General features: G+C 45.3%; 1 protein-coding gene across 1 annotated transcript; it reads right to left on the reverse strand.

Annotated features, from left to right (window-relative positions):
* Positions 1-21,576: 21,576 nt before the first annotated feature.
* On the reverse strand, positions 21,577-49,166 carry LOC137299737 (protein-lysine 6-oxidase-like). Its single transcript, XM_067968677.1, has 7 exons — positions 48,515-49,166; positions 37,934-38,042; positions 31,798-31,935; positions 28,978-29,134; positions 27,226-27,321; positions 23,091-23,206; positions 21,577-21,773 (listed from the first exon to the last, which is right to left on the reverse strand). Exons 1-7 carry the CDS (start codon positions 49,164-49,166, stop codon positions 21,767-21,769), a joined length of 1,275 nt encoding a protein of 424 aa, XP_067824778.1. The 3' UTR covers positions 21,577-21,766.
* Positions 49,167-72,089: the final 22,923 nt, after the last annotated feature.

The raw sequence follows: 72,089 nt of genomic DNA on the forward strand, positions 1-72,089 counted from the left end.
CACGTATAAAGTTTAATTCCATATTCCCATTAAATGCTGTCATGTTTCAGGATTTTTTGACCATTTTCCACAAAAAGGATTTGGAACAAAAGGGTTTTTTTTATTATTCATTCATGGGATGTGGGCGTTGCTGGCGAGGCCGGCATTTATTGCCCATCCCTAATTGCCCTTGAGAAGGTGGTGGTGAGCCACCTTCTTGAACCGCAGCAGTCCATGTGGTGAAGGTTCTCCCACTGTGCTGTTAGGAAGGGAGTTCCAGGATTTTGACCCAGCGACGATGAAGGAACGGCGATAAATTTCCAAGTCGGGATGGTGTGTGACTTGGAGGGAAAAGTGCAGGTGGTGTTGTTCCCATGTATCTGCTGCCCTTGTCCTTCTAGGTGGTAGAGGTCGCGGGTTTGGGAGGTGCTGTTGAAGAAGCCTTGGCGAGTTGCTGCAGTGCATCCTGTGGATGGTACACACTGCAGCCACAGTGCACCGGTGGTGAAGGGAGTGAATGTTTAGGGTGGTGGATGGGGTGCCAAGCGGGCTGCTTTGTCCTGGATGGTGTCGAGCTTCTTGAGTGTTGTTGGAGCTGCACTCATCCATGCAAGTGGAGAGTATTCCATCACACTCCTGACTTGTGCCTTGTAGATGCTGGAAAGGCTCTGGGGAGTCAGGAGGTGAGTCACTTGCCGCAGAATACCCAGCCTCTGACCTGCTCTTGTAGCCACAGTATTTATATGGCTGGTCCAGTTAAGTTTCTGTTTTAAAGCAAGGTATATTCAAATAAGTTTTTTTTAAAAAGGCACTGAGTCAAAAGATGATTAAAATGTGAATGAACTAAGCTTTGATGTTGTTTCCCCAAAGACTGTAAACGATAAGAAATTTGGTAGCCTGTCTCAGCAATCGATAAAAACATTGCATCATACGGCTTGATTTTACAATGGTAGCGGGTTAGCAGCAGGGCGGCGCAGGGGGGCGGTGAAAGTGCGTATGGCAAACCCGCATGAACAAAACTTACTGTTTCCAATGCGATCACAGGTTGATTGCAGATGATTAACATCTTCTCTGGGTTTCTGGCAGCTAGCCTGACTGACAGGCTGGACTGGAAGACCAGGGTGGGGGGGAAGAGGGGAAGATCGGGGTGGGGGGAGAGGGGAAGATCGGGGGCAGATCGGGAGGACATCGGGGAAGATCGGGAGGACATCGGGGGAAGATCGGGGGGTGAAGAGGGGTAAGTCGGGGGGGACATGGGTGGGGGGGGTGGTTTTATTCGTTCATGGGATATGGGCGTCGCTGGCGAGGCCAGCATTTATTGCCCATCCCTAATTGCCCTTCAGAAGGTGGTGGTGAGCCGCCTTCTTGAACCGCTGCAGTCCGTGTGGTGACGGTTCTCCCACTGTGCTGTTAAGAAGGGAGTTCCAGGATTTTGACCCAGCGACGATGAAGGAACGGCGATAAATTTCCAAGTCGGGATGGTGTGTGACTTGGAGGGAAAAGTGCAGGTGGTGTTGTTCCCATGTGCCTGCTGCTCTTATCCTTCTAGGTGGTAGAGTTCGCGGGTTTGGGAGGTGCTGTCGAAGAAGCCTTGGCAAGTTGCTGCAGTGCATCCTGTGGATGGTACACACTGCAGCCACTGTGCGCCGGTGGTGAAGGGAGTGAATGTTTAGGGTGGTGGATGGGGTGCCAATCAAGCGGGCTGCTTTATCTTGGATGGTGTCAAGCTTCTTGAGTGTTGTTGGAGCTGCACTCATCCAAGCAAGTGGAGACTATTCCATCACACTCCTGACTTGTGCCTTGTAGATGGTGGAAAGGCTTTGGGGAGTCAGGAGGTGAGTCTCTCGTCGTAGAATAGCCAGCCTCTGACCTGCTCTCATAGCCACAGTATTTGTATGGCTGGTCCAGTTAAGTTTCTGGTCAATGGTGACCCCCAGGATGTTGATGGTGGATGTCAAGGGGAGGTGGTTAGAATCTCTCTTGTTGGAGATGGTCATTGCCTGGCACTTATCTGGCGCGAATGTTACTTGCCACTCATGAGCCCAAGCCTGGATGTTGTCCAGGTCTTGCTGCATGCAGGCTCGGACTGCTTCATTATTTGAGGGGTTGCGAATGGAACTGAACACTGTGCAATCATCAGCGAACATCCTCATTTCTGACCTTATGATGGAGGGAAGGTCATTGATGAAGCAGCTGAAGATGGTTGGGCCCAGGACACTGCCCTGAGGAACTCCTGCAGCAATGTCCTGGGGCTGAGATGATTGGCCTCCAACAACCACTACCATCTTCCTTTGTGCTCGGTATGACTCCAGCCACTGGAGAGTTTTCCCCCTGATTCCCATTGACTTCAATTTTACTAGGGCTCCTTGGTGCCACACTCAGTCAAATGCTGCCTTGATGTCAAGGGCAGTCACTCTCACCTCACCTCTGGAATTCAGCTCTTTTGTCCATGTTTGGACCAAGGCTGTAATGAGGTCTGGAGCCGAGTGGTCCTGGCGGAACCCAAACTGAGCATCAGTGAGCAGGTTATTGGTGAGTAAGTGCCGCTTGATAGCACTGTCGATGACACCTTTGCTGATGATTGAGAGTAGACTGATGGGGTGGTAATTGGCCGGATTGGATTTGTCCTGCTTTTTGTGGACAGGACATACCTGGGCAATTTTCCACATTGTCGGGTAGATGCCAGTGTTGTAGCTGTACTGGAACAGCTTGGCTAGAGGTGCAGCTAGTTCTGGAGCACAAGTCTTCAGCACTACAGCTGGGATGTTGTCGAGGCCCATCGCCTTTTTTGCTGTATCCAGTGCACTCAGCCGTTTCTTGATATCACGTGGGGTGAATCGAATTGGCTGAAGGCTGGCTTCTGTGATGGTGGGGATATCGTGAAGAGGGGGACATCGGAATAGGAGACATCAGACATCGGAGCAGTGTGCAAAGGTAAGTTCATTTCGTGTTTTCACTTCCGTCTATAATTTCTTATTTCATTTATTTAGTTTCTTGTTTCCTGATCTGGCCCTTCATGCCTGGTTTCACCAGGTGTAAATGAGAAGAGGTGGGCAAGCCACCCAGGTAAGTTAAAAATCTTTCTAAGTACTTAATCTGTCACAGGTAAAGTGCCTTAAGTACTTCAATGAGGTACATTTAGCTCGTTAACTGTTATCCCGCTGGCTTTAATTGCCGGAGGGACTTCTGTTTTCGGGTTGCCCGTGCGCACACAGGTGGGTCCCTGGGAAACTCAGAAGTCGGCGGGTTGGAGCCGCCTTCCGAACCCGAACGGGATTTCCGTGATTTTCGGAGCACCCCCGCTACCAATGCACCCACAATTGCCTCCTAAAATCACCCCCATTCTGTTGGGAGGTCCCTGGTCCCAGGCGCTCAGCAGGAGTTGACTGGCATGAACACAGAGGTTGTGAACACAGAGAGATAAAAAGACAGAAACACAACTACAGGCAGCCGGTCAGGTTTTTAAACAGAAAGCTGTGAGAGCAAGTTTTTGCCAGGCTCAGAAGGAGGATGCAGGAGGGTAGTTAGGAATTATTTTGTTTAAGTCAAACAAGATGACCCTCTGATGTGGGGATGTATAATGTGTTAATTATTTTTGTATTACTACACAGACAAGGTGGTGCAATTCAACATTGGCGGTAGCACAAAATGGGCACTAGTGAATCAGCAGCCCATTTTACATCTGCCCAATTTATTTTTCCATTGACTACAATGAAAAAGAAAATTGGACATTGTGTAAAATTGGCTGCCAATTCGCTATCGCCTGTTTTGCGCTACTGCCGAAGTCGAATTTTACCTCCAAGTTGTACTGGTTAAATGATATGAGTTCAATCATAGCCGTTGCTCTGTCTGTTCACTTGCCATGAAACAAATGATCATATCTGGCCTCGTCTTACCAAGTGTTTTCTCAGTCACCTTTGAAAAGATTGGAGAGGCAAGTGGAGGCACATACTTCCAATTCAGATCACAAGAGGATACTATTGTTATAACCCTGGGTTACAGTATTGTATAAGAAGAAATTGGACAGTATGGCTCTATTGGTGCCATCCTTGGCTCAGTGGTAGAACTTGTGTCTCTGAGTCAGAAGGTTATGGGTTCAAGCCCACTCCAGAGACTTGAGCACATAATCTAGGCTGACACTTCAGTGCAGTACTGAGGGAGTGCTGCACTATCAGAGGGTGCTGTCTTTCAGATAAGATGTTAAACCGAGGTATTGTCTGCCCTCAGGTGATTGTAAAACATCCCATGGCACTACTCGAAGAAGACCAGGGGATTTTTCCTGGTGTTGTGGCCAACATTTATCCCTCAACCAACACCATCAGAAACAGACTATCTGGTCATTTATCTCATTGCCGTTTGTGGGACCTTGCTGTGTGCAAATTTGCTACCGCATATCCCTAAATAGTGCATACACTTCAAAAGGCCTCCTTGGCTGGGAAGCACTTTTTAACACCCTGATGTCATAAAAGGCAAAGTTATTTATTTTATCCTTTTTACTCCAGCATGTAAGTGGGATGGGACCCACTTATGGGAGTGATTAACTCAACTGTAACCGAGAAGGTACCTACTGCAGACCTGAATTTGTAATCATGCATGTATCTCCATTTGTTTATTCTAACAGAGCTTGGTGCCCTGATTTAAGATTTATCCACCAATGAGGCAACAACCTTTTCCAAATCTCCAGACCCACAATATTCGAGCAGAGAAGGCTAATAGCTGACCTAATAGATAATATTTTGATAGAGTGAATAGGGAAAGACTATTTCCTCTCGTTGTGGAGTCAATGATGAAGGGTCATCAATTTAAAATTGTCACTTAGAGGGTGATGAAAGATGCTAGGAGAATTTATTTTAATGCAGTGAGTTGTTAGAGCATGGAATGCTTTGCCATATGGAGTAGCTGAGACAGAGCCCATTACATCTTTTAAGGGAAGAGTAGATAAATATTTGAAGCAGAGGAAGCTAGAGTTATGGATAGACAGCAGAGCAGTGGAACTAGTTTTGGATTTCCCTAGCAAAGAGCCAGCACAGACACGATGAGATGAATAGCCTTCCTCTGTGCTGGAAACTTCTATGGTTCTATGAAAATTCAAACAGGACAGCCATTGAGTAAGAAATATGAGCACAAATAAACTGAGGTGCCTGGGCTTTCTGGGCCTGATTGCCAGGACTCAAGGGCCAGAAATGGCCCACCGGTCATAATTTGGAACACCATGCTGGATTTTGAACTGAAACCTGGGTATGCCTCAAAATCTACAGCCCTCCGGTAGACAAAGTGTAAGAGATCAGTGGCAACTTCTCTGTGTGAAATGTTATTTAGCAAAATGTCTTACTTATTTTGATTGCACTAAAAGCTTGTTTTTTCATCAATTGTAGATAAACTCTTTCAAATGTTTTTACTGTCTGCCTCCATTATAAAGGAAAACCCAACAAAACCAACTAAGGTCAAGCTTCAGTCAACTATGTTGCACTTGCTATGCGTGGGACTAGATACAGAATGACAAGACAAGCCCATGGGAGCAATTCTGATTCCAGAATATTCTTTCCACATTGCCCAAAGTGATTACTCAACCCATTTGGTATTGGTACAACAATAGCGTGTGCTTTCATTGTTATCCAAAATGGCCTTCATCTATTTGACGCTAATAATCTTCTGTTGTTAAGCAAGAGAATAGCTTTCTTACACTTTGTGAGGTAACATATGAAGAACGGCCACTTGGGAGAGGTTGGCAGGCTCCTGGGGAACCTCCAGCAAAGGGTCAGCACCTTCCGCAGAGGAGGAGAGAAAACTGGGGATAAGTAAAAAACTTGGAATGTATAAGTTAAACCACAAAAAGACTAACATTAGGGAAAAGGAATATATAAAAATAAACGTTCCAGTCTGGTGTAAACTCCAGCTTAAATATGCCTTTACATATCACTCTGTCAAACAGGAAGAGCATTGTTTAAATATCTGTTACATTGGTAAAAAAGCAAGGTATCGCTCTGTCTGTAAGTGTTGGCAATCCAGTCTGTCTGAGGTAATTACAAATATGAAAAAGAACAAGTTTTACCTTTAGAGGCTTAGAATTACATTTTGTTCGGTTAATTTGGAAAATACTAGCACATCTGTTTTCCTTCTGTTTCAGGCTCCTATGAGCATTTGTTGTACATTCAGAGGGAATATAAACTAGAAACCATCAACATTTCTCTTGGAAGCAGGTTCTGCTGCTCATTAATTATATTTTTTGCCTATCTCCCCTAAAGGGTCATCAGGAAAATGCACCGTCCAGTGTTGTACTGATCTATACAGACCAGGAAGACCCTGGTTCATTCTCCTCCCTGTGCTGAGTTAGCTGATCTCAGCCAGAAGGACGCAATTGGTCTCAGCACCACTGGAGGATATTATAGATGAACAGCAATTTAAAAAGGAACAAAACAAAAGGAATGGGGTGGTGGGGGGGGGGCAGTAAAGCACACATGTACATGCACGCACATACGAGAAAAAAAATAGAATAACTTGTAAGATGCTTAAATGCAAAACTGAAGCTAGTTAAATGACAAAGTGATATTAGCATGAAACAATAGGGAGACATAATGAGAGAAATCAAAGAAATAAAGACATCTACGAGACACAGAGAATGTATGAAAAGCTAAAGGAGGTGGGAAATGAGGCAGATAGAAATGGAACCATGAAACACTGGCAACGTGGAACAGGTTCCAGCACACCAGAAACCTAGGAGAAGAAAAATGCAGGTCGATACCAACAGTGCAGACCACCCCACCAGCACTGTGTACCAATGGAGGGACCCCACCCCAAGCACCAACCCATCCCTCCCTCACTGCACCCTGAAACACCAGCATATCCATTCCACATCGTCAGCATTTCCTTCCAAAGAGAAAGTGAGAGCCAAAGTCTGAAGTTATTAAAGTTGATATTAAGGCTAGAGGGCTGCAAAGTGCCTAATAGAATGATGAGGTGCTGTTCCTCGATCTTGGGTTCAGCTTCATTTGAACAGTGGAGAAGGCCAAAGACAGAGAGGTCAGAGTGGAAGTGAGACAGAGAATTGAAGTGTCAAGTGACAGGGAGCTCGTGATTGCACTTGTGGACAGGATGAGGTGTTCGGCAAAGCAGGCACCTAGTATGCATTTGGTCTCCCCAGTATAAAGAAGACCGCACCATGAGCAATGAAGACAGTATATTTGGTTGGCGGAAGTACATGTAAATTGCTGTATCACCCAGAAGCAGCTTTTGGCCCCTGATAGTGGTGTGACAGGAGATAAATGGGCAGGTTTTGCATCTCCTGTGCTTCCATACAAAGGTACCAGGGGAAGGAGAGCAGTTGGGACGGGTGATGGAAGAATGAACCAGGGTATCATGGAGAGGATGGTCCCTTAGGAAAGCAGGAGGGGAAGATCATAGTGATACTGTTAAAATAGAGAGAAAGACAAGAAAGGTTGCAACAGAGGGAGCAAGAGAAATTGGAGGTAGAGGTCGAGATGAAAGAAGGACAAGCCATCGTATAACAAGTTGTTTCTTGCTTAATATGCACTCACCACTCAAATCTTTTCCCTAATGAATCCCATTTCATGAGGAATTGGTTTAGTGATATGCTTGACCAACTCTCTGACAACTAGAAAAGTATTGAGCTTTTTTCAACATTAGTCTGTGCAAGTTCACTTGAAGGAGATGTTGCAGAATAAACCCATCTGTCCCAGAGCAGGAAACTGTTCGCAGCCAAGTGAAATAAATAGCCAGAACTCACATTGTGCGTATGTACTCAAAACAAAACTGACAATTATGCTTCCTTCGTTGTTCCCACAAACAGCCTTGTCCCAGAGGGTCTGATTCCACTATTGATCCTGACATGCAATCCCAAATAAATCATGTCTTTTTTTTAATAAATGGGCACTAGACCAGGTTAAGCAAATAACAAATGACTAGAAATGAACAGAGAAGATGGTGTTGGGCCCAGTCACTTCCCCAAATCTCTAGACACATTTGTTTCCCCATGAATACAAGAGGGTTGAAATTCCTGTTAACTCTATTTTAATGATTTTGTTAAAATAACATGCAATGCAATTTGCTAAAAATAGTGCATACAGGTACTTCATCCCCCAAGAAGCAGGATAGCTTCTATGCTGTTTCAACTGAGACTATATCGGAACACGAGTATTACCTTTGAGCTTGTGTTATTTTATTAGCCATGACAGCTAATCCTAATTCCTTGTCTTTTCTTCTTAATGCCTTTGCTTCGCAAGTATCTCTCTCCTTTTTAAACACTTCCGTTGATTCTGAATCTGTGACCTTCTGGATTTTCTCTAACTCTTTGTGTGAAGCAGTGTTTCCTGAACTTGCTTTTGACCAGCTTAGCTCAAATTCTAAGATTCTATCCCCTTGTTCTGGATTCCCCTTCATTCGATATCTACCCTGCTAATTCCCTTTGTTATTTTAAACACTTTGATTAGATCATCACTTAATCACTTCATCTCCAGGGAATATAACCCAAATTTATTATTATAGTTAACCTTCAAGCCCAGATATCCTCTGGTTCCAAGAAACTCTGTCTGATTCCCAACAACAGCAGTTGTGGCTGAGAAGATTAACTCCACCAAAAAGGAGCTGATAAATATTTGTTTGGGAATGGATTTGAAGTTTTTCAGTATATAAATATTACCGTTCACTTGCTCTATAGAATCTGGGATAGCCTTGCTTCCTATTAGCATTCTTTCATTTTCTCTCACTGGACAACAACGGAAGAGGGAACCATGCTGAATCCTACCTCTGGCTCCATCCCACAGCCAAAGAGGCTATAAATTAATTACTAATTAAGCTCAAAGCTGTAGGAATTCAGAGAAAAAACTTGGGTATGGATAAGAAATTGGCTGCAGGATAGATAAACAACAGGTACTGGTTAGATAGGTAATGTCAGGTGGGGGTGGGGGGAAGTACTGAGTGGGGTGCCCCAGGACTCAGTGTGGGTACCATTACATTTTCTAATCTATATTAATGAGTTGGATTCAGAAACAGCGCAAATTAGTTAAATTTGCAGATGATGCCAAACCAGGAGGCGCAGTGGAATCGAAGGAGTCAATCCAGAAACTACAGAATGAGCGAAACAAAAATTGTGAATGGGCCAAACAATGGCAGATGAAATTTAATACAGACAAGTGTAAAAGTATTTAACGTAGGAAGGAAAATTGGAAATATGCATACATCATTATTGATGTTGTGGTACCTGAGGATGAAGTTGAAAGTTACCTAGCAATCTTAGCAGACTCGACGCTCAACATGTCCAGCCAATGCAGAACAGTGTGGAAAACCATAAAGAAATGCCTGACCAAATTAACTTTCTAATACACCCAAACCATAAAGACCACATTAATGTAGAAATACGTGAACAGTTACTTGACCATAAAAGAAGCAAAGCATGATGGATAAGTTAACCATGTTAGCTGACCAGCTGAATATAATAGAATGCTTATGTTCTAGTTCTCACCAAAGACACACAGAAGAGCTATTGTCTGCTTATGAGATAACTGTCTGACTAACAGAAATGAATGACCATATAGCCTTGAGACTAGGTACAGACCCACTGATAAGAAAAACTGTTACTAAAGAAACGTGCTTTCCCAGACTTTGTTTAAAGAATCACGAGGCAGTCATGAGGAACCAGAGGGTGGGTTCCCTATTTTGATTGACTAACCACTTGAACCAATAACGAATGTACGTGTAAGCCCATATTCTACGACAGGTGCGCGTAACTGAATTAACTGTATAAAAGTTAACTGTTTCCTATGTACAGTGAAGAGGTTGTTCTAACCATTGTCTTAGACACTCTTCCCTTGAGCTCAAGTTTCTTTTAATTAAAATTCTTACTTGTCTGAAAATGAGTGTTTGGAGTTAATGCATTGTATATAACAGGTAATTAAGTTTTCTACAACAGGAATCAACAAAGCTGATATAATATTGAGCTGGAGCCAAAACAGTAGAATACAAGTCAGAGAAAGTTGTGATGAAAGTTCACAGTGCGCTAGTCAAACAACACCTTGAGTACTGCGTCACCAAGAAATAAGGGAGACATTCGAGCACTAGAGGCAGTGCAGAGAAGAGCCATGAGACTGATCCCTAGGTCAAGGGTCTGAATTATGAGGAAAGACTAGAGAGACTTGGGCTTTTCAGCCTGGAAAGGAGGTGTTTGAGAGGTGATTATATAGAGGTATATAAGATAGTAAATAATATGGAAAAGGTTAATCTGGAATGCTACTTTAAATTAAACTGTGGGACAAGGAGCCACAGATCCAAACTAGAAAAGGGTAACTTTAGGACTGATATCAGGAGGTTCTGCTTCACAGAGAGAGCAGTCAACATTTGGAATGGACTTCTGAGCAGAATGGTGGCAGGAAAAACCTTGGAATTGTTTGAGAAACAATTAGATGCAGCAATGGGGGGATGAATTAAGATGGGCCAAATGGCCTTCCTTATCCCTAAATACCTTATGAACAGCCTTCCAGTCACAAAAACACCTGTCAACCATTACCCTTTGCTTCCTGCCAATGAGCTAATTTTGGATCCAACTTGCCACTTTCCCTTGGATCCCACGGGCTTTTACTTTTCTGACCAATCTGCCATTAGGGACCTTGTCATAAGCCTTGCTAAAATCCATGTAGACTACATCAAATGTGCTGCCCTCATTGATCTTCCTTGTTACCTCCTCAAAGAATTCAATCAAGTTATTCAGACACAATCTTCCCTTAACATATCCATGCTGACTATCATAGAAACATAGAAACATAGAAAATAGGAGCAGGAGTAGGCCATTCGGCCCTTCGAGCCTGCTCCGCCATTCAATATGATCATGGCTGATCCTCTATCTCAATATCCCTTCATCATAAGGTCAGAAATGGGGATGTTCGCGGATGATTGCACAGTGTTCAGTTCCATTCGCAACCCCTCAAATAATGAAGCAGTCCGTGCCCGTATGCAACAAGACCTGGACAACATCCAGGCTTGGGCTGATAAGTGGCAAGTAACATTCGCGCCAGACAAGTGCCAGGCAATGACCATCTCCAACAAGAAAGAGTCTAACCACCTCCCCTTGACATTCAACGGCATTACCATCGTCGAATCCCCCACAACCAACATCCTAGGGGTCACCATTGACCAGAAACTTAACTGGACCAGCCACATAAATACTGTGGCTACAAGAGCAGGTCAGAGGCTTGGTATTCTGTGGTGAGTGACTCAACTCCTGACTCCCCAAAGTCTTTCCACCATCTACAAGGCACAAGTCAGGAGTGTGATGGAATACTCTCCACTTGCCTGGATGAGTGCAGCTCCAACAACACTCAAGAAGCTCAACACGATCCAGGACAAAGCAGCCCGCTTGAGTGGCACCCCATCCACCACCGGCGCATCGTGGCTGCAGTGTGTACCATCCACAGGATGCATTGCAGTAACTCGCCAAGGCTTCTTCGACAGCACCTCCCAAACTCGCGACCTCTACCACCTAGAAGGACAAGGGCAGCAGGCACATGGGAACAACACCACCTGCACATTCCCCTCCAAGTCACACACCATCCCGACTTGGAAATATATCGCCGTTCCTTCGTCATCGCTGGGTCAAAATCCTGGAACTCCCTTCCTAACAGCACAATGGGAGAACCTTCACCACACGGACTGCAGCGGTTCAAGAAGGCGGCTCACCACCACCTTTTCAAGGGCAATTAGGGATGGGCAATAAATGCTGGCCTCGCCAGCGACGCCCACATCCCATGAACAAATTTTAAAAAAATACCATATTCCTGCTCTCTCCACATACCCCTTGATGACTTTTGTGTCTAGAAATCTATCTAGCTCCATCTTAAATATATTCAGTGACTTGGCCTCCACAGCCTTCAGTGGTAAAGAATTCCACAGGTTCACCATCCTCTGAGTGAAGAAATTTCTCCTCATCTCAGTCCTAAATGTCCTATCCTGTATCCTGAGACTGTGACCCCTCATTCTGGACCTCCCAGCCAGGGGAAACATACTCCCTGCATCCAGTCTGTCTAGCCCTGTCAGAATTTTATATGTTTCAACGAGATCCCCTCTCATTCTTCTAAACTCGAGTGAATACAGGCCGAGTCAACCCAATCTCTTCTCATACGACAGTCCTGCCATCCCAGGAATCAGTCTGGTGAACCTTCGCTGCACTCCTTCTATGGCAAGTATGTCCAGTAGGTTTGTCAAACACGATTTCCCTTTCATAAATCCATGTTGACTTTGTCTAATCCCGTTGATATTTTATAAATGTTGTGTTATCACATCCTTTATAATAGACTCTAGCAATTAGTCCTTGATTAATCCATGACTTTCTAAATGACAATTTATACCGTCCCTCAGAATTGTTCCCAATAATTTGCCCACCACCGAGGTAAGGCTGACTGGCCCGTAATTACTCAGTCTATCTTTTCTCCCTTTATAAACAACAGAACGTTAGCAATCCTCCAATCCTCCGGCACCACGCCTGAGACGATTTGATGGTCAGAGCCTCCGCTATTTCCTCTGTTGCTTCTCTTAACAGCCTGGGATACATTTCATCTGGGCCTGGCGATTTATCTATTTTCAAAGATGCAAATCCCCTTAATATTTCCTCCTTCACTATGTTTTCCCATCCAATACTTCACACTCCTCCTCCTTAACTACAATGTCTGCATTGTCCCCCTCTTTTATGAAGACAGATGCAAATTATTCATTAAGAACCATACCCACATCTTCCGCCTCCACACATAGGTTACCTTTTTTGTCTCTAATAGGCCCTACTTTTTCCTTAGATATCTCCTTGCTCTTTATGTCTTTGGGTTTTCCTTGATTTTACTTGTCAATATTTTTTCAAGCCCTCTCTTTGCTTTCCTAATCTCCTTTTTAATTTCACCCCTGCACTTTCTATACTCCTCCAGGCTTTCTACTGTATTGAGCTCTCGGTGTCTGACATAAACTTCCCTTTTTTGCCTTATCTTACCCTGTATGCTCCTTGACATCGAGGGGGCTCTAGATTTGGCATTCCCACCCTTTTTCTTTGTGAGAACATATTTGCTCTGAACCCTTGCTATTTCCCCCTTGAATGCCTCTCACTGTTCTGACACTGATTTACCTTCAAGTAGCTATTTCCAGTCCACTTTTGCTAAATCACTTCTCAACTTAGTAAAATTGGCTTTTCCCCATTTGTGAACTTTTACTCCTATTCTATCTTTGTCCTTTTCCGTAACTATGCTAAATCTAACTGAATTATGATCACTATCACCAAAATGCTCTCCCACTAATATTCCTTCCACCTGCCCAGTTTCATTCCCTAAAACAAAGCCCAGAATTGCCCCCTCTCTTATTGGGCTTGCTATGTACTGGCTAAAAAAGTTTTCCTGAACGCATTTTGATAATTCTGCGCCCTCTATACCTTTTACACTGATTCTATCCCAGTTAATATTGGGATGGTTTAAATCCCCTACTATTACTGCCCTATTGTTTTTGCACTTCTTAGAAATTTGCCTACATATTTGCTCTTCAATCTCCCTCTGACTGCTTGGGTGTGTATAGTACACTCCCAGTAGTGTGATTGCCCCTTTTTTGTTCTTTAGCTCAATCCATATGGCCTCATTCAATGATCCTTCTAACATATCATCCCTTCTCACAGGTTGTAATTGTTTTCTTTACCAATATTGGCACCTCCTCCCTATCTCGTCTGAAAACTCTGTAACCAGGAATGTTGAGCTGCCATTCCTGCCCCTCTTTAAGCCATGTTTCAGTAATAGCTATGATATCATACGTCCACATGTCTATCTGTGCCCTCAGCCCATCTGCCTTATCCACTAGACTCCTTGCATTGAAGTATATAACATTTAGCACTGCCAAACTCCTTTGTTGTCTATTTTCTAACCTTTGTTTCCTCTGCCTTCCAAACTCCATACTAATTTTCTACCTTCCATTTCCATCTCTGCTTCTCTCCCTTCTGAATCTATGCTCAGGTTCCCCCCCTTCCCCCGCCCCCCCCCCCCACCCCCCGCCTCCAAGCTAGTTTAAACCCTCCCCAATAGCAAAACTCCCTGCGAGGATATTCGTCCCGGCTCTGTTGAGATGCAACCCATCCAGTTGTACAGGTCTCACCTCCCCAAGAACTGGTCCCAGTGCCTCAGAAATCTAAAGCCCTCCAGCACCATCTCTCCAGCCACGCATTCATCTGCTCTATCCTCCTATTTCTATACTCACTAGCGTGTAACACTGAGAGTAATCCGGAGATTACTACCTTTGAGGTCCTGCTTATTAATCTCTTTCCTAGCTCCCTAAAATCTGCCTGCAGGACCTCATTCCTCTTTCTACCTTTGTCATTGGTACTGATATGAACCCCCCTCAGAATGTTCCGCAGCCGCTCAGTGAAATCCTTGACTTTGGCACCAGGGAGGCAACATACCATCCTGCAATCACATCTGCAGCCGCAGAAACGCCTGTCTGTTCCCCGAACTACTGAATCCCCTATCACTATTGCTCTTCTGACCTTTCTACTCCCCCCCCCCCCCCCCCCCACTGTACAGCTGAGCCACCCGAGGTGCCGTGGACTTGGCTGTGGCTGCACTCCCCAGAGGAACCATCGCCCTCACCCTGAATACCGGTTAGAGAGCGAGATGCACTTAGGGGACTCCTGCACTACCTGCCTGGTCCTCCTTATCTGTCTGGCGGTCACCCAGTCCCTCTCTGCCTGCACACTCCTAAGCTGCAGGGCGACCACCCCAGAAACGTGCTATTCACGTAGCTCTCAGCCTCGCGGATGCACTGCAGTGATGCCAGCTGCTGCTCAAGCACTGAAATCCAGACCTCAAGTTCCTCCAGCTGATGACACCTCCTGAACATGTAGCTGTCCAGGACACGAGAAGTGTGTTTATACTCCACACGAGCATCCTCCCTCCCTAATTCATCTAACCCTTTCAGCATACCCTTCTATTTCTTTCTCCCTCATGTGCTTATCTAGCTTCCCCTTAAATGCATCAATGCTATTTACCTCAACTATTGAGTGGTAGCGCATTCCACATTCTTACCATTCTTTGGGTAAAGGAGTTTCTTCTGAATTCCCTTTTGGATTTATTGGTGACTATCTTATATTTATGGCCTCTAGTTTTGGACTCCCCCACAAGTGGAAACATTTTCTCTATGTCTACCCTATCAAACCCTTTCATTATCTTAAAGACCTCTATCAGGTCACCCCTCAGCCTTCTCTTTAAATGAAAAGAGTTCCAGCCTGTTCTGGTATCATTCTTGTGAAACTTTTTTGCACCTTCTCAAATGCCTCTATGTCCTTTTTATAGTATGGAGACAATACTCTAAGTGTGGTCTAACTAAGGATTTATACAAGTTTAACATAACTTCTCTGCTTTTCAATTCTATCCCTCTAGAAATGAACCCCAGTGCTTGGATTGCCTTTTTTATGGCCTGTTAGGTCTGTGATAGGGTGGAGGGCAAGACTCATTAAATGACAAAAGGGATGATGGTGCAAAGCAAAAGGGGGTGATAATGGGACAAGTAAAGAAACAAAAGATGGGTCTAAAGGAACTGTAAATGGCAACAGCAGAACCATTACCAGCACCCGCTGTCCTAAAAAATGGGAGCAGTGGTTATGATCTGAAGTTATTGAAATCAATGTTGAGTCTGGAAGGTTTTAAAGTGCCTAACTGAAAGATGAGGTGCTGTTCCTCAAGCTTCCGTTGAGCTTCATTGGAACATTGTAGGAGGCCGAGGACAGAGAGGTCAGAGTGGGAATCGGACGGAGAATTAAAATGGCAAGCAACCGGCAGGTCAGGGTCATGCTTGCAGACTGAACATAGGTGTTCAGCAAAGTGATCACCTGATCTCCGTTTGGTCTTCCCAATGTAGAGGAGACCGCTTTGTGAGAAGCGAATACAGTATACTAAATATCTATTATAAGCCCACCGACTCCCAAAGCTACCTTAATTACACTTCCTCCCATCCCGCTTCCTGTAAGGACTCTATTCCATTCTCCTAGTTTCTCCATCTCCATCGCATCTGTTCTGGCGATGCCACCTTCCACACCAGTGCTTCTGATGTTTTCCTTTTCCCTCAACTGCAGATTCCCCGCCACTGTGGTTGACAGGGTCCATGACCGTGTCTGCCCCATTTTCCGCACTTCTGCCCTCACCTTCCCCTCCCTCCCAGAACCATGATAGGGGCTCCCTTGTTCTCACCTTCCACCCCACCAGCCTCCTCATTCAACGTATCATCCTCTGCCATTTTCGCTACCTCCAGCACGATGCCACCACCTCCACCTTATCACAGACTTTCCATTTTGTTCTATCCTCCCCTCTCCACCCCACCCCCCACCACCACACTTTCTCTGGCTCTAAACTGTCAAATCTCTAACTTCTTCCAATTCTGAGGAAAGATGATCGACCTGAAACATTAATTGTTTCTCTCTCCACAGATGCTGCCTGACCTGCTGAGCATTTCCAGTTTTTATTATGATGAAAGAGTTACTAGGAAGTGAATTAAACCCCTCAGCTTTTGCCTTGCTACCACTGTAAGGTGCAAATGGCCTGAATCAAATGCTAATGTAGGTGAATTGCTGACCTTGTTCAATGCCTGAACTCAGTACTTGGCATAATATGAGCATGTTAATTTGCTGCCTGGGTTTCCTACATGAGCATGTCACAAAGATCTCCAAACTTTCAAGGATAATTTCATAGAAAAATAGGATCATTGTACAGGCAGACTGAGGGGCTACACCAGGGGCCACACTTGGCACAACCTTTGGGCAACATATGAGAAAATAAAATGCTTTGTACATTCAATTATTTCCCCTTTTGTCTTTCTCCAAATCCCATTTACACGAACAGGACTGCTTATTATTTTGCTGACTAGTACAGCTGAGACCATTCATCATGTGAAAGTCAACATGGATTTTTAGACTTCAAACTAGGAGCGTGTGGTCTCAAACATCGCTTAAGCGGAGAAGGAAATCAAATGCCAGCATGAACTGGAGGAAAAGAGTGCTAGCTGGAACTGAAGGGTTTAGAAGAAGGAAAAGTGTGCCAGTTTGAATTGGGAGGGAGAAGTGTCAGCTTGAATGGGGATAGAAGAGTGCTAGCTCAAACAGGGGGAGGGGTAAAGAATAGGGCTAGCCTGAACTGGGTTGGAGGAGGAGGATAAGTGTGGCAGAATGAATTGGAGGGGGAGAGGAAGAAAGGAGAAGAGTGCCACATCAGATTGGGGAGGGGGAGGTAGAAGAGTGCCAATATGAACTGGGAGACTTGGGGGGGGAAGAGAATTTATCTGGTGAAAAGATAGGGAGTTTGATGGGTAAAAGTGTCTCTAATGTGGGTCTGAAGGGGTAGAGTGCTCCTGAACTGGAGTGGTTGGCAAAGGGCTTGGATATTGGAGGGCGACTGCTGAGGTAATTTTTGGGGAAGTGCTGATCTGGTCAATCTGCTGAAAATCCAGGCTGGGAATTTCCTCGGAGCTCCTCTTCCAGCGAAGTTACGGTGGTGGAACGGGAGCATCTCCAAGGAAATCCCTGGCCTAAGTGTCACTTACATTTTTAACCTAAAAGAAAGAAAAAAAACAATTTAAGGTTAGAAATTCAAAATACTGCATGGAAGATATGCATCTGGACTCCCTCTAAAAACACACCACCAATTTTGTTCCATCAGTAATTGGATTTCTCCATTCAGGTTTTCATACACATATGTTTTTCCTCCAATACAAGTGAAGAAGTGTTGGGTATAGCAACTTACAAAGCCGATGTAATCACAGTACTTGTTTTCGAATGTCCAGACTATTCTTGAGCTGTCAGCTATTTTGAAGCTGTTGGTCAGCTTTTGCTAGCTTTCTCGGTTGGCACATATGTGCTGATAGTGAAGAATGTCACATATATGTAGAGGACAGGAAGAAACTGCACAGTGTTTTTTGTGAATGGTTTTATTCTACACAATTAATCACATTTGTACAAACGTTCCTTTCATACTAATACATAAAAATAAGGAAGGAAACGGCTTACAAATGGAACCATATCAAGTTTAAAAATCTAGGGAAAAAAACCATTAGATCCTACAATGTATTTTTTTAAATACAAAAAGCTTCAAGAAACTTCAAGTCTCTGCTTTAGCTGCCTGCAATAAACTGGTCACATGTCAGGTGTTGAACAGGAGTGCAGCAATTTGAAGAAGAAAGTGGGAGTTCTTCTTGTCCAATATATTCCTCAAAATCTATTATAAAACATAATGTTCATAAATCAATTTCTTGGGGAACAGAGTGCTCAGTGGATGAGAAACTGACCTTTTAACTCTGGGACCTGGATCCGAAACCAGCCCAGACTATTGGACCCTTACAGCCAACAGACTTTCATCCCATGTGAAATGAGTTGGAGCAGTCTCAACCCAGGTCCTAAAGACAGCACAAAATTGGCACGAAGTTGGCAATTTCACTCAGATACCACAGTGTGGCTGGTGTGGGAAATGGAAGAATGTCACACTGATGCAGTAGGTGGCTTTTATCCTAACATGAGAAAGTGTTTCATCCCCAGTGCTAACATGTCAGGTCTCTTTGTCTCCAGGTCGCAGGGAGGAGTCCTTTAAGTCCCAGCTTGGCTCCATTCATTTTAATGGGAATCAGATCTTCAGTCTGACCTGAGCACTGATGTGGAGCTCCTGACCCCAGCTCACTACATTAATAGCTGATCGCACAAGGTCTCCAAACCAACCTGTAGTGAAGGAGACCCAATATTGGATATCTCTGCAGGGAGTAAGATATCTAAATGGATTAATTTTATAAATACTAGCAAATCTCCCATGGTATTACTCAGAGCAAGTCAGAGGATATGCTGTTTTATAATAATAGGAGGATGATGGGGAAATAAAGCAAGACAACTATGAATATGTTGCACATCATCCTAAAATGTAAAGTTGACAGTTCACTGAATAGTTGGCCTTACAAAGCTCCACTAAAAGTACAAAGCAATTTTTATAGGAGCTCTTGATTAATTTGGCAAGAGTGGACCACACCATGCAGGGTTTCGATAAACTTTTTGAAGCTAGCTCTCAAAACAAGGAAGTCTCAAATGTTAAGACCTCTTTCCCAAAATTAGTCAAACATACATTTTCTAGTTAGATGCTTTCTCTGTGCAGTGTGATTTATTTTTTGGCACCCCTATGTAATATTCATCCAATTAATGTGACTGGGCTTTCAAAATGTGAAACTCAGAACTTTTCAAATTCCTTTTAATGTTTCTTCCCATCTGCCTCATGCTTGTGTCCCTGAACAGTGGGAGCTCAGTGCAGACCTCTGCCCTTAGTGCAAACATGACTGTGGCCTTCAAACATGTGAAATCTCAGTTTATCGTTGAACTCGCACAGGAAAATTAAAACACAAAATTCAGCGACAGACTCCTTACAAAAATAAATCCATGTCTGGGGACCTGACGGTTTCAGCAGAACATAAGCAAACGCCAGTTTTTTTTTAAAAAAGGGACCTTTGTTTTGATAACTAATCATGTTTAACGTTGTTAAAACACAAAGTCTCTCACCCTTCCCTGGCTGTTTTAATAGATTCTATTTACTTAGATGTCTTGCCAATAGCAAGTTCTACATTGAAATAGACTGCATTTTACAATTTCCTATCAGAGGAAGGACCCCCATTGCCTTTCATGCTGGAGCATGCACTAACACCCTTCATACCACAGTCAATGGTGACCTTGTTTCAGATCTTCAACTACTTCTCAAATTGTTCCCACAAACCTCAGAGATATAATGAGTTATTTCAGCAAAGAAAGAAGATTCATCATGTGCCCATCATCTCAGCCAATATTTATTCCTGAACCATCAATCCCATTCCCAAACAGATATTTATCCAGCTTCTTCTGAAAGAATTAGTGGACTCAGAATGAATTGCTTCTGCTGTGAGTGTGTTCCGTTATGCACTGCTCAAAATTTCTTCTAATTTCACTTGAGACTCATTCATGTTAAATCTATGTTCTATGCTCAACATCCTAGTCAAATCGTCTTGTAGGATCAATAGCACAAATAGTAAATGAATTTGTTCTTTAAATTTCAATGCATTTTGAGCTAAAGGCTCGAAGAATTTCAAATTTGCTTCTGAAAGACATTATAAGAACACAGGATATTCTTCTGGAACACTTAGTGGATGCAGATTGTCCAAATAGAAAATTAGCTAATATATATACTTTTTATGAAATTGAAAAGCCCAGGTGAAGGCCGAAGGCCCGTAGTGCAGGACACGGCCACGGTTACGGTTCGAAAACGTATGAGTGAAGGTGAGATAAATCAGGAAATAGTGATTAGATGACACCAATCTTGGGTTTTAAAAGCTTGTAGATTGTAGATAGTATTCAAGAGAGTACTAAGGTTATAGATTGATAAACAGACAAGAAAGAAAGAAAAGATCTGGGAACCACCTCATGACACTGCAACATCTGGTGGCTCTTCCTACCAGCGTCCTTGAGAGATGGCGGTGACACCACAGTCTGTCCGAGGAGATCTAACCATTTATTTGTAGAACTTTCTGTCCTTCTACCCATAAGTGGAAGGAGGATGATGTTACACTTGATTCACAGAGCTAGATGTAGGTCTCCAAATGTTGAATGCTTGCCATAAAGAAATTATAATTGGTCAAGGGTGGGGGGGGGGGGGTGTAGAAGGATAATTGAAGCCCTGACAGAAATATCTCCGCACACTGTACAACGGAACACACCAAATAGCCTTGTACTCCTAAAAATGCTTATGTTCTTAAACCTGTCAGTTATATTAAAACTGAACTTACATACTCAATAGTTCCATAGCTCCTTCCTTCAGGGAAGTACCTAGCCTCCATTCAACAGCTACCCAGGGTGTCACACTTAAAGCCAGGAGCTCACTGTGAGGAGAATCGCAGTGGGTGAGCCAGGTTCTATTGCTTTGTGGTGCAGTGATGCACTTGATATTTGCCACATGGTGAGCTCCTGATTCCATGTGCCGCCTTGGGCAGTTGTTGGGTAGAAGCACAATGCACAATGGAGCAGACCAAATGGCCTTGTACTCCTAAAAATAAATGGTTAGATCTTCTTGGACAGGCTGTGGCATCACCACCATCTCTCAAGGATACTGGTAAGAAGAGCCACCAGATGTTGCAGTGTCCTGAGATGGTTCCCAGATCTTTTCTTTCTTCCTTGTTTGTGTATCAATCTATCTCCTTAGAAGTACTCTTGAACTTTTTTCCCTTCCTCTAAAAACAAGTTTTTAGACACCAGGGACTGTGTCACAGAATGGCAGAAAAATGGATGCAACTGATAACATTAGAAATAGGAGCAGGATTAGGCCATATGGCTCCTCGAGCCTGCTCCGCCATTCAATGAGATTATGGCTGATAATTCCAGAAAAACTATATTTCCCGTATCTCAGCAAGACACATATTAAGTCAGGGCTCTCTGTGACTAACAACCCTTGCTTGAGGAGAACTGTACTGGGAAGCAGGGGGGGGGGGGGGGGGGAGGAGGGGAAGAGAGGAAGAGAAAACTGCAGATCATAAAAAAGGGAAACCTTCTGGAGGCTGCAAAATTGTATTAGAATTACCACAAAATTCCCTGCAGAGGTGTAATTATTATTCTAAATTGACATCACTATGTTGTAGGCCTGAAGCAGAACTAAAATCATTGACTTTTTCCATAAAGCTGTTAAATACAAACACAAAACTAAACAAGCAAAAAGCAGGAGAGTACACACACTTCTGACCAACTATAGAGTCCAGCAATTCACCATCTGGCCCACAGGTCTTGCCCTTAGAATCTGTTGAGAGAAAATGTTTTTAAAATATTATAACTGCATTGGAATAAGTGCTCCTTCATCAGAACCAGCCTAGGATGGTCACACTCCCAGCCAATGTCTTGCTCAAGGGCCACAGTCAAGATTGCTGCACCACAGAGTGATAGGACAATGAGTCTGGGCCAGCATTTCAGTGAGCTCCTAATTTCAATCATCCCATTGTCGGCAACTACTAAATGGAGGCACTACCACATAGGAAGAGGAAACTGATAGTTCTATTAGAACTGTAGCTCATAGATTAATAAATGCCTTTTACTTTCTCTATGGATTCAGAGGTCACCCTACCTCCTAATAGAGGCCCTTTGTTTTTTATAAGCTGGACATCAAGAGTGTATCCATATGATTTATATCAATTAGTGTTAATTGTAGTCAGGTGGTGCATATCAATTAGGGGCTCTCCTGTATCCATTTATATGAGAGCTTATCTAGGAGGTGCACAGTGGGTAATGTGGATCTCTGTGAATAAAGACCTAGAAGCAACTGAACACCAGGCTCTAATAGTCTATCCTTCACCATCTGGCTATCCAATTTGTTACAAAGAGGGAACAGCACTGAATCCCAGCTCGAGCAACATCCCATAGCCTTGAATGGATTGGCAGAGCCACGAAGCACAGTGGGTCTGGGTCTGCTGCAAGTGGCCCCCAATCCATAATCTGAGTAAAACTGCCTTGGAAGATTTCATTAGGGAGAGGATGGAGCTGACAGTGAGGTCAGGGTTAAAGTAGTAAATCCAAATCAGTTACAAGAGAGGGTTGGCAGGATGTGGATGGAAGGACATAGGTACATTGAGCTGCTGAGGCCCACAGGGGAGTCAAACAAATGCTCAAAATGAAGAACGGTTAAATAGTGAAAGATTATTTCCACAGGTCAGTGAATCGATAGTGGGAAGGCATAGGCCCAGCATTAGTACTAGGAACATGAAGAGGGATTATTTTCACATGAAGGATTATCAGAATATGGAATGTGTTACCCCCCAAGTAGTGACTGGAGCCAAGTGAGTTACAGCAATTTAAAAGGAGTTGAAAAGAAAAAATATTAAAGGGTATGAGGAAATGGGATTAGAGTAGATCTCTCCTCAGAGAGAACTGACACTGGCACAAGCAGGATGGGCTAAATAGCCTCCTTCTGTGCTGAAATTTCTATGATTCTGTTAGTGGTCCCCATTATAAGAACCATAGAATACATCAAGTATTGTAAATAAAAGTCCTATTTGCAACCAGTTGGGCCCCAACATCTGCAATACATACAGCTTCACCTGCAATTTAACAAACCAATACTAACCTTGTAATTCTGCAGTTCCTGGCTGATACATAGCTCCCAGTATAGAGAATATCACATCTGACTACATTGTTCGTTATATCCGATTCTGGAACCAGGAATCCTGGATTCACGGAAACCTACAATGGGCATAACAAGGATTTTTTTGAATGAATAAGAGCAAAAGAATACAAAGTGTGGAACATTAAACCCCAATAGTCAGTTGGTGACTGCACGACCCAGTGTGATACTGACCAGGAAAATCCCAGGTGCCAACTTAGTTCATCTCAGCTAGGTCAGCCGTAATGGAGCTGTACTTGGCCTCTGTGTACCTCCGTCAGGGAGTAGAAAATCAGCCAGAGTACTATCGATGTGTAGTAACTTGTGCTGGAAAGTGAGCATTTCAGGGGAGAACATGATCAAGCTCACCTTTAAAGCCCCGCTGACACTTGGGGTAACTTTAACCCAACCTGCTGGTCGGGAAACAGTCAATGGATAGTAAAATTGGGTGGGGTGTAAAATGTGTGCAAGACCTGAACCCACCCAACGGGTTAGGTTAAAATTACCCCCTCAATATCTAAAATCATACATGAAGAATGGTCATTCGTGCAAGGTATTGGAGGTGGCCAGCACCCGGCAAGCCTCGGCACCCGGGGAGCTGTACCCCAGCAAGCCTCGGCACCTGGGGAGCTGTACCCCAGCAAGCCTCGGCACCCGGGGAGCTGTACTCCAGCAAGCCTCGGCACCCGGGGAGCTGTACCCCAGCAAGCCTCGGCACCCGGGGAGCTGTACCCCAGCAAGCCTCGGCACCCGGGGAGCTGTACCCCAGCAAGCCTCGGCACCCGGGGAGCTGTACCCCAGCAAGCCTCGGCACCCGGGGAGCTGTACCCCAGCAAGCCTCGGCACCCGGGGAGCTGTACCCCAGCAAGCCTCGGCGCCCGGCGAGCTCTACCCCAGCAAGCCTCGGCACCCGGCGAGCTCTACCCCAGCAAGCTTCGGCACCCGGGGAGCTGTACCCCAGCAAGCTGCGGCACCCGGGGAGCTGTCAGGGCTGGGGAATTGTACCCCAGCAGGGGTCAGGGCCTGGGAAATCTGTGCCCTAGCACGAGTGATTGCCTGTGGGACCATATCCTAGCGAGTCAGCAGCCGGGGAACCATAACTCAGTGAGAGTCAGCTCCTGGGAAACTGTACCCCAGCCAGAGTCAGCGACTCTGAAACCCATACTCTAGTATGAGTCAATGCCTGGGAATCCGTTCCCCAGTGAGAAACAATGCATGTGGAGAACATAAGAAATAGGAGCAGGAGTAGGCCATACAGCCCCTTGAGCCTCCTCTGCCATTTAATAAGATCATGGCTGATCTTCAACCTCAACTCCACTTTCCCGCCCAATCCCCATTTCCCTTGATCCCTTGAGAGGAACTAAGAAAACTGCAATGCAGAATCAAAAAATATCCTGAGGATTCTTTGATGGTTAATTTGCATTTATCGCATTTTTACAGACGGAGAAGTTCTGTACGTGATTTTCCTCACTCCAAAAGACGGAGTCAATAGCAGCCCATGCTTGTCAACTAAGGGCAGAGGCAAGTTTAAGAAATAGAAAGAATGAGAAAAGGCCACTCAGTTCATAGAGCGCATTTCACAGCCTCAGAGACTACAGCCTGAATCAGGGCGTGATCCCGGTGCAGTGCATACCGGAGGTGCCCAATGAGGCTGACGGCAGGACCCCAGCAAATTAGTCCACCAGCCTCATTAAGATAGTACCAGTGAGCAGCAGGCACCACTTGTGCCCCAAAGGCAGCTTGCCAGTCACGAGGGGACAGCAACATTGACTGGCTGCGGTCAAGGGCCTCCAGAAAGTCTGGGAGAGGTTGTAGGCAATCAGGAGGGTTGGGGGGGGTGGGAGGAAGAATAAGTGTGGTGGGTAGCAGTAGCCTGTAATTTTAACATGGAGCTGGGAGGAGCACTCTTGGTCCTCGTGGCTCCACAATATGGTAGGTAAAGAACGTGAACCTTACCTTTTCGGTGGCAGCCTCCAGCGAGCGCTTTGAGGACCACTGGTTTGGCTGCAGAGCACCTGAAGAAATTGACCACAGCAATCACTGCACATGCTGTGGTCATTTGCAGACCAATTTGGCAAAGGAGCTTGAAACAATGCATGTGGATTTCCATATGCAACGCGTCTAATGCCAATTTCAAGCGCGGGCCCTGGACGCCTTACCTAACCAATATGGTGGGCAGCATACTTCCAGCCAGGAATGAGCGAGCACGACGACTACCATATTGGAGCCATAGATGCCCATTTAATGCCTGTAAAACAGGGTCAGCGCCATCGACTTTCTAGACCACTGTTTGAATGTAAATCAGCTTATTCTTTGTTGAGCTTCAGCATACGGCTTGCTAAAGACCTGGCAATCCTTTGTTGATGTCAACCAGGTCAGGTTGGGGCACCATGATTTAGAGGGAAATCAAGGAATATTTATACATGGAAAAATATCAGCCGATGCTCCCACTCCTGATCACTGTCCAGTGATTGCAGCTGGAAAATGCGATTATGTCTGCACGTCACGTGAGGTTAGAATCAGTCTTGGATGCGTTTCCACCCACAGTTAAATACCCTGCCAACATTTACCGTCTAGGCTCATGTATGATGAATGATCACTGGTGCAAAGGACTGGAGGCCAGCCAGCACTCATGGAACCTGTACCCAAGTCAGAATCCACCCCTTCAAGAGAGTAGAGAAAACTGAAATAAATTAAAAACAAAGAATTGGGATTCTTTCATGCTTTCGTCACATTTTTTATACAGACTGAGATGTGGACGGTCTATGTGAGATTCCTCACGCCATGTGACTGGGAGACAACAGCAGCCTGTGAATGTCAATCAAAAGTCTACTGCAACTTCCAGCAGTTTTTTTTCCTTTTCCCGGTATCTTGCTGTCTTAGAAGGACTTACAACTGCAGCTGTGCTATTATGTGCATATGATCCTAAGCCAAAAGGATGAGCCAAGATTGTCAAGATGAATACAAAAGGGCATGGGTCCACAGGGACCAGCAAGGGGGAATAAACCCTATGACCCGCCATCACTTCCACCCTCCCATATTGGAACAAGTCACAGTCTAAGAAAACAAAGGAAACTCACACCTCTGTAATTCACACACCACCTCCCCCAATGCACACATACACCCAACTCAAACCTTCTCTCATAGTTCAAACTAGAGCTACTGACATGGCTAAAGTGCAATTAGATTGATTGTCCCTTTTAGTGATTTTTCAAAGTTGCTTCCCTAGTTCAGATAATACACTGTCAATCTCAGAGCACAGTTCCCCAATACCCCAAAACGATGGTACGCCAATCAACCAATTTCTCAACTGAAGTTTTTTTTAATTCATTCCTGAGATGTCGCTATCAAGGTGAGCATTTATTGCCCAAAAGAGTTGCCCTTGTACATTTGAGTGGCTTGCTACACTACTTTAGAGGGCAGTTAAGATACATCTACATTGGTGTGGGACTGGAGTCACATAAAATATGCAAGGACAGCAAGATTCCTTCCCTAAAGAACATTAGTTGGGTTTTTCATGGTCAGTTTCCAAATTTTGTAAAACTGAATTCAAATTCTCAAGCTACCATGGTGTGATTTGAACTCATGTTCTTCTGGATTATTAGTCCAGGCCTAACTGGATTACTAGGCCAGTGACATAACCACTACACCAACGTACCACAATCAGTAATTCTTCAGTATGAATTCCATCAGGAAAGCAGTAAGAGATTAATCGTTAGACTGCCAGCAGGTCCAGGGAAACTCCAGTCTCTCTGGGCTGACCAGTTTTGTTTGTCTTTAGCTTATATACTGAAACAAACACTAATATTACAATAATAAATCCCCATAAACATCAAGATAGGTTATATATTACTGGAATATTGGAGTTTAGGAGTAGCAAGAGAGGGAAGTTCAGAGGAACACTGACCGTAATAGTATCAATAAAATAAAGAGAGACAGACAGACACAGACCTACAAAGCAAGAGGGAGAAAGCGAGAGACACAGGAAGAGGATTGGTGGCTAGAGGTGGGAGGAGGATCAGTTGCCAGACAAGCTTTTGCTTGTAAACTATCTTTGTGATACAGTCCCAGTGGTAGAAAGGATTACATGGTTCAGTACCTTTAGTATGTAGTTGCCAGGAAGGACGTCTGTTATATCAATCCACTGGCAGTCAATATCTGCGTTGTATGTATCATAACAACCAGGACCCAATCCCTATTGGGAAAGTGGAATGTGTTAAAACAGCTGTGAAAATGTAATCTATCAGTTACAAATTTATAGTTCTGGAATGTATTAAACTTTTTTTTTTACACATCAAGTTACATCAAGTCTACAGCACAGAAACAGGCCATTCAGTCCAGCTGGTGTATGCCAGTATTTATGCTCCAAATGAGCCTCCTCTCTCCCTACTTCATCTAACTCTCTCAGCAAGTTAAAATGAGGGCAGAAAGTCCCAGGTTCAAAATTGGTCCATGCCAAGTGGTGGTAGGGGCAATGAGGATGGGGAAGGAAAGAGAGAAAAAAAAATCAGCCTGTGTTCCCTGGGCTCCTGATTACTATACCGTAGATAGCCCTGCTTGGAAAGTGCGTGAGTCTGCATCAGAGTACATAAATACGTTAGGTGAGAACAGGATCAAGTTTGGCTGTGATGCCCTCCACAGTCAAATAACTTGCTAACACTCATTGCCAAGGCTCATACATAAAGGATGGCCACTTTGGTGAGGTGTCGACACCCATGGAACTACAGGTATCCCAACACTGCATACTTGCACAGCACACAATTGTGGCACAAATTGCAGGGATTCTCCCTTATTTCTTAGAATCATTGAATCATACAGCACAGAAGGAGGCCATTCAGCCCTTCGTGCCTGTGCCAGATTTTTGGAAGAGCTATCCACACCCCTACTTTTTCCCCATAACCCTGCAAATCTTTCCTTTTCAAGTATGTATTCAATTCCCTTTTAAAAGTTACTACTGAATCTGCTTCCACCACCCTTTCAGGCAGTGCATTCCAGATCATAACTCGCTGCATAAAAAAAAATTCTCATTTCCACTCTGGTTCTTTTGCCAATCACCTTATTCTAGTGGCGAAATTGAATGCCACTGTGGATATGTATTGGTTCACTTGGTTACTAAACCCGATCGGTAAATTGTTTTCAAATTCTTTATACGGTTGTCATGGTGACATGGAGACACCCGTCTCCCCCAGTTCATGCTGGCACTCTTTTCCCTCAGTTTCTGCTGGCACTCTCTTCACCTTCCCCCCAATTCCCCAGCACAACTCCCCATCCCTCACACCCCACTGCCAATCCCTGCTCCTCTCTCCCCTCCCATCCTTCAGTGCTGCTCCCATCTCCTAACTCTTGCTGCTTCTGTTCCAGCAGATTGAAAGCTCCTTCCCATAAGCAGGAATTCCTGATCTTAAGAGAATTCCCTCAGAGTGTGCAGTGATATTTAATGCCCTGCAACAGCAATAGGAGATAGGAGTTTGGAGCGGTCCTGAGGGGAGGAGCCCCGAGGGGAGCAGACAATGACCTGAAAATGCTGACTGTCCACATGAAGCCTGGACGTTTGGCATGTCTGGGGGTGAGATTGAAAATCCCAGGTCAAATCCAAGTTGGGGTTTGAACTCCTAAACAGGAAAGATTGGACTGGGGTGTTATTTTTGTCGGGGGTAGGAGACATACTGTTGCTGCACAGAGTCTCCTATCTGGTACCACTTTGTTTCCTGCTGTTATGGCACATGAGACCGAACAAGAAAGAGAACGATGGTTTGTCTTTACCCATCTGACAGCAATACATGTCTAGTGGTTGGTGCGTATCCAAACCCACACCAGCCAACAAGCTATTGATGTAATTGCATCCTTTTACCTGAGTATGTGCTGTGCATGCGTATCTCCTTCGAATGCCAGGGTCACATGTAGTGTCCTCAAGACAGAAGCTGGCTTTGTGCCCTTCAGCAACTTTCCTCTGTCTGGTGACCTCTAGCAGATCATAATGGCTAAATTGATCCATACTGTGATAGTGCCTGAAGTGAAGGAAATACACAGATAATGTAATAGTACCTAGAAATGGATATTCCCTAGTAGCTTACGGACAGGTACAATTACCACTGTGGAACTGCGGCAAACAGATCGGGAATTTCAAAATCGGGTCTGTGCCAAGTTAGCTCATCAACGCTGGGGCATAAGTTGGGACACTCCCATTGGTTTCAGTGTCCCTGGGTTAGGGAAAGGAAACAAAATAACCATTCCTGATCCCTGTCCAATGACTATTGCTGGAAAATGTGGGTATTTGAATTTCAAGTTAATGTATGATTGAGCTTGGCTGTGATGACCTCCATAGGTGAATATCCTGCAATGACTATGTGGATCAGGTGCTGGAGGGCTTCAGTTGGCCGTGGAATGGTATCCCAGCATGGAGAGAAATGGGGAAAAAATGTAGGAAGGAAACACTTTGGCCAGTTTCAACCCAGCTCCTAGTGGTCACAAAGCCCATAAAGTACCCATAATTCAGCCCAAATTGGTAATAAGTTAGCAATCACACTCAGATAAACCACAGGATGGCCACTGTGGATAATGGAGGCTGACACACTTTTGTAGTAAAGCTGCCTTTACAAGGCTCAGGTTAAGGCACTACGAAGGAGGTTGCTCTGTACTTGATTCTTGCTATAATTGATCGCAAAATATTTGATGTTAACAGTGAGTACCTGAAATGAAAATGTGTTTAATTTGTGCTGGGTATGTTCAAGGTACATAAAGGTCATGGCTCAGAGGATGGGGTAGCTCTTAATACAAGCTGAGGTCTCCAGTGAACTTAAAGGAGAGGTTAACAGTTTCCCAGGGCCAGACAGTTCTGCATCAGCTCCTAGACCAATCTGAATTTGCAATCCCGATCAAATATATGGAGCCACTCCAGGACACAGGTGACCTTTCCCTATCAGTGACGGTGACCTTTCTATCAGTGACGGTGACCTTTCTATCAGTGATGTCACCGGGGCAGCCCTGGAAGAAATTAGATTCAAAATGGTGGAAAGGAATTAGATTTTTTAAAAAACACAATGAATATTTTAACAAATTCACTTTTTCCCCATAGACATATGGGTATTTTGAATTAAAGACCTTCCTTACCATTTAATGAATAAGTACACTAGTGACACTTAACAGTAGCGTGACTGTACTGCATGGTCATTCACTTTTTGATAGCACACACACACACACACACATGCCTGAATGTGCTGGGAAAAATTCAAAATTGAAATCTGCCCAAAGCTTTGCATTTTTCAGTCTTCTATGAGAAATAAGGCCTGTCAACTCTCCAGCACTACCTTGGCAATGCTGCTCATACAAACATTGCTGCTCATTCTCACAGCTCAATGTTTAAATATTTGTAATTTATGATGGATCATTTTTCTTCCTAAGTGTTTAAATATGAGAATGCCAAAACTCTTGGTTAAATTCATAATGGGCAGGACCTCTTTGAAATGGTAAAATGGTATTTGATCTCGATGAGTGAGCTTCGATGGTCCCTGGCTGAACTAGTTAGCTTGCAGTCGCACAATGACCCATCATAGGCCGAAGAAGAACTGACGGAGAGACTGACCCAAATGAACGGAATGCAGCCTTTTGTTGGACAACATGCGGCACCACTAATACCTACATTGAGAAGATCTCCAAACTCAGACTGTCCTGCTCTCCTGCCTACAGTAACGAGATTAGAAAGAAGAGAAATGGAATAGGTAATGAACAAGGCCACCTCACGGGAACATGGATAAAACTGCAAAGTGAAAACCCCGTAATTCAACAAAATATAAGAATGGAATGTGATTTATTCAGTCACCAAGTAGTCATTGGTCCAAGTCAGGAAGCATCATTAACATTTTATGTGACACCAAGGTCCTCTCACTCACTGTGCTTGAATCCCACTCCCTGCAGGGCAATCATGGGGACATCACCAGCTGTACTCCTAAAATAAATCCAAGGTTCAACTGTCCAGTTGGAGAAGGACATGCAAGCTGAATCATTTACAGAGGAAAATAATCAACTAGATGTTCACAATGTTTCCGAAACTTTCTGAAAAAGATTGCGTCAGCACACAGTTTAAGAGGATGAGATTCCTATCTGAAGCAGCAGTGTTTATAATATAGCCCGGGTCATTCACCTGTGGTCCTCAGCAGATTTGCTGTTCCATGTGCCTCTGGGCTTCCACTCAGTCTGCCTGACTCTGGGATAGTGACAAAGCTGGGATATTAGCCATGTTCCCTCTCTTCTCCTGTCCATTATGGAAAAGCAAACGAATGCTTTAATGAAGCAAGACTATCCAGCATCAATAGAAGAAGTGATAGGGCTCTGTTGAACTATAGCATGTGCTGTGTTGTGTTGTGTTGCGTTGTGAAATGCCACTTTTCAATTGCTCACAGTGATATGTTTCAGATCAGGTACTCAGTATATGGGGTTTGTGGAAGAAGCTCACCTTTCCACAGTGCAGTGTGTTGCATCATTTCTGACGGCAGCTTGTGAGCACAATACTGCTTGGCAACGGCTCTTTATAAGTTAGTAGGAAGCACTGGACAAAAAGGTTCATTTTTTCCACAAACTCAATCATCCACAGCAAAGGATAGGATAGACATGTTTAGATCACACTGGCAATTAATTCCCTGCCTGGAAACAAACTTACATTCGTTGTACTTACTGGTGACAACTGTGCCATTCCCAGGTATGGCGTGGCTTGTTAGGGAGGAAGTCAGCAGTTCCTTGATTTTTGACCCTTTGAGGAAACCGTAGAAGCACCCTAATGCTGAGGTCACTCGTTCTGGGACTATAGGCAGACCTAAAGCAGAAAGTCAGACATGCTTTAAGCACAAAATTATTTCCAAAAAAACAACTGTTATTTGAGTAGGATAATTTGAGCCAAGTATTTGAAAAGCACCACTCTTCCCAATGTAATTATACTTAGCTGAAATGACAACAGTTGTACAGGAAACTAGAGAGTACAGCACATGTACGGCATCCAGATGCAGACAGGAGACAGGACAAGACAGGGAGGGGGTTTGGGGCTTGAGTTCTCATCTTTGCTTTGTTTATGGAAGTGAACTGAAAGTCTGAAGAACTCATTTCTCCACATCATGAGACAGAGTAGTAAATTAAAAAAAGACATTTTTAATTTTATAATCAGGCTTTCAGTGTCCAGTTCAGAAATTTCTGGACATATCAGGGGTAATTTTTAGCTTCACCACCTGGGTAGTAACCTGGTGAAGCTGATCCCTAACCTGCTGGATTTTCATCCCATTGAAATCAATGGGGCAAAGTTGAAAATGACCTCCACCGTGTGAAAATTGGATTGTCTGATGTAAGACCATTTGAGTGGTCATCCCATCAATGAACATTTACACTGGGATGCGAATCTGCACAATACTCAATTTAAGTTATGTGAAATTGTTTGAAAGCTTTACGTTCTGACACTCCCTGATGGCTGGGGAAGCTCCATAGAGACCAGTGGGTGAGAAACCATGTCGCTAGTGAGTACAGGAGATCTGAACCTCTCAACCAGTCCCAGGCCAGAGAAGATGGCTCCCAGCAGTTTCCATGGCATTGCTCCCTTCAAGGGCAACAGCTTTCTTAGGCGAGTCTCGGCTCCACTGCAAGTAGCAGTAACACCTCACTTACCCTACAGTGCTGCCACTGAACTTGGGGCTGCAATTGGTTGCAGTGCAGCAAAGCAATGCACCACACAAGTAGCAGATGGTAAACCTACAAGCCACACATTACCGTGCAGCAAATTAGCACAAATAAAATTCCTTGATCCACTTTTTAGTGCTCTGTTAAAAAAGCTGGAGCTTTTCTCTACCATTAGCCTGTGCTGTGCTTGACCTGGGAGTGCTTGATAAGACAGTGTAAAGGGAGCTTTGCACTGTTTCTAATCTGTACTTTACATGACCTGGGAGTGCTTGATGGGGCAATGTAGAGGGAGCTTTATTCTGTATCTAACCCATGCTGTACCTGACCTGAGAGTGTTTGATGCTCACACTGGGTGCCTGTTTTGGGGAAATGTTCCATTCCCCAGCACTAACATGCCTCACCCTGATGAGTACACAAAATAAAAACAGTAAAGAACATTCACGGCTTTTATTTGGGCAGTAATCCATTTTGCTCACTGTCAGTGTGGATTTGGAGTATCAAAACAGAATTAATTTGGTTGAGCAACCACAAAAATAAGCTTTTGTCTTGAAAAGCTCACTTATCTCTTTTAAAGGAAAAACCTAGCAGTTTGTTTTTCTTCTTAAATAGAAAAGTGTTGGTGATTTTTCACCCTGTTACCACAAGATTACATAACAGGCATCATCACCCTGCCGAATATCCAGCCAAAACTTAATGATGGTCTGGCAGCTGAAAAGGGAGGAAATACACCAAAAGCGGCTTTTGCCGTGAATGTAGTCAGACAGATGTTCCTTATAGCCAGGGAACAGTGGCTATAAGGAACGGTAGAAAAAACAGGGAGCATTCAGGACCTAAGGCAAATCCACTTGCAGGCTGGTGTGTTTACAGCAGTGCTTTTCGCTAACTTTTTGTTGAGGGCCACAATCAAAACCCTGTCTTGCTTAGCTGTCTGCAATGGTTCAAAACACTGTACCACAGAGTGTTGGGGCACAGCTCTGTACCCGCAATACTCCACATGCGGCGTTCCCATCCTTGGCATTTGGCATGTAGAAACCAGGCACTATTCCTCAGGAAGGGGAAAAAAACTATTATGGGACTGATAGCCCCACAAAAGCTAGAGGCTCTGGAGTTTGAATAGGACCTTTTCACGTGATTTGTGGGTGCTGGGAAAACCCCTTCTCCCATAACATTCCTTCACTTCTTCTCACTGGACAGAAGGACAGGGATTAGTACTGAATTCCGACTCTGCTAACACGCCACAGCCATGGAGGACGTGACAGGAAGCCTAGAGACAGGTGGAGCTAGATGAAGGGGAAAATGGGCTGCAAACAATCCCTAGCCCATTTTAGTGTATTGATCTGGAGATTGGCCATTGAGAATGGATCATCAGGTCTTAATTCCTAACATAGGCCTTAAATAGGAGGACATGTTTATTGGACAGCAGACTTGTAGATGCAGGTAACTGCTAGGAGTAGGAAAGTGACCAAAGAACAGTTACAATGAAGAATGGAAGATTCTTTTGGGTCAGCCTTGGCTCAGTTGGTCTTACTCTTGCCTCCACGTCAGAAGTTTGTGGGTTCAAGCTGCACTCCAAGACTTGAACGTAATCTAGGCTGACATTCCAGTGCAATATGGAGGGCGTGCTGCACTGTTGGAGGTGCCCTTGATTTAATGTCTCATTTGAGACATTAAATCAAGGCCCAGTCTGTCCTTTCAGTTGGGTGTAAAAGATCTCTATTTGAAGAAGAGCAGGGGAGTTCTCCCTGTGTCCTGGCCAACATTTATCTTTCAACCAGCACCACTAAAACAGTTTAATTGGTCATTAATCTCATTGCTGTTTGTGGGATTTGCTATGTGCAAAGTGGCTGCTGCGTTTCTCTACATTACAACAGTGACTACACTTCAAAAGTAGTTAATTGGCTGTGAAGTGCTTTGGGACGTCCTGAGGTCGTGAAAGGTGTTATATAAATACAAGTTCTTTCTTTACAATCGGCTGGCTTTTAAAACCCTAGCTTGGCAGTACCAAACCAGCATTGCTTGGTTCACCTCATCTCTCCTACTCTTTTTAAGGTTGGTGATGTCTCACGCTATGGGGTTTGGCCCATCAACCAGACCTCTCAATAACAAAGCAAACTATTGGAGCAGGTGATGCAGGAGGAATTAGTAATTGTGTTTTCTCAAGGGCAAAGATTTTAGGACTGTTGTATTTCAGACAGTACCACAAGTGAAGCTTGTGTTCTAATTCCGACTTCAATAGATTTGGATCACATTAAACTAATTGGGCCAAGTCTCACATCTGAAGGATATTAATTTTTTATGAATTGTATATTCTTCATCATGCCATGTTTTTCATGTCTTACTGTTGCCAGGTCATCATTACGTTCCACTGAATTTTTTCAGTTATATAACCTGTGGCACTGAATGAAATGTCACCACACTTTTCTGTTTAAGTTTTAAAAAAATACAAAACTTCCTCTTAAAAGGATCAGGACCACTGCAGTACTGTTAAGTGATTATTTGAGATGGACTCAAAAATGTTAATTTCATAGAAATTACAGCACAGAAGGAGACCAGTTGTGCTGGTGCTAGATCTTCAAAAGGAGCTAACTAATCCTATTTCCCTGCCCTTTCCCTGTATCCTTTAAATTCTTCCTTTTCAAAAGGAATTTTATATTCCTTATCAATTACTGGAATGCTAGTGCTGGAAGAAGGGAAACTAGCAATGGAATTTCATATTCCTTTTGGCTGCACCATTGCGCAGCGTCATTTAAATATGATAATGGCTCCCTACAAATAAAATTAACTGAACCAAACAGAATAGCAAACCCCCAACTTTAACCCCCAATTTTCACTGTCAACTGATTTTAGTCAGGGTGGTAGTGAGTAATATAATTGGCTGCAGCACCCCTGGGCTGGGAGGGAGAATGAATGAGATAAGGGGGCCAATCTTAAACTTTGGCAGAAAGTGCCCCTGTGGGATGTCAGACGAGGCCAGGATCGGGCTCAGTTGCGATCCCTCCATAGCTGAATAGCTGGCTGACACTCACCATCTAGGCTCATAAATTTAAGTCAGGGACTGGACCTATACACCAGCAAGGTTCAGCGCCTTCAGAGGAGGCAGCAAGAGAAAGAAGTATATTTTATAACACAACATCAATGATCGAGATTAAGCATGTTTTCTTAAAAAATAGTATTGCTTCACCACAGCTCGTGAAGCAGACTTTGTTGTGTGTTCAGGGTTGAATGGCCCAACGTCTTTCATTGCCTTTAGCAAGGTTTTGGAAGAGGAAACTTAAGTTTGGTTTGGCCATCGGGCAAGTAGTTGCTATCCATCTTAGTCCTCAATACTCAGCTGTGTTGGTCGGTGCCAAAACAAATTCCAGCTATGCAGACTTAATGCCAACCACATACCCTTACCCACAACTGCCAATCCTCAAGTGCAACAGCTGCTACACAGCCAGACCTTCCTCATGTTGTTGGCATGCCAGCCTACATTGTTTCTCCTCTTTTTTTTGTCCCTTCCTGGGCCACATATCTCTTGTTTCTGGGCCTCTTCCAATGCCTCCTTGAAACTGGTACGTGAGACAGTGGCCTGGCATGATTGGACGATCAATCTTTCCCCTCTCCAGGGCAGCAGGAAAGAGAGGAAATTAAGTCAGGCAGTGGAAATGAGGTGAGGCAAGTTATTAAAAGTAATTTTCTTTAAGAAAAATAATACCAAAAATGTTGAGAAAAAATTGATGGTTAATATAATAGAAGCAGGAAAGAGGGAAGAGAGGGAACACAGAAGTATATAGGGAGAGAATAAAGGAAGACAAAGGGTGCACAAGTATACACAAGTTTTTAAATTATACTTATAATAATGTTTGGTGTTTATTTATCAGTTTAATATTCCAGTAATAAAGCTCAATGGGCTAGATCTTGACTTTGTGTGATAGTGTAAAATGGGTGATAGTGAATCAGCAGCCAATCGTGAGAGATGTAAAACGTGCTGCCGACTCACCATCACCTATTTTACACTTCACACAAAGTGAAGATCTACCCCAACGCTGTATTATTAGTGTTTGTTTCAATGTCTTATTAGTGCTTTAGTGTCAATGTACGGGATTTTAAAAACATGGTCAACCCAAGAGGAGAGAAATTTCCCTGGGCCTGCTGACAGTCGAAGAGTTAGTTTCTCATTTTTCACATTTAGTAAATTTTTGTTTTGCCTGTGTTTGGTTTGCATTGCAGCAACACAACTAGACTAGCCCAATTACAGTACCCAGCACACTGACCATTCCAATACACAGTATAAACAGGTTCAGGAGGCTGTTAGATACATTTCTAGAAGGAGAAGGGATTTAAGGATATGGTGAGAAGACGTGTAGGTGGTGGGGTGGGGGGGAGGGGGGTGGAAATCAAGAAGGAAAGGCAAATAGAGCCTAACGAGAGCAGGCTTTTTATGTTCCAATGACCATCAGTTGGTCTTTCCATGAAGAGACCTCCCTCAGTCAATGTCTGTGAACTATTATCAATCACATGGTCATCTCCCTAACAACAATGTTCAATGGGCTTCTCACTTGCACATTATATATTGAATTTTCAACAGCACAGTAAAGATAAAAGTAAGACGTGGAGGATTAAGGGTATGTACAAGCTTCAACCCAACAAGAAAATGCTTACAGACAGAAAGACAGACATGCATTTATGTAAAAAAAATCTTAAACTCATCCCCTCTCAATCCACTATACTCATAGTTCACATACACAAGTTTCCTTTTTATACATCCACTTTCATGAGAAATAACCAATGTGTCCTTTAACCTCCATCCCTAACATCACAGTGGACCTATGATGTCAGTGGTGTGTTATTATAGGAAGAAAATATATATATTCTGACATACGAACATGCAAGTTACAGGAATATATTTCTCTGAAATTAGAGGGGGAGAAACCAAATGAATTAAATAAACTAAATTATATTGTATTCTATGCCTCTGTATTATGTAACACAATATCATAAATTTGTGCTTTATTTAAAATGTAAGTTCAGATAAAATGTCTGGACTCCGTTTTTGAGGAGCCACAAGCTCTCCTAATTGGATCTGAATAAGATTAATATCTGAGGTAGCTGATCGTCACTTTGATCTCTAGATGTAGTGGTCCATTACCATGATTGGTGGGCTATACCTTGAGAGGCAGTTCTCCTCAGCTGCACACCTCAGTGCGTACATGTGCACCCTTTGGATATACATGGAAGCTTGAATATAATACGGATCAGGAACTAAGTCAGGAAGCCCTGGAAAAGAAATGGAAGCATGTTTGCACTGAGTATCCTTAATCAGCAGTACTTTGAGATCATTCATCACAAAATACATTATCTGAGACACTGGCAACATCTTGAGGTTATATAAATCTCACCAACAGCTGGAATGTGTGGCTGCAAAACCATTGAAGGGTGAGACCTATAGCTGATGTGAGTTACCACTCCTCAATTAAACCATGAACAAAAATACACACTGCCTGTGCCTCACTTGTGCAAACAGATGTTTCTGGGATATACGGATGCCACCTTGTGCCTCGTTCTAAACCTAACAGGAGGCAGGATATGGGTGGGTCAGGAGTAATGGGTATGGCTCAAGTTCAGATATTTGTTTTTACTGATCGTTAAAATTTGTCAAAAATCTTAACAGCTAATGCATCTGTATCATGAGACACTGAAATAAGTGGGGAAGTGGACTGCTAGCTAAGAATTATCATTTTGGTGTCCGGTTTTCAGTTGAGCAATTTCCAAATACACCACTCAAAAAAATGACTTTATGGTCCAAAACTGGACAAATGACAATCCTACTTAGAGGCAATTGTTATAAAGCCTACAATAAAAAGTTTCCTACATGTGGGGCATTATCCATGTAACCCAAGGCAATGTTTGAAGAAACTTCAGGTTAGCAGTCCTCTCTTAACCAACAGCACCAAAGAAAAATTAACTGATCATTCATCTTATCTGTTGTTTGTGGGATTTTTAAAATTTAAATTGACTAATTCATTGGATGGGAAATGTTTTGGGACATTCTGAGAGACATGATAATGAGCTATATGAATGCAAGCTTTTTGAAAGTTTTGTTTCCAGCATGCATTGATCACACTGCAGAATTCACACTTTGTTACAGATGCAAAACAATCTTTAAAAAGAAGTTGATCATTGACTTGGAGCCTGAAATTCTCAAGCAGTTGCAACAGCTCTCTCTCGGATTGACCTCGGCAGTTTTAGTGTAGCTAAATTAGCTTGATTTGCCTGGAATGGCCTCAAAGGAGCAGGCCAAGTTGGCAGCTAAACTGTGCTCTAACATCATGAGCAATGCCATAGAGATCAGTTAGTATTTACCTATATATAAAGATGTGTCAGTCACACATCAGGGGCTCGATTTTACCGTCGGGTTTCCTGTGGGTTTCCAGCGGGGGGGCCCCGAAAATCCCGATATCCAGGCACGTGACCGGATCGCGCCACGATCCCGACCACTTCCGGGTTCCCCGATGATGTGCGGGGGTGCGAGCGCAGCCCCCGCTGGTGGGAATCCCGCAGGCAATTAAAGCCAGCGGGTTGCCACTTGAGTGTATTTATTTAGCTTGTTCAGGTCATTAACTGACCTGATTAAGGGACTGTGTGTGATTTTGGAGAAACATGGGACTGTTTCACACACTGGGGGAAACAGTCCTAGTTGAACTGGACGTGTTGCAGCCGTCAGCCTGTGGCAGCTGCAAAGGTCCATTTGACAGGGGGGGGGGGCGGGGGAGAAACCCTCACCCATTGCAGGAGGCCGCTCTGTCACTTGGGACAAAGTGTGGCCTCCACCACCCACCTCCTGACGGTCAAAGTCACCAACCTGCACATTCACCCCGGGGTCCGGAGACATGTGTCTACCTTGCGGACCCCCTCAGATGTCCATATTGCGGATGGGGGCCGTAGTAGCTGCAGTCATGACCCCCGCGGAGGGCGAACAGCATCACCAGCCTCGCCATCCACGCCGTCCACCTCTGACACGTGGAGCTCCACAACAGAGTGCTGTGACACATCCACCTGTACAGCAGGAGGGAGGGCTACCGCAGAGAGAGACGCGTCGCAGAGGGCACTACACTCGCCACAGGGTCCGCAGACCGAGGCGCAGCTCCCCGGACCTCTCCGAGCAGTAGTGCACACGGAGGTGCAGATTCACTCGACATGTAGTCGTGGACATCTGCAGCCTCTTTCATGCCGAGCTGCTCCTGGCTGGCCCCAGCACCATCTGCTTACCTGTCGCTGCCAAAGTCACCACAGCCCTCCACAACTTCTCCTCCGCATCCTTCCAGGGTGCAGCCGGGTACACCGCCGATGTCTCTCAGTCGTCTGCGCGGAAGAGCCCTGCAAATACACCTGCACCTACTCTGCAGTGGCACAATGGGTGGCATCAGTGGTGGGTCCTCATAGGGATACCCAGGAGCGGGCATTATTGCACAAAACAGACAGGATTCGTGGAGACATGGCAGTGGTGGTGCCAATATAATGTGTGATGTGAGTTGTTCTGAAATTCAATATAGGTAACACCCATGACAAACACTCAAACACCCTTGTGCATCCCCTTCATGCTCACGACACGTTTGCCTTACGCTGCCTACTGCACATATGTGATGCATGCCCTGTGGCTGCAGCACAGGTGGTGGCAGGTTGAGTGAGGCTGGCCGTGAGAGAGATGCACGAGAGGGTGAGTATGGGATAGAGCCATGAGATTGTATGAGGATTGGGTTGCGTGTTAGTGGCGGGTGAGTACTGGCGAGGTGAGTAGGTGCAGGTAAGATGAGGATGGGGTTTGAGTGGGTATGAGGGTTGATGTGACAGAGGAGTGTTGGCGGTGCCGAAGGAGATGTGGGGTGGGGGCAGTGTTGTGGCAGACGGAGTGTAGGGGAAAGGGGAAAGACTACGTGTTCTCACTGTGGCTGAACTACTGAGGTCATTGGAGCGCCTCCTGCACTGTATGCAGGTGGACGATATTTTGGTGGTGCAGGTGACCCCCTCTGCCACCTCGAGCCAGGCCTTCTTGGTGGCAGAGGCAGGCCGCTTCCTCCCGCCCGCCGAGTGGAAGATCTCTGTCCTCCCCCTCCTCCTCACCCCATCTGATGATACCTGGGATGAGGCATCATTAAACTGGGAGCAGCCTTCCCCCTGGGCTGCTCCATGCTGTAATTTGTTCCATTGGTTGCAGCATCTGTCAGTGGAGGACTGCCCCTTTAACTAGAGAGCCTCCAGCTGACAGATCGTACTGCGCATGCGCAGCCCGCCCAACGCGCAGATCAGCAGCGCGGACCCCGGAGGAGCAGGTAATTGGATCCAATTAGTGTGTTGCCTGCTACGATCACGCGGGCAACCCACTAATTTCACGCGCCCGCTGGCCTACCCGCCGAATACCCGCACCCCTGGTAAAATCGGGCCCCAGGTGTCACACTTTAAAAAAAAAGGTAGGGAAATAGCCAATCATTTCCTGCTTGTCTCAGAGAAAATTCTCCAGCAACAGAAAATACTTGCTAATTAAACTTTGAGCAATTAGTTCATCTCAGGATGTGCTTATTAACAGCAATAAAACCTTGTGACCTTAGAGGAACCAGTAAGGAGCACAATGTAAGCATGAGTATGTAAAATTTTCATACTTGGAGTATTTTTCCAATTTGTCGCTTCTGACAGAGGACCTAACCCACCAGAAACATCTATCGGAACTTCAGGTGCATGCTGCACATCTTCTTCTGACCATTCGGGGCAGCAGACCCTACCGTATTCTCTACTTCAATTTCATACCTGATCCGCAGGCTTTCTGGATCTCCAGTGTCTCCCATATTCTTGCCTTTTCCCTCAGGTGCACCTCTCACTGCCTTAGCTATTCACACAGTCTTAGTTTCTCTAATGTCTTTAATGCTACTACCATAATCGATGTAAAGGCCATTTCAGCCATCTAACAATCTCCTGGTTTCCTTTAAGCAGGTTACAGGTCATTCTACCCATACTCCTTTCCCCCCCCCACCACCCCGCCTTTATTCTGATTTGATTAAAATGCTTGTCCATAAGAACATAAAAAATAGGAGCAGGAGTAGCCCACCTGGCCCCTCGAGCCTGCTCCGCCATTCAATCAGATCATGGCTGACCTTCAATCTCAACTCCACTTTACTGCCTGATCCCCATATCCCTTGATTCCCCTAGAGTCTAGAAATCTGTCTATCTTAGCCTTGAGTATATTCAACGACTCAGCATCCACAGCCCTCTGGGGTAAAGAATTCCAAAGATTCACAACCCTCAGAGAAGAAATTCTTCCTTATCTCAGTCTTAAATGTCCGACCCCTCATCCTGCGACTATGCCCCCTAGTTCTAGACTCTCCAGCCAGGGGAAGCAACCTCTCAGCAGCTACCCTGTCAAGCCCCCTCAAAATGTTATATGTTTCAATTGGATCACCTCTCATTCTTCCAAACTCCAGAGAGTATAGGCCCATTCTACTCAACCTCGCCACATAGGACAACCCTCTCATCCCAGGAATTAATCTAGTGAACCTTCGTTGCACCACCTCCAAGGCAAGTATATCCTTCCTTAGATAAGGAGACCAAAACTGTATGCATTCCAGGTGAGGTCTCACCAAAGCCAGGTACAATTGTAGTAAGATTTCCTTACTTTTGTACTCCAACCCCCTTGCAATAAAGGCCAACATTCCATTTGCTTTCCTAATTGCTTGCTGTACCTGCCTTCATCTTTTGTATTTGAAGAAGGACCTAGCACAAAAACATTAACTTATCTGATGTTTCCACAGATGCTGACTGACCTGCTGTGCTGTATGTTCCCAGCATTTCCTGTTTTTATTAAAATGCAGTGGGTTTAGGTGTGATTATTACTATAGCATGTTAGTACCAATACACTGAAGCCCAGTGACAGCATTGAACACGTTACAATGATACGCTCTCACTGCTCTCACTAACTCAATCGGGGGGGATTTTAACCCAGCGGGAAACTGACGAGATTGGATTGGCTGCCTGTTTTGTACCCCACTTGATTTTACTTTTCACTGACTTCAATGGAAAGTAAAAATCGGGTGAGGTGTAAAACAGGCAGTCAATCCAATCCCACCGGGCAGGTTAGGTTAAAATGATCCCCTCGGTGTTACTGGCTGAGTGCTAAACGTACTGGTCTCAGACTAGCATATTAGTGGGAATTTTGAGTCCTGTCTCAACTGTAAAACAGTACATTCCCATCACAGCTTTTCATTTCAAAAGGTGCCCATTGAAGAAATAACCCTGTCCCATAACCAGTTATTTTAACATTTTGTTTTGGTGGGATGGAGGAGGGCGAACGCACACACAAAACAACCACCAAAATCATGTTTGCTATTGTTCAACACAGCTGTGAGAGGGGGGAGGTAAGAAGTTCTCTTGTCAGTGTGTGTAACTGGATCACAAATACCTTCATGAAAGTTTCGTCAGTTTGGTATTTCTAGTGGAGTAGTTAAGCTGTTCTAAACGAGCATTTTTAGTATCACAATGAGCAGACCAAAGGGCTGATTATCTCCTGCTCTACTCCCAAATAAGACCTGAAAAATGGGTGCGATGTAGAGGAAAAATGGGCATTAATCCTTCGCTCCCATTCTGCTCCTGCAAAAACTGCACCCGAATTTCCTCTATGATTTTTCTGGTGTTTGCATTTGTGCACCTGAAGAGGGCACAGCAAGGCAAATTTCATGCAGATGTATGTGAGAGTTTTGGACCTAGACTTCCTTTAATAGTTCTGAATGCAGTCAGAGTTTTGTTACAAACTTGGCTCAGAGGTAGCACTCTCACCTCTGAGTCAGAAGGACATGACTTCAAGCCCCACTCCTGAGATTTGACACATAGGAGTCGATTTTAGCACCAGCGATCGGGTGCGTTCCTGGCGGGGGGGGGGCTCCGAAAATCAGGGATTCCCGGGGCGGGGCGGGAGCCCGGCTCCAACCCGCCCACTTCCGGGTTTCCCACAGACGCGCTGACATGTGCGCGCAGCCCCCGCATGTGGGACTCCCGCCGGCAATTAAAGCCGGCAGGGTGCCGCTTAAGCTATTTATTTTGGTATTTCAGGTTGTTTACAGACCTTATTAACAAGATATTTTAGATGGGGTGGGATTTTACAAACAACTGGGACTGTTTCCCGTACTGGGGGAAACACTCCCAGTTGAAATGGACGTGTTGCAGCCATCAGCCTGTGGCAGCTGCAAAGGTCCATTTGACAGGTGGCGGGGCGGGGGGCGGGGGGGGGGGGGGGAGACCCTCACTCATTGCAGGAGGCCACTCTGTCACCTTGGACAAAGTTTGGCCTACCAACAAAATTCACCAACTTGCACACTTACCCCGGGGTCCAGACACTTTGCGGACCCCCTCAGATGTACATCTTCCGGATGGGGGCCGCCGTAGCTGCAATCATGACCTCCTCAGAGGACGAACAGCGTCACCAGCCTTGCCGTCCACCTCTGACACATGGAGCTCCACAACACAGTGCTGTGACACATCCACCTGCACAGCAGGAGGAAGGGCAACGGCAGAGAGAAATGCGTCACAAAAGGCACTACCCTCGCCACAGGGTCTACAGACCTCTGTGAGAAGCAGTGCACACGGAGGCTCAGAGTCAATCGACATGTAGTCGTGGACATCTGCAGCCTCCTTCATGCCGAGCTGCTCCCGGCTGGCCCGAACACCATCTTCTTACCTGTCGCTGTCAAAGTCACCACTGCCCTCAACAACTTCTCCTCCGCATCCTTCCAGGGTGCCACCAGGGACATCGCCGACGTCTCTCAGGCGTCTGCACAAAAGAGCCCTGCAAATACACCTACACCCACTCTGCAGTGACACAATGGGTGGCATCAGGTGTGGGGCTTCATTGTGATCCTCAGGAAAGGGCATTATTGCACAAACCAGACACGATTCGCAAAGACGTGGCAGTAGCGGTGCCAATATAATATGTAATGTGAGTTGATCAGAAATTAAATATAAGTAAAAACCATGGCAAACCCTCAAACACCCTTGTGCGTCCCCTTCATGCTCACGACATGTTTGCCTTACGCTTCCTACTGCACATATGTGATGCATGCCCTGTGGCTGCAGCACAGGTAGTGGCAGGTTGAGTAAGGCTGACTGTGAAAAAGATGCATGAGAGGGTGAGTATGAGATAGAGCCATGACATTGTATGAGGATTGGGTTGAGTGGTAGTGGCAGGATGAGTACTGGCAAGGTGAGTAAGTGCAGGTAAGATGAGGATGAGCTTTGAGTGGGTGTGAGGGGTGATGTGACAGAGTAGTGTTGGCAGTGCAGAAGGAGATGTGGTGTGGGGGCGGTGATGTGGCAGACGGAGTGTAGGGGAATGAGTAAGTGTACTCACTTTGGCTGACCTACTTAGGTCATTGCAGCGCCTCCTGCATTGTATGCAGGTGGGCGATATGTTGGTGGTGCAGGTGACCTCCTCTGCCACCTCGAGCCAGGCCTTCTTGGTGGCAGAGGCAGGCCGCTTCCTCCCGCCCGCCGGGGGGGGAAGATCTCTGTCCTCCCCCTCCTCCTCACCCCATCCAATGATACCTGGAGTGAGGCATCATTAAACCTGGGAGCAGCCTTCCCCCTGGGCTGCTCCATGCAGCATCAGTCAGTGGAGGACTGCCCCTTTAAATAGAGCTCCTCCAGCTGACAGACCTTACTGCGCATGCGCAGTCTGCCCGCCGCGCAGCTCAGCAGCGGGGAACCCAGAACAAGAGGCAAGTGGATCCAATTAGCCTGCGATTGCGTTCGGGGCAGACTGATTTCACCGGGCGCGTTACCCAGGTGCCCAATCGTTCCCCCCCCCCCCGCCGTGAACCCGCCGCCCTGGTAATATCGGGCCCATAACCTAAGTTGACACTGCAGTACTAAAGGAGTGCTGCATTGTCGGAAGTGCCGTCTTTTGGATGAGATGTTAAACAGAGGCTCCATCTGCCCACTCGGGTGGGTGTAAAATATCCCATAGCACTAATCAAATAAGAACAAGGGAATTCCTCCAGTGCCCTGGCCAACTTTTATCAGTCAACCAACATCACTAAAACAGATTGGTCATTTCATAGAATCATAGAAAGTTACGGCACAAAAGGAGGCCGTTCGGCCCATCGTGTCCGTGCCGGCAGAAAAAGAGCTATCCAGCTTAATCCCATTTTCCAGCACTTGGTCCATAGCCCTGTAGGTTACGGCACTTCAAGTGGACATCCAGGTATTTTTTTTAAATGAGTTGAGGGTTTCTGTCTCTACCACCCTTTCAGGCAGTGAGTTCCAGACCCCCACCACCCTCTGGGTGAAAAGTTTTTTCCTCAGCTACCCTCTAATCCTTCTACCAATTGCTTTAAATCCATGCCCCCTGGTCCCTGACCCCTCTGCTAAGGAAAATAGGTCGCAGTACTCAAGCTGTGGCCTAACCAATGTTTTATACAGTTCTAGCATAACCTCCCTGCTCTTATATTCTATGCCTCAGCTAATAAAGGAAAGTATCCCCTATGCCTTTTTAACCACCTTATCTACCTGTCATGCTACCTTCAGTGATCTGTGGACATGCACTCCAAGGTCCCTTTGTTCCTCTACACCTCCCAGTATCCTCCCATTTATTGTGTACTCCCTTGCCTTGTTTGCCCACCCCAAATGCATTACCTCACACTTATAGAAGTTACAACATGGAAACAGGCCCTTCGGCCCAACATGTCCGTGTCGCCCAGTTTATACCACTAAGCTAGTCCCAATTGCCTGCACTTGGCCCATATCCCTCTATACCCATCTTACCCATGTAACTGTCCAAATGCTTTTTAAAAGACAAAATTGTACCCGCCTCTACTACTGCCTCTGGCAGCTCGTTCCAGACACTCACCACCCTTTGAGTGAAAAAATTGCCCCTCTGGACCCTTTTGTATCTCTCCCCTCTCACCTTAAATCAATGCCCCCTCGTTATAGACTCCCCTACCTTTGGGAAAAGATTTTGACTATCGACCTTATCTATGCCCCTCATTATTTTATAGACTTCTATAAGATCACCCCTTAACCTCCTACTCTCCAGGGAAAAAAGTCCCAGTCTGTCTAACCTCTCCCTGTAAGTCAAACCATCAAGTCCCGGTAGCATCCTCGTAAATCTTTTCTGCACTCTTTCTAGTTTAATAATATCCTTTCTATAATAGGGTGACCAGAACTGTACACAGTACTCCAAGTGTGGCCTCACCAATGCCCTGTACAACTTCAACAAGACATCCCAACTCCTGCATTCAATGTTCTGACCAATGAAACCAAGCATGCCGAATGCCTTCTTCACCACCCTATCCACCTGTGACTCCACTTTCAAGGAGTTATGAATCTGTACTCCTAGATCTCTTTGTTCTATAACTCTCCCCAATTCTCTGGATTGAATTCCATTTGCCACTTTTCTGCCCACCTGACCAGTCCATTGATATCTTCCTCCAGTCTACACCTCACTATCAACCACACGGCCAATTTTTGTATCATCTGCAAACTTCTTGATCAAGCCTCCCACATTTAAGTCCAAATCATTAATATATACCACAAAAAGCAAGGGACCTAGTACTGAGCCCACTGGAAACAGCCTTCCAGTTGCAAAAACACCCGTCAACCATTATCCTTTGCTTCCTGCCACTGAGCCAATTTTGGATTCAACTAGCCACTTTCCCTTGGATCCCATGGGCTTTTACTTTTTTGACCAGTCTGCCATGTGGGACCTTGCCAAAAGCCTTGCTAAAATCCATGTACACTACATCAAATGCATTACCCTCATCGACCCTCCTTGTTACCAGCTCAAAAAATTCAATCAAGTTAGTCAGACACGACCTTCCCTTAACAAATCCATGCAGACTGTCCTTGATTAACCCGTGCCTTTCTAAATGACAATTTATACTGTCCTTCAGAATCAATTCCAATAATTTGCCCACCACAGAGATTAGACTGACTGGCCTATAATTACTCGGTCTATCTCTTTCTCCTTTTTTCAACAATGGTACAACAATTTATTTCATTTCCTTTAGTGCAACCTTGCTGTACACAAATTGCTTCATCAACCCTCTCTGTTGCCCCATCAAAAAACTCAATCAAATTAGTTAAACAAAATTTGCCTTTAACAAATCCGTGCCGGCTTTCCTTTATTAATCCACACTTGTCCAAGTGACTATTAATTTTGTCCCAGATTATTGTTTCTAAAAGCTTCCCCACCACCCTTACTTCCCTCAGCAACCGGGTGACTTATCTACTTTAAGTACAGCCAGCCTTTCTAGTACCTCGTCTTTATCAATTTTTAGCCCATCCAGTATCTCAAATACCTCCTCTTTTACTGTGACTTTTGCAGCATCTTCTTCCTTGGTAAAGACTGATGCAAAGTAGTGATTTAGTACCTCAGCAATGCCCTCTGCCTCCATGCATAAATCTCCTGATGAAACAGCAATAATACTTGATTTTCCTTTCCATTGAAGTCCATGGTTGGATAACCTGCCAACATTCACTGTAGGCGTCACACACGAAGAGTGCAGCCTTGGGCGAGGTATCAGAGGGCAACTAGCACTTGTGGAATTGTACCCCAGCAAGGTTCAGTAGCCAGAGGACAGTTGGATCCAAAAAGTTCCCCCTCGCTGCAATTTCCTTGAGATTTGACCTTGTCCATCTATTGCTCAAAGGATAAATACAACCCCTCCCCCGATCCCATCTGGAACCACCGCATCAGTACGAGGTAGACTTACCGTTCTGGAAGTACCTGGTTCCCTGCCCCATTCTCCTGCGGACCCCAGGCCGGAACGACCGTGAGGACGAGGAGTAGACGTTGTAAAACACGCTATTCCGGTTCTTGAAGGGATTCCGTGGATCGTCCGCCTGCATTTCATCCGAATTGCCGGCGGCTCGTTCCGCCAGCCTCGGGGAACTGGGGCGCGCATGTACGCGGGGATCCCCCTCAGGTGTGAGAGTGACGCCGCCCCGCGGCGGGGGATTCCCTCCCTCCAGTGCCACCGTCGGGAGAATCCCCCGCGTGAAATTGACACCCAGGGCTCCAGGAACCTGTCGGACTGTCGCTGTCCTCCCGGGGCGACGGGATTCCCGGGATGGCTCACTACTAGTCCCAGAGGGGCCAGCATTGACTCCAGGCCGGCTGGCGGCCCCGCTGCCTCCCTGTCTGCTCTCCCCGCCGCTGCTCAGGTAGATACTCTGCTTCTCTGCCCTACTGTGATGGGCAGGGGGCCGGTAAGCCGCCCCGCTGTTCAATAAGCTGTACATATGCCCGTTATTTTCCCACTGGATCTTCTGCCTCCACAATCCATTCGGTTTCTCTTGCCCGTCCACAGAACTCATTCCACAAATCGAAAGGAAGTAGCAACAAATTGCAAGGAATTCTCTCATTCTGTTGACTTTTTATTTCGTTGTTGGGCAATTTTTAAAATCGAAAATAATTCTGATTTCCCAGTGAGAGCAAGTCTCTTTCTCACATGCACCTTCACAGTGGAGGAATGGGCAGCCAGTTTAAAAAAACAGTTGTGTATCGTGCCTAAAGTTTGCTCTTGGCTGGTGAGCTCAGAGATTTTAACCCTTTAAACACAAAACAATTTTAGCAACTACCGCCCACTCGCCTTGCCACGGTTATAAGGAACCATGGGTATCCTCTCCCTTTCATTTAAAGTTCAAAACTAAAGTTAACTCATTGCGCCCAGGTTTAAGTTTCAGCGGTTAATGTACCTCTCCACGGACAATCGTTTACAATATGGTTTGTTCAGCTTTGATTTTGCTGGAAAAATATTCGAACAAATTACTAGAAGGAAACTTAGGTCTAAGGTTTTGTTTGAAAATTGTAATATATCCAAAACAAATGCAAAATGTTTTTCTCTATTGACAGCACAACGAAACAACTTTTTCCAAATATCTGTCCATACCCAATCAACATACTCATGGCTCTCCCATGGCATTGCTCAGCAATTCGGCACTAATTGACCTCAGGATGTTACAGCAATTAGACTTTGTCCTTAAAGGGACAGGCCCCATTATACACGGCTGTTCCTTAATAGCCGAATAATATTTTATGTGTTACATGGTATTACATCCCTACCAGCAGTGCCATGAGAAATTTGGCTTGCTTTTTAATCATAGAATCATAGAATCATAGAAGTTACAACATGGAAACAGGCCCTTCGGCCCAACATGTCCATGTCGCCCAGTTTATACCACTAAGCTAGTCCCAATTTCCTGCACTTGGCCCATATCCCTCTATACCCATCTTACCCATATAACTGTCCAAATGCTTTTTAAAAGACAAAATTGTACCCGCCTCTACTACTGTCTCTGGCAGCTCGTTCCAGACACTCACCACCCTTTGAGTGAAAAAATTGCCCCTCTGGACCCTTTTGTATCTCTCCCCTCTCACCTTAAATCTATGCCCCCTCGTTATAGACTCCCCTACCTTTGGGAAAAGATTTTGACTATCTACCTTATCTATGCCCCTCATTATTTTATAGACTTCTATAAGATCACCCCTTAACCTCCTACTCTCCAGGGAAAAAAGTCCCAGTCTGTCTAACCTCTCCCTGTAAGTCAAACCATCAAGTCCCGGTAGCATCCTAGTAAATCTTTTCTGCACTCTTTCCAGTTTAATAATATCCTTTCTATAATAGGGTGACCAGAACTGTACACAGTATTCCAAGTGTGGCCTTACTAATGTCTTGTACAACTTCAACAAGACATCCCAACTCCTGCATTCAATGTTCTGACCAATGAAACCAAGCATGCCTTCTTCACCACCCTATCCACCTGTGACTCCACTTTCAAGGAGCTATGAACCTGTACTCCTAGATCTCTTTGTTCTATAACTCTCCCCAACGCCCTACCATTAACGGAGTAGGTCCTGGCCCGATTCGATCTACCAAAATGCATCACCTCACATTTATCTAAATTAAACTCCATCTGCCATTCATCGGCCCACTGGCCCAATTTATCAAGATCCCGTTGCAATCCTAGATATCCTTCTTCACTGTCCACAATGCCACCAATCTTGGTGTCATCTGCAAACTTACTAACCATGCCTCCTAAATTCTCATCCAAATCATTAATATAAATAACAAATAACAGCGGACCCAGCACCGATCCCTGAGGCACACCGCTGGACACAGGCATCCAGTTTGAAAAAGAACCCTCTACAACCACCCTCTGTCTTCTGTCGTCAAGCCAATTTTGTATCCAATTGGCTACCTCACCTTGGATCCCATGAGATTTAACCTTATGTAACAACCTACCATGCGGTACCTTGTCAAAGGCTTTGCTAAAGTCCATGTAGACCATGTCTACTGCACAGCCCTCATCTATCTTCTTGGTTACCCCTTCAAAAAACTCAATCAAATTCGTGAGACATGATTTTCCTCTCACAAAACCATGCTGACTGTTCCTAATCAGTCCCTGCCTCTCCAAATGCCTGTAGATCCTGTCCCTCAGAATACCCTCTAACAACTTACCCACTACAGATGTCAGGCTCACCGGTCTGTAGTTCCCAGGCTTTTCCCTGCCGCCCTTCTTAAACAAAGGCACAACATTTGCTACCCTCCAATCTTCAGGCACCTCACCTGTAGCTGTCGATGATTCAAATATCTCTGCTAGGGGACCCGCAATTTCCTCCCTAATCTCCCATAACGTCCTGGGATACATTTCATCAGGTCCCGGAGATTTATCTACCTTGATGCGCGTTAAGACTTCCAGCACCTCCCTCTCTGTAATATGTACACTCCTCAAGACATCACTATTTATTTCCCCAAGTTCCCTAACATCCATGCCTTTCTCAACTATAAATACCGATGTGAAATATTCATTCAGGATCTCACCCATCTCTTGTGGTTCTGCACATAGATGACCTTGTTGATCCTTAAGAGGCCCTACTCTCTCCCTAGTTACTCTTTTGCCCTTTATGTATTTGTAGAAGCTCTTTGGATTCTCCTTTGCCTTATCTGCCAAAGCAATCTCATGTCCCCTTTTTGCCCTCCTGATTTCTCTCTTAACTCTACTCCGGCAATCTCTATACTCTTCAAGGGATCCACTTGATCCCAGCTGCCTATGCATGTCATATGCCTCCTTCTTCTTTTTGACTAGGGCCTCAATCTCCCGAGTCATCCAAGGTTCCCTACTTCTACCAGCCTTGCCCTTCACTTTATAAGGAATGTGCTTACCCTGAACCCTGGTTAACACACTTTTGAAAGCCTCCCACTTACCAGACGTCCCTTTGCCTGCCAATAGACTCTCCCAATCAACTTCTGAAAGTTCCTGTCTAATACCATCAAAATTGGCCTTTCCCCAATTTAGAATTTTAACTTTTGGGCCAGACCTATCCTTCTCCATAGCTATCTTAAAACTAATGGAATTATGATCACTGGTCCCAAAGTGATCCCTCACTAACACTTCTGTCATCTGCCCTTCCTTATTTCCCAAGAGGAGGTCAAGTTTTGCCCCCTCTCTAGTCGGGCCATCCACATACTGAATGAGAAATTCCTCCTGAATACACTCAACAAATTTCTCCCCATCCAAGCCCCTAATGCTATGGCTGTCCCAGTCAACGTTGGGAAAGTTAAAGTCCCCTACTATTACCACCCTATTTTTCTTGCAGCTGTCTGTAATCTCCTTACATATTTGCTCCTCAATTTCCGGTTGACTATTTGGGGGTCTGTAGTACAATCCTATCAAAGTGATCTCTCCCTTCTTATTTTTCAGTTCTACCCATATAGACTCAGTGGGCGAACCCTCGGATATATCCCCTCTCACTACTGCCGTGATGTTCTCCCTAATCAAGAACGCAACTCCCCCTCCTCTCTTACCTCCTGCTCTATCTTTCCTATAGTATCTGTACCCTGGAACATTGAGCTGCCAGTCCTGCCCCTCCCTTAGCCATGTTTCAGTAATAGCTATAACATCCCAGTCCCATGTACCCATCGATGCCCTGAGTTCATCTGCCTTGCCCATCAGACTTCTTGCATTGAAATAAATGCAGTTTAATCTAGACTTCCCTTGGTCTTTGCCCTGCTTTCTCAGACCATCTGTCCGGTCATGTTTTGTACTGCCTTTTGTTTCTGTCACCACTTTACTTCCCACTGACTTCCTGCATCGGTTCCCATCCCCCTGCCACATTAGTTTAATGATGTGGAGATGCCGGTGATGGACTGGGGTTGACAATTGTAAACAATTTTACAACACCAAGTTATAGTCCAGCAATTTTATTTTAACTTCACAAGCTTTCGGAGGCTTCCTCCTTCCTTAAGGAAGCCTCCGAAAGCTTGTGAAGTTAAAATAAAATTGCTGGACTATAACTTGGTGTTGTAAAATTGTTTACATTAGTTTAAACCCTCCCCAACAGCACTAGCAAACACTCCCCCTAGGACATTGGTTCCAGTCCTGCCCAGATGCAGACCGTCCAATTTGTACTGGTCCCACCTCCCCCAGAACCGGTTCCAATGGCCCAGGAATTTGAATCCCTCCCTCTTGCACCATCTCTCAAGCCACGTATTCATCCTAGCTATCCTGTCATTCCTACTCTGACTAGCCCGTGGCACTGGTAGCAATCCTGAGATTACTACCTTTGAGGTCCTACTCTTTAGTTTAACTCCTAACTCCCTAAATTCAGCTTGTAGGGCCTCATCCTGTTTTTTACCTATATCGTTGGTGCCTATATGCACCACAACTGGCTGTTCACCCTCTCCCTCCAGAATGTCCTCCAAAAATGAATTCTGGCCATAGATATTCCATACAGTCTGTACGTTTATTTAAAGTTATGTTTAATATTAGACAGCAAACAAGTTCATTGTTTTATCTGTCACTTTATGGGTTAAATGCCGCGCACCCTTCCCCGGCCCACCGCCAGCCCTGGATTTCCTGCTGATCATTTTGTTCTCCACTCATCAGGGATTTAGTAACTGAAGCTGCTCTTTTTTCTGGCTAGAAAACAGTTTTCCAAAGTCACAAGGTGGAGATGGTCTCCCAATTTATTTGTAAATGTCTGCTAATTTCAGCTTCGAGCTCCCACGGTGGACGAGCGGGTAAGCACCTGGTGTGGTACTAAACCAGGCACCGTGGAACAGTTTCACCCGGCCCGCAGAGACCCGGGAAATGTTCCCGAGCGCGGCTCCCCGAAACCATAACAGCTGAATTCGGAGCACTCGAACTTTCTGAAGCCGGTCTTTCCCGGGGCTCCTCTGAGGCTTTTTCCAGGCTCCTCCCCCTCCTCCCCTCGCGGACCCTCCACCCACAGCTTGACGCCTTTTCCCGCTCTCTCCAGTCGCTCGCGCTTTTCCCGTTGGGTTTGAACGCTCAGCTCGCGCTCGTTCTTCAGCCACCTCCACACACTCTGCAGCCGGGCGTCGTGCTTCTCCGGTCTGCAGTTGCATACCGTTTTAAATTTAGATAAATCTGATAATGAACAGGATGGAGCGTGGAAATGGAAGGGCAGAGGGGGTTATCGACGGGGAGAGGTCCAGCTTGGCCCCCGCATTAGAAGGAACAAAACACGAAGGCTGAAACAGAAGAGAGCTGAGAAAAAGATCAAAAGCCGGTTGAGTGAAGCGGACTGAGATGAGGAGGTGGTAATAGTGAGCTTCCTTTCAGACCAAATCCAGGGACCACTTCCATTGTGCGTCCAAATCAAGGGACCACTTGCACTCTGAGACCAAATCCAGGGACCACTTACACGAGAATATAAAATGGGAATCAGAGTGCCTCAGTACAGGCAATGGCCATTGTGGTGAAACCAGCTCTAGTGAAGGCGAAAGGCAGGTAATGGGTGAAGATATCACCGTGGAATCAGATGGTGACTGGTGGGGCCCAGTTCCATGTTATTGTCAGAAGCCCTTTTCAGGCAGACTGATGTAACCAGCGCAACACCTGGATCCGCCTGTCCTTGTGCCAAAATCCCAAAGTCTAATGTCCCCGATGTCTTTTTCAGTGAGAAATGTAGAGATATGAAAGACAGGAGGAAATTGGGCTCGGGCCAAAAGAAGATTCCTTGAATGAGCAATTTCATAAGCCTGTTTTGTGACCGGTCTGCATGAGGTAAAAACATGAAATGAAAAAGGACTTGTCGAGTGATAATGGTGTTTTCAATAGTGGTTTCTAACTCTAACCCCTAAGCCTAGCACTCTAACCACTAGCCCTAATCCTAACCAATAACCACTAATCCTAAATCGTGCAGTGCCAATAGCACAATGCAGGATCATCTTGAGGTGTCAACAGTCACTGTGATGTCACCGGCGACACATGCCAACTGTGTAGTCAATAGTCATTGTGCTGTCAACTATGATACAGGAGGGATGCGTGGTCAATAGTCACTCCGAGCGGGGGGGAAGGTCACCCAAAGAAACCTTGAAAAAAGCCAGAAGGGAGGTACTTTATTTGTACAGTAAAGGTTACAGAGTAAAGCACGCAGATTGCCATGGAAAAGAAGAGCTCCTCTCTTCCCTTCATGCAGTTTTCCTCCCCACTGTGGAGGACCCAGAGATAATGCTTACAAGGTGTGTGCAGAGAGTGTTATGTGCTTGTGGTTTATAGCTAATAATCACTGAGGCAACCAGTTGTGGTTGTATAACAGATTAGGAGCACAGGAAGTCAAATAAGATGTGCATTCTTGACCAGAATGGTAGGTGGCTCAGTCTCAGGTCCATTCTAGCTTTGTGCCCTCTGTGTTGTGACCTATCCTCATTTTTAACACATATTCCAGGGTGATATGATAGAAATGTTTAAATTTATGAAAGATGGGTTGGGGCAGATAGAAGCAGGCTGTTTCCAGTGGTTGAGGGGTCAAGACGAGGAGCCATAGATATAGGAGTAAATGTAAGAGATTTAGAACAATGATCAAGAGACATTTCCTTACACAGAGTTGTGAGGCTGTGGAATTCATGTTTGGGGTTAGTGGTTAGGACACAAAGTGCTTTAGTGACAAGTGTTCCTCATGTTTTTTTCCAAGACCGACCTCAGCCTAGTCATTTGCTCCAAATGTTGATGCAATGGTTCAAGCTAAGAGGTGCCAGGGAGCAGCAGTAGCAGTAAATAAAATCTAAATGTATGTATGTACCAATATAGTTTATCTTCATCTATTTTTATTTTAATAACTTTGTCTGAATGTGGCACACGGCAAGTGCCAGAACGGATCAGGCCCACCATAGAAAATGAGTTTGACAACCCTGTACTAAACCATACAGACCAATAGACACTAAATCATGCTGGGGAACATTCCATGGATGCAAGCTGCCCTCCGGTACCTCATCCAAATGGCCATTCTTCACGTCAACTTAGATATTGAGTGCTGTCGGGGATTCAGCATCACAGCCAAGACCAATCTTCACCCAGAATCAATATTTTCCAAATGCGTCAATGGATAGTGATGAGATGCAGGAACACCGTCTGATGTTTTTCCTTTCCTAACCCAAAAGTGCTGAGGCCAAGTGTAGCATCCCTACAATTAAAATGGCTGAGATGGGCTAACTTAGGGGATTGAACCTGGAATTTACCTTGTCTGTATGGCTCAGCACCACACAGGCAGTGCAATTAGCAGTGGAGACATTGGGGAGGAGGGGGGAAAGCAATTTCTGTAGGTTTTCATCAACATAAGGAAAACATTGAATGCATGTTCAATGCAATAAACTTGTTTAATTTATTTTCTGAAAATATAAATAATATAAAATGATCAAAACCTTGATATTGCGACTAGAGATGAATTATGAGAGAATAGTATTGCAGAAAAATAAAGGGCACAGTTCACATTGTTCTATGCTACATCATTTCCAAACACAGCTTTTACTTTTTTGCTTCCAATGACAAATGTTTCTGCCCTTTAGAAAAGACTGCTGTGTTCTCCACAATTCTCTTACTGCTCAACACAGGGAAACATTGTGGGGGTTGCTTTCAGCAGGGGTATTGGTAGAGATCTACAATTAACCTCAGCATCCCTGGACTATGGTGGAGGAAAAATTCAGCCAGAATTCCCACTCCAAAGACCCCTGCTGGAAAGTGTATGTGTGTGGACATCAAATGAGAACAGATTTGGGCTTAGCTGTGATGTGTTCTATGGTCAAATGGTCATCTGAGTAAAGTACCAGAGGGCAACTGACATCTGTGGAAACGTATCCCAGCAAAAGTCAATGCTTTCAGAAAGGAGTTGAGACAAATACTGTAGCAAAGCAAAATTGTGCCACCAAATAGATCATTTTGAAAAGTATGCAGTTATTTCTTCTTTGAGGAGTTATTGTATTTGAGTTTGAAAGATCCCGATGTTTCTGTCTTCATTTATGTAAATATGAAGCATAGTCCATCAGTTCTTACCCAGCAGTCTTTGCATAATTTTCAATGGAGAAAACAAAGAAATGAATTTAAATGACATTTGTCCCAAAGGAGCAAGGCCCCCCATTCAACAATGAAGACACAGAATTTAGAACAATTAGACTTGGCTGCTGTTAAGTGGTTGAGGTTTATCTTGGCACAGTGCTTCCAGGAATATGAAACAAGAGATGGAAAGATAGAGTCACAGCACCATCCAATCCAACTAAATAAATTTTTGGCTCAATGAACTTTAATACAAAATAAACAAAGCTGCTAACAGTAAATGCCCCTTATGGTGTTATGCCAAATCAGTTTGCTTGTCCCTGTTCAACCTCTCTTCTCTGACCACGGCAAATGCCTCTCATATCCTATATTCTAGGACTTTATTATTCACCAGCTGTGTGCTGAGGGCCACAGTTTCATCAAAGAATCAGAAAATTTACGGCACAGAAGGAGGTAATTCGGCTCATTGTGTCAGCGCCGGCCGAAAATGAGCCACCCAGCCTAATCCCACTTTCCAGCAGTTGGTCCGTAGGTTACGGCACTTCAGGTGCACATCCAGGTACTTTTTAAATGAGTTGAGGGTTTCTGCCTCTACCACCCTTTCAGGCAGTGAGTTCCAGACCCCCACCACCCTCTGAGTGAAAAAAAAATTCCTCAGCTCCCCTCTAATCCTCCTATCATTCACTTTAAATCTATGCCCCCTGGTTATGCTAAGGGAAATAGGTCCTCCCTATCCGCTCTATTTAGGTCCCTCGTAATTTTGTACACCTCAATTAAATCACCCCTCAGCCTCCTCTGTTCCAAGGAAAACAACCCCAGCCTATCCAATCTTTTCTCATAGCTGAAATTCTCCAGTCCTGGCAACATCCTCATAAATTTCCTCCCAATTCCAGCCAATGTCTTGCTCAAGGGTCATGCTCAGCAATGCTGCACCCAGAGTGATGGGACACGGGTGCACTGTGATTCCCCACACAGTAGGCTCCTGTTTCCCACTTTGGGTGCTACCATGTAGAGGTCAGGCCCTTCCCCACATGAAGCAAAAGAGCCCTACAGTCCCAATAGTTCCATTTAACAGGATCTTCAAAGATAGCAAAAGCCGGCCACAACCCCTGGTACTGCATCTAAGCATAAGCCAGCACATTCAGGAGAGAAGCAGAGAAAATTTGGGGGTGGTTGCGAAGTTGCATTTGAATCGAAAGGTTAAAGTAATACAGTATTAAGTTCACATTTCACAAAGAATTTTACCCATTTTCCTGACAAACTTTGTAAACAGTCAGCCTCAAGCTGCATCTCCCTTGCTGAAAATATTCGAATGTTTCTAATGCTCTGGGTTTTCTGCTTTGACTTTCAGTCCTTTTATTTTTTCTTCAGTTGTTTCCCCATCTCTCTTGCAGATATTGACTCCCTCACTGGGTACAGTTCCATGAGCAGCCAGCACCATCCAGTATCTCATCCAAGTAGCCATTCTTTGTATATGAGCCTGACAGTGAGTGTCAGTGCTGCATTTGACCATGGTGGGGACATTGCAACCAAGCTCAATCCTATCCTCAGCTCGTGTGCATTCCAGCAGGGCTCACTCTGTAACCATCAAGAGTGGGAACCCTGGAAATCCTTCCTTCTCTAACTCAGGAACACTGTGGCCAATTGTAGTTCTCCTAATGCTGCTGACTGGGATCAACTAGCTAAGTGTATAACAGGGATTGAACCTGGTATCTTCCTGGTCTGTGTACAATTTCAGTCCTTTTAACATACCATGTCAGTGATATTAATAATACAGGCACTGATAATACAAGCTGGGAGCTGTTCACGGCCTGCCTCCTCTCCACATGTACAATTTCAAAATTTGCGGAAACCAATTTGGGTGGTATAGTTAATACTGAAGAGGACTGCAACAAAATACAAGAAGACATTAATAAACTTAAAGAGTGGGTGTGTAATTGGCAAATGAATTTCAATGTAGATAAGTGTGAGGTGGTACATTTTGGTAGGAAGAATATGGGGGCCACATACTCCTTGGAAAATGGTGTAGAGGAGCAGACTGATCTGGGGGTGCAGATACACAATCACTAGAAGTAGCGACGCAGGTTAATAAGGCCATAAAAAAAGCAAACAAAGCACTGGGGTTCATTCCTAGAGGGATAGAATTGAAAAGCAGGGAAGTTATGTTAAACTTGTATAGAACCTTGGTTAGACCACACTTAGAGTACTGTGAACAGTTCTGGTCTCCATATTATGAAGAGGATATAGAGGCACTGGAGAAGGTGAAATAAGATTTACTAGAATGATACCAAAACTGAGAGGTTATACCTATCAGGAAAGATTGAACAGGTTAGGGCTCTTTTCTCTAGAAAAGAGAAGACTGAGGGGTGAACCGATAGAGGCCTTTAAGATTCTGAAAGAGTTTGATTGGATAGATATAGAAAAGATGTTTCCACTTGCATGGGAGACCAGAACTAGGGGCAATAAATATAAGATAGTCACTAATAAATCCAATAGGGAATTCAGGAGAAACTTCTTACTCAGAGAGTGGTTAGAATGTGGAACTTGCTATCACAAGGAGTAGTTGAGGTGACTAGCATAGGTGCATTTAAGGGGAAGCTAGATAAAGGGAGGGAGAAAGGAATAGAAGGATATGTTGATGGGTTTATACGAAGAAGGGTGGAAGGAGGCTTGTGTTGAGCATAAACACCGAATGTCTATTGGGCCGAATGGCCTGTTTCTGTGCTGTACATTCTAAGTAATTCTATGTAATGTACCACTTTATGTGTCTCCGGTCTTCCCTTTTGCAGCCTAACTGGATGTGGGATGTTGAGTGATCTGGGATTCAATGTTGTCCCCTGCCCCTTTATCCTGTTGCCAAAGCAGACAAAGGGATGCTATTAGGAAGCAGGGCTCAATAGGAAAATAAAACAGCCTTAATAAAATAGGATTATTTAATAGAACAATGAGTCTGACCTTAAATTATCAGCTGCAATGGCTGTAAGATGATGTAGGGAATCACAGGGACAGGCAGGTGTCCTATTGGTCCACGGTGTACCTTGCCTAAGACCAAGACATTGGGTAGGATCAAGGCCCAGAACAAAAACTTAACTGAATAGCAATACCACTGGAAATATCACAAGTTCACAAGATAATTACAGATGAGGCATGCCATTCGGCCCATCGTAGTTCATCCATCCAGAAAGATTCTAAGTTCCCCCCCATTTTAGCATCCAATTGTTTCTTAAAAGATTCCACTAGCTCCACTACTCTTCCAGTAATTCCATTCCATACATTGACCATTCTTTGTGTAAAGAAGAATTCCCTGACATTACTTATAAATGTACCTTTTACTAGTTTGAATCTATGTCCCTCACCTCTCAAATGCCTCCTTTCCAGTTTCTCCATTTTTTCTACAGAATCAAGATCTTTGATACTAGGGGCTGAATTTTAACCCGGAAGAACGGGTGGGTTGGAGGCGAGGGAGCAATAAAAATTACAAAAGTTTGGAGCGGGAACGAATCTTGGCTGCAACCCACCGAATTACGCTTTTCACCCTGTTGCATCTGGGTGAGCGCGCGCGCTTCAGAAACCCGGAAGTCACATTTAAATGGACAATTAAGATAGTTATCATTAGAACCATAGAAAATTACGGCACAGACGGAGACCATTCAGCCCATCATGTCTGTGCCAGCCATTAAAGAGCTATCCAGCCTAATCCCACTTTCCGGCTCTTGGTCCGTAGCCTTGTAGGTTACGGCACTTCAAGTGCATACCCAAGTAGCTTTTAAATGTGATGAGGGTTTCTGCCTCTACTACCCTTTCAAGCAATGAGTTCCAGACCACCACCACCCTCTGGGTGAAAAAATTTCTCCTGAACTGCCCGCTAATCCTTCGACCAATTACTTTAAATCTATGCCCTCTGGTTATTGACCTCTCTGCTAAGGGAAATAGGTCCTTCCTATCCACTCAATCTAGGCTCCTCATAATTTTATTCACCTCAATTAAATCTCCCCTCAGCCTCCTTTGTTCCAAAGAAAACAATCCCAGCCTACCCAATCTTTCCTCATAGTTAAAATTCTCCAGTCCTGGCAACATCCTCGTAAATCTCCTCTGTACCCTCTCTAGCGCGATCACATCTTTATTGTGGAGACCAGATCTGTACGTAGTACTCTAGCTGTGGCCTATCTAGAGTTTTATACAGTTCTAGCATAACCTCCCTGCTCTTATATTCTATGCCTTGAGTGGATTGAGGCAGACAAACAATTTTAACTCTACCTGAACGTGTCTCCTGTGGCCGCTGAAACACGCCAAGAAAACCGAGGCGAGTTACAGCCGGCAGCCATTTTGATATTTAAACCAGTGATTGACATATGTGAATAAAAAATGAGTTTTTGCAATCTGTTCTCCTCAGTCAAACCTTTGGCTGGGAGTTCTTTGTGTTTAGACTGAGATTTCTTTGTTCACGCTCAGAATTGTGTTCACACATATTTACCTATACTTTGGACCCACTCAAACTGATACCATCAGGATGGGCGGGCGCAATGGATGTATTCAGCAGTACATCTGAGGAGGAGGCACATCAGCATCCGCAGCAGGTACAGCCTGCAGTTCTGGGAGTTGCAGCTCCACAAGACAGAGGTGCACCACAAAGATCTGCAGAAGCGCAGAGAGAGGAAGAACGGAGGGGCCGACGTCGCAGGAGGCAGTACCCTCGTGAGAGGGTCTACAGGCAAAGACTGAGCTTCCTGGACTTCTCTGAGGAGCATTGCCTACGAAGGCTCAGATTGAATCGCCAGGTAGTTGCAAACATATGCAGAACTGCTCCCGAATGGGCCTGATGGCCACGCATTGCCCGTCGCAGTTAAAGTCACCACTGCCCTCAATTTCTTTGCCTCTGGATTCTTCCAGGGTGCCACCAGTGACATCGCCAGGATATCTCAGTCGTCTGCACATAAGTGTATACAACAGGTCACAGATGGCTTGTTTGCCAGGGCATCCCACTACGTCAACTTCCCCATCGATGACATCAGCCAGACTGAGAGGGCAGTGGGTTTCCACTCTCTGGCTGGCTTCCCAGGGATACAGGGTGCAACTGATTGCATACAAGTAGCAATCCGAGCACTTGCACATGAGCCAGGAATGTTCATCAACCGAAAGGGATATCACTCCATCAATGCGCAGCTGGTTTGCGACCACCAGAAGAGTTTCTTCAGGTGTGTGCCAAATTCCCTGGCAGCTGCCATGATTCCTTCATTCTGCGTGAATCTAACATCCTGGCCCTCTTCCACGCGTAAAACAGAGTTAAGGGCTGGCACCTTGGAGACAAAGTATACCCCCTGCAGACGTGGCTCATGACACCTCTGAGAAACCCCACCAGCGAGGCACAGCAGCGGTACAACGACAGTCACATCACGACCAGGTCTGTCATTGAACAAGCCATAAGAATGCTGAAGATGCGCTTCAGGTGCCTGGATCGATCCAGGGGAGTCCTGCAATTCTCACCGGCGAGCGTATGTAGAATAATAGTCGTGTTGCGTCCTGCACAACATCGCTCAACGAGGGGGTTACTGGTGGATGAGGTCCCATGTGTTCAAGAAGGAGCCGCACCTGCCATCAGCATTGAAGAAGAAGACGAGGATGAGGAGGAGGTCGACGACAATGGATGAGCCATCGGCAGAGCAGCATCTCACCTGGCTGCTCATCATGCCAGGGAGTCAATCATATTTGATAGATTCTCATAGGGAGATCTGCAAAGTGATTATAGTCAAGTCCTCAGACCACCTGTAACAACCACCAACACCACCATCCCACTCCCCACCACCGCCCCCCCCACCCGAGGTTGCACAAAACATCCTACAACTAACACATACACCCATTGTGAATGCATCTGATGGGTGGCATCAAGTCTCGCCATTCATGATGAAGCACATGAAAGAGTGCTTTCACAAAAGGGGCTCAAGAATTGACAAGACATGGCAATGGTGGTGAGAATCATAACATTTAATGTAAATTTAACAAAAAACAAATATAAACGTAAAACATGACAGTCTGTTAGCCACCCTTGTGCATACCCTTGGTGATTACAAAACCTTCAACTTCCTCTTCATACAGCTTCTACGTGGTGCATCTCCTGTGGCTGGAGCGGATGTAGTGGCAGGTTGCTCAGATTCATGCCCGGACTGCTTAGATGCTTTTGGCCTACCACCTCCAGATTTCGGAGCCCATTAGGGCCCCTCCAAAGACTGCTCCACTTGCCACTTGCAGGAGCAGACTCGGCCATCTGGAGAGGAGGCAGCATTACGGGTATCGGTTTGCGGGGGCGGGGGGGGAGGGTGGCAACGGGTGAGACATAGGACTGCTTTGAGTGGCATTCCCAATTCCATGTCTCTTTTCGCCATCATCTTTCTCCTGGGCCATGGCTACATCACTCCTGCCACTCTGCTGGACAACAGCTTGGAGCAGATCTGTGACGCGTTCTAAGGCCTCGGCTAAAGTATCTGATAACCTTGTAAGTGGTTTGCCTTGGTGGTTCGAATCAACTCCCCGCCACCCCCCCCCCCCCCCGCCCAATGCAGTTCTAGACGATGGGAATTACGGTGAACAGAAATGACTCACGGACAAGTTTCTCGGACTCAGTCGTACAGTGTTTATTAAGGTTAAATCACACAGCCGTCTTCAATATATAAAAAAAAACGGTGCCGTAAGACAATACAGTACACTACGTCACTACCTAGAGTAGAGTATACGCTATACCCCATCCACAGAACCTTCCCACTAAACCCCTATGGCTTAGTTGGGAACACACAACACCCCTTCGCACAATACCAGTGGTCTTAAAGATGTGGACTTGGACAATGCTCACCTTGATTGTCCTTTGATTTTCTCGCTGCTTCCCCTGGTAGAAAACATGTCTCCTGGTTCCGTACCGCCGACGCTGTATTCAAGTCTCAGTTTGAGGTTCGTCCATACAGTTGAAGAGCGAGGCTCTGCTTCTCGTGGTGGTTTCTTCTCTCCGCCCCAGGTGGAGTGCTCGTTTCTTGTTTGAAGGTGAGGACAAGAGAAGACGAGAGCAGGCGAGAAAGCAAGAAAGGGAAAAGCCCCAAAACTGCCTCCTCTTATACGCCCCCAAAGTTCCAAACTTCTTCGCACTAAAAAAATGAAATGTTCCTTTTCCTGCGGTGCTGTTTTTGTGTAGTTAGTAATCGTACAGTGATGTCCTTTTGCTTCCAACCAGTCTGGGATTTTGATGGCCCTCCTTTGTTTTGCTTCCCACCCTTCGGGGTTACCTCATCTAGGCAATGGTGGTAATGGCCGATAGTGGGTTTCACTTCGCACCTGGTCCTGGGTTAAGTGGTTTAACATTGATTAACAATGGTGTCTCCATCTCCTGCCAATTACCGTATGCATTGCCCTTCCTGGCTCATTGTGTTCCCAGAGAAACTCTGTCCGCTCAGACATTTCCCTTAATTGGCTTAGGGGTCTGGTCAGAATCCCTTGTCCATTACGCACACCTGGGTCACACCCACTTTTCAAACGGGCTGCTGTTTTTTTTCAGCAGAAAAATCTTAAAACACAAAAGTCCACAAAATGTCTGTTTGTAAATCCCTGGGGCCTGCGCCAATGCTTACAACCTGTTTAATGCGGCAGACATGTTGGCATCCAGAGTCCGCACGGCTGTTGTCAGGGCCTGAATGGACTCATTTGTGAGCCGTGCTTGAAGCTCAATGGAGGCTGCCATTCCCTCCATCACAGACATTCCCACACTTACCTGCGCCACCAGTCCACTTATGCTGGAGGTGGACTCCTCTAGCCTGTGCATCAATGTGGAGACTGAGCTTGGCAAGTACGTCCACAACGTACGTCACAGTATGTCGCAAAGGTGTGTCTGTACCTCTATCATTCTCCTTTTCAAGGATGGCTCCCGGGTTCAGCACCTGTGCCAAGCTGAGCAGAGCTTGGAGAGGAATGCGTGCACCGACACCACTGCCCCTGCCACCATTGTCTCCTCATGCTCACTTGTGAATGATGAATCACCAGGTGACAACCCATCTATCTCTCTAATAGGACCTACCGAGGTGTGAGTATCTGTGCTGGTGAATGGCTCACTAAGATGTGACAGTGTGCCCTCAGAGGCAGGGAGTTTCTCTGAGGAATCACCCTCATCCACATCTTCAGTCCGTGACGCCCCCGGAAGAGAACATACAGCAATATTAAGAATCATCTCAGAAGTAATGTTGCGATGAGCATACTGAGGTGTGCAACAGGTCAATCATTGATAACATCAATCCATGTTGTGTGTGAGGGATGTTAAAGTTTGTCACCAGACGTTTGTGGGGTGCCAGTCTCGGAATCCCCGACGGCCAGGCACACCACCGTATCTCCAAGGCCTCCTCCTCCACCTCTGTGAGGGCCACTATTTATGGAGGCCCCCCCTCCAGTCCTCGCCCTCTCCTTTGCATTTTGTGCTCCCTTCTACAAGGGGAGAAAGTACAGACACGTGAGTGAGTGGAGGTGACGTGATGGATGCATCAGAGGGTGACTATCAGACAGATACATCACATTGTTTCAGGATTGGGGTGAGTGGTAGTGATGGGTGCACAAATGGAGAGGTGAAGAAGTGCACAGAAAGTGAAGACAACTTGACACTGAGTTTTAAGTGGGTGTGAGGAGTGATGTGATGGCGTAGACTTCATAGGGCAGTGTGAGGGGGGTAATGTTCACCACAGAATGCCTGTGAATCAGTAACTGTACTCACTTTTCCTAACCTGGTTAGGTAATTAAATCACTTCCTGCATTGCAGCCATGCTCCTGCTGCTTACCTGGTCTGCCACCTCCAGTCGCGCCTTCTTTGTGGCAAAACCTGATTTCTTCCTCCTGTCCGGTGGGTATAGCACCTCCCTACTATTTCTGACAGTGGCCAGTAGTGTCTCCAGGGCGGTGTCTGAGAACCTGGGTGCAGGTTTTGCTCTAGGACGTTTCATAGTCATTTTTCCTCCTTTCTCCTTCAAAATGCATTGTTGTAGTGGCCCTTTAAATAGTGGGCTTTAAATGATTCATGCGGATGCGCAGTCCGCCCGCTGCGCAGCTTGAGGACGTGAAACCCAGAAGTTCAGTTAAGTGGCTTCAATTGAGTCAAGATTGCTCGGGAACACATACGAGAAAGTTTTCTGGGTTTCTCACCCACTTATTGACCCCCCTGCTGAGGTCCCACCTCATTGTTAAAATTTAGGCCTAAGGATCAGCTTCCCGGCTCTTAGCTGCACTGCTTTCACACTTGAATGTCTTTCTAGTGTCTTGGTGACTAGAACAGGATGCAGTACTTAAAGTGTGATTTGACCAGAGCACAATACAGTATGATCACAACTTCCTCTGGCTTGTATTCCATTTTTTGATTATGTAGTTCAACAGCCTATTGACTTTGTTGATTCCTGCTTTGCACTGGCTGGACATGTAGAGTACAGATAATCTCAAATTTACTCCAGATCATCAATTTCATTATTTTACGTGGGATTGAAATGACTAATGGGCCTGTAGTTTCATAGGAATATAGGAACAGGAGTAGGCCATTCAGCCCCACGTGCCTGCTCCGCCATTTGATAAGATCATGGCTGATCTGTGATCTAACTCCATATACCTGCCTTTGGCCCATACCCCTTAATACCTTTGATTGCCAAAAAGCTATCTATCTCAGATTTAAATTTAGCAATTGAGCTAGTATCAATTGCCGTTTGCAGAAGAGAGTTCCAAACTTCTACCACCCTATGTGTGTAGAAGTTTGGAGCTCTTTCCTGTGTCTGTTTTGTCCCACTTTTTGAATATGGACACCATATCAGCCTGTTTCCAGTCTGTTGGTACCTCACCAGTGTCCAGTGATACCCTCATAATGATGGTCAGTGTATCTTAAATCTTCTCTCTAGTCTCCCTCAGCACACTGAGATAAATACCATCTATCCCTGGGGATTATTTTTTTGAGCCCTTTTAGCCCATACAGGACTTCCATATCATTGATACTGAAGTAATTCATTTTACTTTGGTTATCTCTAGAAGAGGGCATGTTGCTTATGTCTTTCCTTGTGAACACTTGGAGGAAGCAATTATTCACAAAACTTTGTGTTCATCCTCAGTTTAAAGCCTGTTTTCATCTTTTATGGTTTTCACCCCATCTCTGACTATTGTAGTACTGAAAGAATGTTTTTACTGTTCTTTGCCCCTCTGATCGCCCCTTTAATGTAGGAAGAATTGTGGATGCATGTAAACTAATCCTTCACAAAAACCTTTTGCTTCACTTAGATCCAATTTAATGTCTTTGAAAGCTGAAAGTAATTAGGTGCCTCTGGATGTACATCAAGCTAATCACAGAGAGCGAATAGCACAGACCAGGAAGCTCCCAGTTTCGATCCCTGGTCTGTGCAGAGTTGCCAGATCTCAACGGAGGTGACATTGGGGACACTAAGCTTGGATTCAGTATCCCTCAGCTGTGTGTGGATGCTAAGTGAGGACAGGAATGTGCTCGGCTGTGATGGCCTCTACAGTTGAATAACCTGCCAACACATCGTCTAGGTTCACAAATGAAGAAATAGCCACTTGTGAAAGGTACTGGATGATTGCCAGCACACATGGAATAGTACCCCTGGCCCTGGTTGGGGGGTGGGGGTAGGGGTGGCAGGCAAGGAGTGGAATTGGGGAAAATATACAAAGGCAGGAGTACTCGACAATGAAAGACATTTCACCTTTAAAGTGAAACTTCACCTAAGGCTCCCCATTGACCTAGCCCTGAACTCGCATCTCTCTCTGGTTTCTCTCCTATCTACCCTCATGCCTCCTCCGAGCTCAACTTGACCAAGAGACCTGCCTTCTGCTCCCTCGACCCTATTCCTACCAGACTGCTAACCACCCAACTTCCCTTCCTGGTCCCCATGTTAGCTGATAGTGTTAAAGGTTCACTCTCCTCAGGTACTGTCCCCCTCCCCTTCAAATCTGTGGTAATCACCCCCTCCTCAAAAAACCCATCCTTGATCCGTCTGTCCTTGCAAACTACCGCCTCATCTCCAACCTCCCTTTCCTCTCCAAAGTCCTTGAACGTGTTGTCGCCTCCCAAATCTGTGCCCACCTTTCCCGCAACCTCCAATTAGGTTTCCGCCCCTGCCACAGTACTGAAACGGCCCTTATCAAAGTCACAAATTACATCCTGTGTGACTGTGACCATGGTAAACTATCCCTCCTCATCCTTCTCGACCGGTCTGCAGCCTTTGACACAATTGACCACATGATTCTCTTCCAACACCTCCCCTTCATTGTCCAGCTGGGTGGGACTGCGCTCACCTGCTTCCATTCTTACCTATCCAGTCGTAGCCAGAGAATCACCTGCAATGGCTTTTCTGACCACTCCCGCACCGTTACCTCTGGAGTCCCCCAAGGATCTGTCCTTGGCCTCCTCCTATTTCTCATCTACATGCTGCCACTCGGTGACATCATCCGAAAACACATGTCAGATTCCACATGTATGCTGATGATACCCAGCTCTACCTAACCACCACCTCTCTCGACCCCTCCATTGTCTCTGATTTGTCACACTGCTTGTCCAACATACTGGATGACCAAAAATTTCCTCCAACTAAATATTGGGAAGACCAAAGCCATTGTCTTCTGTCCCCACTACAAACTCCGTTCCCCAGCCAGCGACTCCATCCCTCTCCCTGGCTGCTGTCTGAGGCTGAACCAGACCGTTCATAACCTTGGCATCCTATTTGACCTGGAGATAAGATTCTGACCACATTTCCACCCCATCACCAAGACCGCCTTCCACCTCCATAAATCGCCTGTCTCCGCCCCTGCCTCAGCTCATCTGCTGCTAAAACCCTTATCCATGCCTTTGTTCCCTGTAGATTTGACTATTCCAATGCTCTCTTGTCTGTCCTCCCATCTTCCACCCTCCATAAACTTGAGCTCATCCAAAGCTCTGCTGCCCGTATCCTACCTCGCAGCAAGTCCCGTTCACCCATCACCCCTGTGCTTGCTGACCTACATTGGCTCCCTGTCCGGGAACACCTCGATTTTAAAATTCTCATCCTTGTTTTCAAATCCCTCCATGACCTCGCCCCTCCCTATCTCTGTAACCTCCTAAAGCTCTACAGCCCTCCAATCTCTGTGCTCCTCCAATTCTTGGCTCTTGCACATCCCTGATTTTAATTGCTCCACTATAGGCGGCCGTGCCTTCAGCTACCTAGGCCCTAAGCTCTGGAATTCCCTCCCTAAACCTCTCCACCTCGCTACCTCTCTCTCCTCCTTTAAGAAGCTCCTTAAAACCTACCTTTTTGACCAAGCTTTTGGTCACCTGTCTTAATATCTCCTTAAGTGGCTCGGTGTCAAATTTCGATTGATAATGCTCCTGCCAAGTACCTTGGGACATTTTACTACGTTAAAGCTGCTATATAAATGTGAGTTGTTGTTGTTGTTTATCTGTTTTGTTGATGTGAAATACAATTTCAGGCCATGGTGTTGCATGGATCATCTGTAATACTATCCCCCTTATGCTTAAAAAAGACACGTAAAACATAGCTTTAAAAGAACCCCCCACCCTTCCCAGACGCACACAATCACTTAACATGGCAGTTTTTTCCCAGTCTCAGAAGGCTGATCTCTGAGACTGACACAGCCAGGTTTGTTTGTTTGTTCTGCGAACTCACTCCTGCCAAAAGTCGCGAGTGTTTCAAAACTGGATATTGAATCCGAAATGGGCAACTCAAAGTAAAGCACCAGGGCCTCAAGATCAGTTGAGAATCGCACGTTCCTGCTGCTGAACCAACAGGTGGCCAATCCCGACCTCCGCATAATGCAGCAAGTGTGGAAGGGACTTCAAACTGCTTTTTTGTTTGGACAGGAACTTTGAAATCTCATCTGTGTTTGCACGCCTGCAATGCAGGAAGAAGTTTCTGGAATTCCACAAATGTTAAAAACTTCAAAGGCTGCTTGAGACAAATAGAGCTAGGGAGCCTTTGGAGAAGTGAAGGGGCTTAGTTTTCACAATGGGAGCGAGTGATATGTAGGTTGGTACAGTATTGTAGTTCATGTAGATCAGATAGCAGCTCAGGTGGTAAGGGAGTCTTTGCTTTTTCATTTATTCATTCTCGGGATGTGAGCATCGCTGGCTAGGGTGGCATTTATCGCCTATCCCTAGTTGCCCTTGAGAAGGTGGTGGTGGGCCTTTTTCTTGAACCGCTACAGCCCACGTGGTGAAGTTGCCCCCATTAGCCTGTGCCCCAGTTCTGCTATCTCTAGTAGGCAAATTTACCAATCCACACTCCGAGTGGGAAGCTGATCTCAAAGGGAGTATGGCTCGATGCTGGGCTACAACACTGGAGCAGCAACTCCCCACCCACACTCCCTTCGAGCATGGCTTTCCACTGGGCATGTAGGATCGGTGAATTTACCTTATATACTGTAGTATAAGGTGCCCTTATATTGCGCTCAGATTTGAGATAGTGGTGCCTGTTCCCAAGGTCTTGCATAGCTGGCTGCAACCCAAAAGAAAGCTTACTGGGACTAGCTACAGCCAGCGACTAGGAAGGCCTGTTTATACTCTCAGTTTGCAGCTGGCTGTGCGAGACTCAGACATTTGGAGCTGGCTATACACTGTCTTTAATATTTGCTGTTACTACTGGCATGGCTGAGATCAGCTAACTCAGCGCAGGGCAGTGATCAAACTTGGCACTTCCCTGATCAGTTTAGCTCTGTTCCATAATGGCTGTGCACTTATCCTTGAAGCTCTAGGAGTGAGGGGGATCCTGTTTGATGGTTTTGTGCTTGTTTCATGTGTTGGGAATAAAATCAGACAATAAATCGTCAATTATTTTTAAACAGAAGGTTTGTGTTTGAAAGGAGAAGTTAGAGTTGAGTTTACTCAGAGGCTAACTGGAGGCTGTTTTTACATACAGTGCCACACCAGCACATCCTGCAGCTCTCCAGTTCCACTAGTAAATGATGCATGTCCCTTTTCAGGATTTATAAAGAGGTGAATGCCAGGTCAGGCCTCAATTATACTTTTTAAATATACTTTTTAATGTATTCATAGAATGCCTTTCTGTACAAGACTGTCTATGGTAGAGGACTGTTTTCAGAGCCAAGGGATCACCGTGTACTTGAATCAGATTTCTTTCCCCAATTTTCTGCCTCCCCCTCCACAGGTTGCTGGCTCTTGCTGGAGTACGGTTCAAAGGGCACCAGTGACCTTCTAGTGACTAGGCCACGTGGCTATTTTTCAACTGAGAACCTGGATACTGTTCAACCGTGGGGCGCATTACAGCCAAGCCTGAACCTCTTTGCACCTGACAACTGTAAACAATTTTACAACACCAAGTTATAGTCCAACAATTTTATTTTTAATCCCACAAGCTTTCAGAGGCTTCCCCCTTCCTCAGGTGGTGTGGAAATGTCAACCCCAGTCCATCACCGGCATCTCCACATCATGGCTACCACCTGACAACAACATGCACACTTTCCAGCCTGGGTCACTGAACAATGATCGGGAGCTCAAGCCCTGGCACAAGGCCGAAATAACTTTGCATCTGTAAAAAATAGTGTAACCGAGCTAACAGATTCAGTATTTTCCATCACTGGCTGTTGCATGAGCTTCAGCCTCGACACACCCAGCACAGACGTGCCATCAGATATGTACACAACTACAACAACAACTTGCATTTATGTAGCGCCCTTAATGTAGTAAAACGTTTCAAGACGTTTCACAGGAGATGTACACAGCATATGAGACTGTGTATGTGATTAGTTTCCCTATATACAGAGGTTAGATCAGTGACACAAAGAGAATTTGGATGTTGCGCCCATTTGGATTACTGATGAGTGGGTTCCTGCTGTTATTAAGGTTGCTAAGCATTCATTATAATACAGCAGAAGTCGCCTAACTAGGCTGTGAATATGCAAGACCTCTGCTTCATAGAGAGGACCTGTTGAGAACTGGTTTCCCTAACACATTCCTATGGACCGACCCGCTGG

The sequence above is a fragment of the Heptranchias perlo genome, chromosome 29 (assembly GCF_035084215.1).
Source record: "Heptranchias perlo isolate sHepPer1 chromosome 29, sHepPer1.hap1, whole genome shotgun sequence".
NCBI classification, from domain to species: domain Eukaryota; kingdom Metazoa; phylum Chordata; class Chondrichthyes; order Hexanchiformes; family Hexanchidae; genus Heptranchias; species Heptranchias perlo.

Bases quoted from the DNA above. Each gene is read 5' to 3' on its own strand.
- LOC137299737 (XM_067968677.1), bottom strand. From the start codon at position 49,166: ATGAGAGAATTCCTTGCAATTTGTTGCTACTTCCTTTCGATTTGTGGA. The intron at 38,043-48,514 runs GTAAGTCTACCT...TTTCTTTTCCAG, and splicing joins AACCAGGTACTTCCAGAACG to GGCTTCCTGACTTAGTTCCT. The intron at 27,322-28,977 runs GTAAAAGGATGC...CTTTCCCAATAG, and splicing joins CATGCACAGCACATACTCAG to GGATTGGGTCCTGGTTGTTA.